Source organism: Taurulus bubalis, assembly GCF_910589615.1.
Source record: "Taurulus bubalis genome assembly, chromosome: 10".
NCBI lineage: Eukaryota > Metazoa > Chordata > Actinopteri > Perciformes > Cottidae > Taurulus > Taurulus bubalis.
This window is the reverse complement of record NC_136598.1, coordinates 18,196,733-18,262,761: the sequence shown is the minus strand read 5'-3', so window position 1 is coordinate 18,262,761 and position 66,029 is coordinate 18,196,733. Positions and strand designations below refer to the sequence as shown.

At 39.9% G+C, this 66,029-nt stretch overlaps 5 protein-coding genes across 5 annotated transcripts; 4 read left to right on the top strand and 1 right to left on the bottom strand.

The window, feature by feature from the left end:
- Positions 1–6,940: 6,940 nt before the first annotated feature.
- Positions 6,941–13,018, bottom strand: gdpd1 (glycerophosphodiester phosphodiesterase domain containing 1; the record flags this gene model as incomplete). The annotated part of the gene is made up of 10 exons (XM_079225103.1): positions 6,941–7,075; positions 7,931–7,982; positions 8,342–8,401; positions 9,992–10,125; positions 10,322–10,411; positions 10,648–10,769; positions 11,045–11,090; positions 11,852–11,987; positions 12,318–12,360; positions 12,883–13,018. 10 exons carry the CDS (start codon positions 13,016–13,018, stop codon positions 6,941–6,943), a joined length of 954 nt encoding a protein of 317 aa, XP_079081229.1.
- A 2,071-nt stretch (positions 13,019–15,089) lies between these two features.
- LOC306742376 (transmembrane protein 120A-A-like) lies at positions 15,090–18,093 on the top strand (the record flags this gene model as incomplete). The annotated part of the gene is made up of 12 exons (XM_079224745.1): positions 15,090–15,158; positions 15,441–15,559; positions 15,698–15,814; positions 15,924–15,983; positions 16,149–16,244; positions 16,356–16,445; positions 16,643–16,708; positions 16,864–16,925; positions 17,020–17,112; positions 17,315–17,379; positions 17,649–17,717; positions 17,980–18,093. The coding sequence occupies 12 exons, from the start codon at positions 15,090–15,092 to the stop codon at positions 18,091–18,093; spliced, it is 1,020 nt and encodes a 339-aa protein (XP_079080871.1).
- Positions 18,094–19,889: 1,796 nt separating this feature from the next.
- Positions 19,890–36,719, top strand: porb (P450 (cytochrome) oxidoreductase b). Its single transcript, XM_079224391.1, has 16 exons — positions 19,890–19,898; positions 22,026–22,213; positions 28,082–28,130; positions 28,945–29,073; positions 29,699–29,851; positions 31,031–31,155; positions 31,687–31,776; positions 32,878–32,976; positions 33,265–33,381; positions 33,507–33,625; positions 34,006–34,187; positions 34,387–34,536; positions 34,701–34,968; positions 35,348–35,493; positions 36,220–36,305; positions 36,510–36,719. Exons 2-16 carry the CDS (start codon positions 22,035–22,037, stop codon positions 36,652–36,654), a joined length of 2,037 nt encoding a protein of 678 aa, XP_079080517.1. The 5' UTR covers positions 19,890–19,898; positions 22,026–22,034; the 3' UTR covers positions 36,655–36,719.
- Positions 36,720–39,135: 2,416 nt separating this feature from the next.
- taf15 (TAF15 RNA polymerase II, TATA box binding protein (TBP)-associated factor) lies at positions 39,136–47,250 on the top strand. The gene is made up of 16 exons (XM_079225495.1): positions 39,136–39,272; positions 40,053–40,077; positions 40,230–40,263; positions 40,346–40,430; positions 40,643–40,700; positions 41,055–41,230; positions 41,357–41,534; positions 43,776–43,810; positions 44,354–44,386; positions 44,645–44,754; positions 45,054–45,183; positions 45,277–45,387; positions 45,488–45,560; positions 45,663–45,742; positions 45,985–46,120; positions 46,788–47,250. Exons 1-16 carry the CDS (start codon positions 39,263–39,265, stop codon positions 46,825–46,827), a joined length of 1,314 nt encoding a protein of 437 aa, XP_079081621.1. The 5' UTR covers positions 39,136–39,262; the 3' UTR covers positions 46,828–47,250.
- A 325-nt stretch (positions 47,251–47,575) lies between these two features.
- mmp28 (matrix metallopeptidase 28) lies at positions 47,576–64,759 on the top strand (the record flags this gene model as incomplete). The annotated part of the gene is made up of 9 exons (XM_079225104.1): positions 47,576–47,695; positions 49,250–49,326; positions 49,896–50,095; positions 56,395–56,616; positions 56,943–57,188; positions 60,532–60,681; positions 61,519–61,686; positions 62,227–62,635; positions 63,837–64,759. 8 exons carry the CDS (start codon positions 47,576–47,578, stop codon positions 62,619–62,621), a joined length of 1,578 nt encoding a protein of 525 aa, XP_079081230.1. The 3' UTR covers positions 62,622–62,635; positions 63,837–64,759.
- Between the last annotated feature and the right edge of the window lie 1,270 nt (positions 64,760–66,029).

Below are 66,029 nucleotides of genomic sequence, written 5' to 3'. Positions count from 1 at the left end.
TATGATTGTTTTTAGTGTCGGAGGCTGATGAAGGCTCCAGTGCTGATGGAAAGGACCGGGGGATATAAATAAATAAGGCAGTGAGATGTGCCCTTGTTTTCTCTCCTCTGACGCGATGCCAGCGGCGTGGGATTGGGGCACAAAGACACGCTCAGTACAGTTGTTGGAGTGACCCCTGACACACACATACACACACAAACTGGTGTTAAACCCAAAGCGTGTTTTATCATCTCGGTCATTTCAGGACTGAGGACAAGGAAGAAGTTTATGTAGGGTCCAGTCTTCTGAGCTCAGTTCAAAATATTGAGAACTGCCCTACAAAATTGACACATTTATAATTTACTTAGATAATTTGAGCCTTTTCCCACTTAATATTTAGATTTTGTGGAACTTAGAGCTGATGTGATTAGTGGATTGATTGATTGGTTAGTCAGTTGACAAAAATGCCAACATTTTACAAGGCCCAGCGTTTTAAATAATGAATCATGGCTGAAGTCTCTTATGATGGTAAACTGAATATATTTGAGTTGTAGACGGCTGGTCAGACAAAACAGCAGTTTGAAATCAACCAATCAAGACAATCGCTTACTTTTGCACAAAGCTGCCTGATTATAGCTCGGTAATTAGTTTTAAGTATTGTAGGTAATCTAGGAATGTAAGCTTCTAATTTAAGCCTAGAATTTAATTTAATTAAATTCAAGCTTTTTTCTTTTACGCCTCTTTTTTTGCAACAAGTCACACAAGATACATGTACTTGTTAAGTTTCTAAAATGTAAATATGATGTACAGACGAGAACCTTTCCACACCAGCTGAAAGGCGAGATGTTTACTCAAACCATCGTCTCTGGGAGAAGCCGTGCTGGATTAAAGTAGTGCACGTGTTGCACATCTTCTTGTAGGTCATGCATAATCCATGTGGAGTTCTCTCTGTGTAATATCTGCAGTCAGTCTATGAAGAATCACTTTATTACAGCCATAACAGCAGTGGCTTTGGATGAAAACCAGTGATTCCTCTTACACACTTAATTAAAAATATTGTCATAGACGCTGTGTGTTTTGATAATCAATTATGTGTTACTTTTTCAAGCAAATATTGTTGATCATTAGTTCCTCTGTCTCAGTTATGAAGAAATGCTTGGTTTTGAAATCACTGTAAACTGAATATCTTTGGATTATGGACTGTTGGTCAGCCACTATCACAATCACTATTTTCTGTGTTCTAGAGAGCAAACAGTTAAGGGAATAACCGTGAGAATAATCAGCAGATTAACTGATCGTTAGTTACAGCCCTAGAAATTGGGATGCATCGATCTGACTCTTTCAGTCCCGGTACCTGGGATTTAGGTATTGGCTGACATTTTCAAGGGAATGACCTGCAACGTTGAACAAAATTAATAAGGAAATATGTTACGTCAACGACTATATAGTACAGAAGAAAGCAGGTAAAGGCTTTTACCAAATTAAACATGAAAATATCCTGGACCTGAATAAGGCTGCACAATGACGCTGTTTGACATTTCAAAACATTTAGTTTCCAAAAACAGGACAACAGTTATGTTGGTGGGTGGACAAACTCAAATCTCATTTTGCTAAGATTCGCTCAGGGCTGCTTTGGACAAAAATAACAACCTCTTTGACAGAACAACAAATTGCATAAATGATCAGATGACTAGAGGAACTGGCCGTAGCGATTCAGACGGGCTCCAAGAGCAGGAAAGTTTAGCAAAATTGACCTTGACCTGAGGTACTGTATTTTATGCAACCTTTTATCAGTTTATATGTCAGTCTGCTTGTTTCTTCTCTCCATCTGTCTCTATGCCTCTCAGCCTGCTTGTATATTTATTTTTTCTGCCGTCACTCTGTCCATTCATCAGTTCTGCTGCGGGTCGTTTGAGGTCACCGAGCTGTCCATTCTGGTCATTTCTGGGTGTCATCACAAAAGGCTACGTGCCACGAGTCTCAGCAGCCAAAAGGGCCCTTGTATCCCAACAAAAAAACCATTGTTATGTAATGCACTGATGCTGCCGCTGCTGATGCTGCTTCTGACAATGATCGAGAGCAGGAGAAAGACAGAGGGGGGGTAAGATGAGAGTCAGACGGGGACATGGAGAGAATTAAACGAGCGGAGAGAGAAAGAGGGAAGAAGCAGTTTGTATCCCTTCAGGAATGGAAGAGCTGTGTGCCCTCCACTGCCCACAAGCTGCACCAACACGATTTCTGTACTGCAAGTACTTTCTTCCTGGTCTCCATTCAGTCTTACACCAATGCCAACAGCCTACAGCAGCATGACATCACTGACTAGAGGAGGAAAAGGCTCCTCTCTGCGCCTCTCCAACCATATCAAATATCACTGATGAAGCAATGCTCCTGCATCCCAGGTGCATGTGTCTGGTTACTGTTGCCATTGCTGATCTCTGTCTGTCTCTATTTTGTAGCTTCTTCTCAGGTACTTTAGACACTTACACTTGTGTATTTCCTTGTAGAGTTTGTCCAAAGGAAACTCTTTAAATGCTAATGTTCTGGTTTGTTTGTACAGATAATCCCGGATGAATGTATGTGGCAATAAAAGTAGTGATTTAAAGGTGAAAAAAAAGGTGAATGATGAGAAAAAGTGACTTAGACCTGTTAAACTGTAGGCACAACATATTATAAATAATGTATGTGTATGTATACAAATGATCCGTGAAGGATCACCTTTTGAGGCCTGCAACACTCTGATCCCTGTGTATCGACTTCTTACATGATCAATAACTATCTGAAAGCAGGCTTTGCAGTAAAAATAGATCAGTGCAAAGGTTGCAACTTGATAATAGTGTCTCTTCTTGAACTGTCTCACATGGACTTTATTTAGTACGTGTTTTCTTAGGGGTGGGATGCAGCATTTCCACCTGCTGGTCAAACTGTCATTGACTTGTATAGGATGGTTGATGTCACGTGGGCTAACACATACATAAATACACAAAACATGAAGGTTTAAGGTTTACAGTATGTGTGATTATTGAATCAGGTCACATGCAGTGGCGCACTTCATCTGGGGCAGAACTTCAGCCACCACACGCAGCACAGATGGCGGGGATGCCTCAGCTCAGCAATGTTGAAAACACACACGCACGCACGCGCGGGCGCGCACACACCAGCCACTCTGAAAAAGCTTTAACATCTACAATGACTTTTGCAGATCGATGAGAACTAGGTGATTGTCGTCAGAGCTTATGATCACAATGTGCGTATTACACGATAACCCGCATTGATCACCGCGCTGACGTGCACCATCACGACCAAGCACGCGCACGGGGATGATTGCGCATACGTTCAGGACTGCCACCACAAACAGCATGTGAACCTAATGATAACCACTAGTTACTGTATCTACACTGCAGAGAAGACCTCAGCATCCAATTCACGAAGAAAACATCAGTCCAGGCCAGAGACAGGATACAAGAAGGTCCAGGCATGATAAACACACATGACAAAACATGTTGTTGGCACAATACAAGCTACAAACCATAAACTTGTGTTTTTATTGTGATATTACAGCACGTGTGGTTGCATGTTAAAAGTTGTCTCGGTTAAAAAGTAGGCTATTGGATGGGCTGTGTGCGTAACAACAAATGCACCACACTGAAAAATAACGCAGAGGAAAGGATTTTACCTTTGATGGGAAGAAACAGTTCTCCACGTAGCTTAGAAAATGTCGCACCTCCTCGTTTTCCTCGTGGCAGTGCCAATCCTAAACCCCCTTTCGCATTCCTTTCCAGGCAAATTTCCTCTTCTCTCCGGCCCTGGCAAGTCCTGCAGAGACGCAATGTTTTGACGCGCAATGATGCCCAGCGGAGTTTAGAAGAGGCAGCGAGAGAGAGAGTAATGAAACGACCAGCCGGAGCGAGAGGATTCCCTCCAATCGACTTCCGTGTTCGTAGATCATCCGTTATACAGGTAGGGTGGCTTATTTCGGGTTCTGAGCAGTGTCTTATGTTTGTGTGTTTCATTGTTACTTATACTGTTGTGATATGTAACTAATATTGCATTTAAAAACAGTGTCGCACATAATCAGTATTCATTTGACGGTTGTTTGCGCTTACCAATTGTTGCTTAAATGTATGTATTAGATAAATACATGCTGTAAAAGTATGAAACATATATTTACATTATGCATTTTTTTATTATCTCAGACTATTGAGTCGTGTTCAGTATTGACAAACGCCTCTTACAAGTTGTAACACTAACCCAGAAGTTAGCTAAACAAGACAGTTAGGCCTATGACAACAACTGGGCCTTCTTCCAAGAAAAGTTCAACTTTCTTACGGTTGCTGACCATCACAAATACAAATTAAACGATGTGGAGCACTTCAATTGGTAATTTAAACACAGTAAAAAACACTTTTCCGTTACACGACAGCTCAACAACAGGCATTCTGGAGGAGGGGAATTATCTTGTCGGCCGAGTTGACGATCTTTGGCTAAAATCTCACTGGCCGTTGACTTGATAAATATTTGACAGCTATATCAGCCAATCAGCAAACTGATAGGGCATAGCAACACTGAGCGTATTGGTCGAGATGCTTGAGGGAGGAAACTAGTGACCAATTATATTACTGGATGATTTTATTTTTTTAATAAATTCTCCATGAATGTACACTACTAGTACGTGTGAGTGTAGTTGTATGAACCAATCAGGCGGAAGAGCCCCTCACCGGTTCTTGTACAAACTTAGTAGAAAAAAAAAAATCTGCATGGATGTTTTTTGTGACAAAACATGTCATCATTAACTTTCCCGCTACAGGGAAAACTTCTTAAACCCCTATAGTCTACAGCGCCACCTCCTGTCAGTCTGTCGTTACTAAATATGTATCCATACAAATTGTCATTGTCTTCCAAAGTGGTGAAAACATCATTATAAAGCTGCTAATATTATAAACATACAAATCAATTTTAATACACCATTTTTATGTTTATTGATATTAATACAAATTTACTTTTTTTCAATAATCTCATCAAATCAAACAACATACTCCTTGTAGGAAAAAGCTGTTTCAATGGGCAGCCAGGTCCCACAAAGAATGACAAATATATTCATGTAAGCATGCCAAACCAACACACACTGAGTACAACATAGATACTGGCATCAAAATATACACTAAGTCATTAATGTAAGATCTGTAATATGATTGGTAGATCACAATGATTTGGGATATACAAGTGTTCTCAAAACAAAACATCGGACGAACAACTGTGCATATTTCACGCCACTCTCGGTGACAGAACGAATACGAAACGCCCGACAACAAACTAAAGAAAATAAAACAGCAGTACGGTTTTAACTGTAAAATACTGAACAATAGACGGTACATTCAACCAAAACTACATTCATCATTGACCCTCACTGTGTGGCCACGAGTCTAATGGAACATCAGTGTATGATAGACCTCATAATCTTCACCCACAGCGAGGGATCGCTAAAGCGCTGCCGTCTTTAATACATTTCAAGTTCAAGGGAATGCAATGAAGCAAACCATCAACGTGTATCTGAGTTTCTACTGGATTTCCAATTCATTTTGAAGCCCATACAAAAAATTATCATATTTCTTAAATACAAAGTTCCATTCCGATCACATAACACAGTACAACTCAGAATAATAAAACAAAAAAGTTTCATTTTGTGCAAAATTTCTCTCCTTTAGAATCATTGATGGGTAAACTCAGTCAGTTTCAGCAATTTCATTTGATTCAGACAAAAATGTAAGAGACTAACCAACTACACATAAACATACAAGTAGCAAGGTTTTATCTGTTCTATTTTATACAAAATAAATCTCAGAGCTTCTTAAATTAGTGTATTATTGCATGTGCTCAGTGAAATTCAGATTGTAAAAAGGAAAGCTGCTGGCAAATTCACATCAAACTTCATCCCCTGGTGTTTTAACTAGCACTATACTTCAATATGTAATTTATTTGAAAGCATTAAAAGAATCTTTAAAACTTATATATAAAATTTGAATTTAAAAAGATAATAATCTATTATGAAAGCCAAGGCTGCTATTTCAATTTTGTCCCATTTTATAGATCTTCTTAAAGTGGTAAATTTGAAATTCAGAGCATTGCTAAAGTTTAAAGATGTTTAAAGATATAGTGCACTAATAACATCCTGAGCAGAAAATGAAGTTGCCTTCCCTCTGTGTGTGTGTGTTGTATCCGAGCTTCTCTGTGCTTTGTTTACCTTGCCGTGTGTGTGTGTGTGTGTGTGTGTGTGTGTGTGTGTGTGTGTGTGTGTGTGTGTGTGTGTGTGTGTGTGTGTGTGTGTGTGTGTGTGTGTGTGTGTGTGTGTGTGTACAACACTGGCTATCTAATCACTGCTGCTCTGCACTCACACGGATGGGAGGCGGGGAACATGAAACTAAAATGCTTAGACTACTGGTTATCAAACTACCCAGATGTCGTGAGAGCCATGTGGAGGCAATCCCTCAATACTAGATAAGCTCTGAATTTTGAGTTTCCCACCTTTAAAAAAAAAAAATATATATATGTATGTATATATATATATATATATATATATATATATATATATATATATATATATATATATATATATATACATACATATATATATATTGTGTGGTTACATATCGAATTCTCACACTGATCATATGTGCAACCGGGTATCTAGCATGGGAACAACATAGCTGCAAACACACAACTAAACGGAGATGATGATATAAAGCAGATGTGGTGTGTGTCCTTTTAGGAGTATTTTATGTGATTTGAAAAAAGTGTCCCCAGTGCAACAACTGGTTCCTCAAGCCACTGCAGCGTACAGAGCTGGGAAACACAATGTGAAAGGAGCCCTGCTGGAATGCATGCAGTGGATGTGTGTGCATTCCGGAGTGGGGGGGGGTAGTTTGGCAGGTCAGTCAGGTTGAAGGGCGAGGTAGATTTTGGCAGCTCACTGAGGCTCAGAAACACCATCCCTGTCCAAGAAGTCTTTAAGCCTGGTGGGGAAATCTGTCATAACTCCTGTGGCTCCCAAGTCAAATGCCCTCTGGAAGTCCTCCTCGTCATTCAGCACCCAAATGTACACCTAAAGCCAGAAGCAGGACTCCGTTAGAAACACATCACACAGTGGAGGGAGTCAATCAAGGTTTAAGAATGCATCTGCACTCTAAGAGCAGCGTTCACAGCCACTCTGGCCTATTTTTGAACTTCGCAGGAACCTTGGACATTTCCCAGTAATTGCTCTTAACTGAAAGCATAACATTGCAACAACTCCAACAAACAGCTGTCAGCATGCAGACAGGCTCATTTATTTTTCCCTGTGGAAAGCTTTGCAGTCATTCTTGGAAGAAAATACAATTCAGGGAAAGTGACTTAATATTGACACAATTCTGAATATGTCCCTACTTGGTCTTAACTATGCACATATCAACCCTGGATGCACTGAAGGAAATCCTCCTATAACGACAGCATAACATCTGGAGCTCACAGAGTAAAAATGAAAGAAAGACAACGATAAATTGACTTAATAGTGGTCACGGCTCATTATTATTCCGTCACAATTCTATGGAAATCTATGGAAAGAGCTAAAGATCAGAGTTCCCACGTAAGCTTCAAGATGTGAAGACTGTTTGTGTAGAAGAATGACACACCTAACCAATGCATGGACTAGTTTCTCATACAGGAGGCGTCTTGAACCAACAAAGACTTTTGTACCAAGTATTAAATCTATCTATCTGAACTTATTTGTTTGGTTTTCCTTATATGTATGGATTACTTGGTGTTACCAACATCTGGTGAACATGTCATGTTAATAGCGCCTTTAGAAATATATTTAATGAGCAAAATGGTGACGTGTTCAATACTTATTTTACCCACTGTATGTACCACACATACACACATTTATGAGGAAAACTCATAAGCTACATAACAGCAGATTTACCTGTATTCCTCTGGCAGTTAAATGATCAAACAGAGCTTTCCTCATCAGCAAACTGCAAGAGAGAAAAAAATTACTCATCTACAAGTATAGCAAAGCTAGAGAGGAGTTTAGTTGCACAATTGTAAAGGTTTCATATTAATCATTGTTGAACTGGGACATTGGGAAGAATTATAACAACTCATTAAAAAACACACACACACAACTGAGTGACAAAGTATCAGCAATTCTCAAAGACACAAATATAGTGTGCAAGAGGGAGACAGTCACAAATAAAGACATACATGCAATGAAAGTTAATGAAAAAGCACAGATTTTAAGTGTGAGTTACAAACACCCACAGATTCAGCCACTCTGACATAAAAGTAAAGAAGACAGAGGGATTTCAAATATTCAGACGAATTAGTGACTTACCGGTCTGCCACCCAGGTGATGATTCGCTGACTCCTTGTTAATCTGTTGGGATCCCTTAGTCTGCAAAGTCACACAGAAAAAGGTGTCGGGGAGTTACATCAACCTGATGAAGCTGCCACAGTCAGAGTTGACAAAACATCCTCTCATAGGTGCTAGAAAATTGTTGTAATCAATCAATGTTGTGGCCCTTTTGCACTAAAGGTCATTGGAAGTGCAACAAGATCATGTACAAAGAGTTAAATACATTCTAAGAAATTAAGAAAATCATTGACTAAAGTGACCACAACTCATTTATTTATTGATAAATTTATGGCATTATGATTAGGACTCATAATGAAGATATGGCTTTATTTCGACACCTTGCTAATTTACAAATTCATTGTTATGTGCTGGTGGTGAAGATTTGCCAGGTGAGGTGACTGGAGAAGGTGTGTGACATCACCACGTTGACTCCCCTACTCGCATCGGACAGCCGTTTACAGTTTGTCTGTGTAAAGTATGCTGTAAATGTCACTCTGGAATGAACCATAAATGAATCATGAAATTCTGTTTACTGCAGCGATTTTACTCACAAACACTTGATGAAAACTAACATTGTATTTGGTGGTATGTGCCCAGTATTAGAAGAGTATTGCTCTGTTCTGTCGTAGTTCGGTCTCTCCTCTGCGCTCCGATGCCTCTCGCAATAAATTTCTCCAATCCGGCTTCAATCCAATTTCCCTTTGTCTCCGAAATGTTTGTACGCATGGGTCAGTTTCCGTACAGGTGCGCATATTCTCCTGTCACGTTGTTTTTCTATAGATCACAAAGTGTTACGTAGGAGGTGGCGTACGCCTCTTTCAGACCCTGTTTTGTGCGAACGCAATGGTTATAAGTGAGTCAGAGTGTTCAGCCAAATCTCTCAGCCTTCCTCAGCAGATAGAGTTGCCGCATAGAGTATGAAACTTTTCGGTCATGTGGTTGTCCCTGGTGTCTCAGGTGGCTATTTGCAGATGAAGGCCACAATGTTGGCCGAAAGATCGGGAAATTTCTAAGTAAATAGACTGTGTACTCGTTTTTTTTGCTGTCAAACAGCTCTTTCCAGTGTCCATAATGAATCCTTTAGATTAATTCCACAAATTGTTCACTTTGAAAAAGAAAGTGTCCCCATTTGAGTACATATTTTTAACTATAGTTGGTGATTAAATTGCAGCATTTTGAGAACTATTTTGTCCGGGTAATTAATTAGTTATTATGTCGAAATGAAGCTGCTCAAAGCACTTTGGCCAACGCTGTCAGTTCAAAAGTAAATGTGTTCCTGTTCATGTTTTAAAGTTTAGGGTACAATTAAGGTTTGATCTTCTTAAACTCTGTCATATAGAGACCATTTTGAAATTGACTTCCCTTTTTGGAACTTGAGCTACATTCAAAAAGGAAATAATTCTGACCCCTGTGAAACAGACCTCGACCTACTGCTATCAAATGCTGGTTACTTGTACACAGAGTGTAGTGTTACTGTTGTATCTTACTTACTGTGGAGGAACATTATCTATGTTGTGTTGCACAACAACCAGTATGGTGACAGTCCAGTGTTACTGAAGGTTGGCGCATGCTGTTGACCTCTCTCCTTTTTTTTTTTTTTGCATTTCTTTTTTGTATGTGTGTACCTACTTGGTGAGAATAGACGGCATGGGGATCTCCAGAAACTGCTCCTTGAGGGGAACGAAAGGCAGAAGGCCAGTGTAGAAGAGTCCTAACAGCTGCAATACTCTGGGAAGGCTGAACAGCAATGGAATACGCGGGTTCTGCACAAAAAAACAACAACGACACCTTCAGTCTATAACGATTCAGTTCTTTCTTTCTGTGGCACCTTGTCCATGCCAACATAAAGCATACTAGAGGATGAAATAATACTATTACTGGTGGAAGAGTTTTTTTAACGAAGATTGTCTCCCTGAAATGACTGGACTGAAGGCAAAGTGAACTTGGCATTTAATGTACCTCTCTGCGACACTTCTTTACAATCTTGTTGTTGGCGTTGCCCCAGACCGTCAGATGCTCTCTGTCGTACTTAACAACCAGCTCGGAGACCTGCAAAGTTAGTTTTAGTGTCAGACTGTTTTTTTTGGACAACTTTTGATATACAATGACATAACCACTATTGCTTCTTAAAGGACAAAAAAGATTATTTCTGTTTAATTTTTTTTTTTTTCTGTTTAATAAACAAGGCATGGAAAATTGGCAAACTAAAAGAAAGATAGATAAAAACAAGACAGCTATTTTATACGAGGGTTAAGTACCAAAGTGAAAATAGGGGACACACACACCTTCTTGATGAGCATGTCATTGTTGACCTTGATGTCAATGTTGACGGGGGTATTGGGGAATGCATCAAAAACGTCCCTGAGGAGAGGGATGCGTTTGTCCTCTCCCCCCTCACAGAAACACTCTGCAATGACAAGGACAAGAACATGGGGGACATTATTATGTGTTTTCATCATTTCAAGTGTGTTAAACAGTTTGGAAAATTAAATATATTATCCATCAAAAGTAAACTGTCATTTTAAATGCTGTTGCAGATGAATTGATCCATTTTACGAGTGAATTGACAAACCTCAAATAAACATAATATTTATTCACTACTGAAGTTGCAGATACTGCATCTGTATGTGGGTTGTGTGATGGCTTTGTAGTAATTACACCAGTCTGATATGTGATGCTCACCTCTCTGAAAAGTTACACCCAGCTTGCAGAGGTATGGAGGGAGCTCCTGCAAAGAGCACACAGTGGTTAACAGACAAGAAATACAGCATACAGGCCTAGTCTGTAAGGTGAGGTCATAACCAGAGGTGGGATGAGTGTGAGGATGTTTACAGTCAATATAGAAGAGAGGAACGCAAGGACTCGTCAAAGCAAGATTAACGTGAAGTTATCTGTGCTTCTTTGTTCTACAAGGCCAAAGAGCAATGAAGCTGTAAACCCAATCTTCAGTCAAATAATTATAGTGTAAAATTACGTAAGGCCTCTGAGAAAACCAAGATCTCAGTTTCATATTGAAAGTATAGGCCGTCAAAGACGTGGAACACAGAACTTAGCAGAAATCCTGAGTGATCAGCAATAAATTCAGTGACTCATCAAGCATTTCTGCTGGATCTGATTGTTTTAATCAGGTGAAAGTCTGTCATGCGACTTGATGTGGACCTTGCCTGATTAAGGCACATGATCGATGCGGTTACGTCATTAACAGAAGTCTTGACACAAGGACAACTGTTTTTCAAATGTTTGTGGACCTCTTAGCCTCTGTTTCATGTCCAGATTAGCTCATAGAAAAACAGCTCAACCGCAAAAATGCTTGTGATTTTTTTTTCTCTCCATGTTTAAATAATGTCAGAATCACAATTGGTAACATTTTCCTTTTGGTAGGTGGTCCACAAACATCACAAAGGAACTTAGAGCTGGAAGAGAGAGTAAAGTGTTGTTATTTATCTGTCAGATATAGAAATCAGGAGTTATTGCAGAGCAGTAACTCACAGCGTAGCACATGTTGGAGATGTGGGCGTTGATGCCAGACGCCCTCTGCAAGCTGGCATCATGTGACACCACTACCTCTTCATCTTTCGTCAAGTGGCAGTCCAACTCCAGCATGTCTGTGCCAAGATCCACGGCGCTGCATGGTCGAATTGTATTTATCAATCCATTGACTTTTATCACATACACATTCAATAGAATCATAGAGCAGTTCACCTCACAAATCAACCAGAAACAACTGTAGAAATATATCATCTGAGGCTTTGACATAAACAATTATCTAAGGCATCGCTGCCTGTGTGGATTTAAACAGGCAGAGACAGACAGACAAAACAAACAGTGGTCACAAAGAAAGGTCAGATGACACAAACTGCCCACAATCACATGCACAAGCACCAGTTATGTTTCACAGATGCACACAAACACCAAAAAAAGAACTTTGTCATTGTGAATAAGGTATTTTCCTCACTGCTTGAAAGCTGCCATGGTGTTTTCCAGGTTTTCCCCTGCTCCTGCAATGAAAAAACAGTGTTTTCTGTATAGCACTCCACAGCTGAAACATCGCCCTCGGCCTACTGCAGCGTACCTGACAATAAACCAACAAAATTGTCCGACAGTAATAAATACATGGTTTTATAACCCAAACCATGCAAATAAAATGTTAACCAGAGGTGGATGAAGTAGCCAATCACTGAACAGTAGGCCTATTCTTACTTTGTAAGTGATAAAAGTTGTCAAAATATCTTATTGGAAAAAAAGCAAATACACATCACTTATACTCACGAGCTACAACTATTTTCAAATGTTATATCAAATATAATATAAAATTGTAGCCACTGGCGGTTGAATTGGCACAGACATGAGCATGAGGCTCAAGATGGAAATTCCACCTCATCTTCATATTAATCCTTCCTGAATAAGTTTGTGAGGAACGGGCGATAAATTTGCCAAGGACCAATTTCATTTGATGGGAACTTTGACAGAAAGATGTCAAAAAAATGTAAACATGATAAATGCTGAAATCACAGACTTACCTCCGCGATGGGAAATGTGCCTGCTGCGAAAAGTCTCCCGCTTCCTCCGGTGCAAAAGATTTGGGCATTTCAGCAGCAGGGCAGAGGTGAGCGCGTAGCCCGTTATCGTTGACAGGACATACAGAGCAGCACACATCTCCTATCAGTCGTCTGTAAACACAACCCACTCAGAGTAAATATCCACAATGAACAGGATTTTTAATAGACTCACATTTTAATAATAATATAAAAAATTTGAAATGATCAAAGTTAAGTCTTAAGGCTGCCCAAACCCCAATATATACATGCATTGATATAAATAGAGATAATCACGTCTTGAACTGTATCTAAAATAATTCATACTGTACAAATTATGAAGAATTATTTACCAATTATCAAAATTAACTAACCATATATGGTCTTTGTGAGGTACAGGACTTAGTTTGTACCTCACAAGTATTAGATGTATGGCTCAAACTGAGGCTGTGTGATTTTCATGCTGTGAACTCTCCACCACATTATTTAATAAAACCACAGACAACTTATTTCAACTGCTCAAAAATATTTACAGCTGGTCTTGTCCCTGTGTCTCCTCAGTGCTTTGCTATTGTGAGTGGAAGAGTTTAAGCTGCCTTTGTTGGAGAAATGGTTTCCGTTCAAATTATATATTGACGACGTAACATTGTCAGTTCTTTCTTAATACACACTTACCTTACAACAACTATTAACTTTCAATGACTTGAACCAGTTTACTGACGACAGCCTTCTAGATAAATGTGGCTAACGTTAGCCGAGCCAGGGTCGAACGCACGAGATTCAATCTTACCTTTTTCATCAAGTTATTTGTGTTTTTCTTTCTTTCTTTGCGTCGACTAACCTAAATAAAACCAGTGTGAGTTAGTTGGTGTCCAGGAATCTGTAGAGCAAGCTACTCTGTGTGAGGATAAGATAATCAAGCTCACCTCTCGTGTACACCACAGCTGCCTCTGTCAAAACATTCACCGGTCGCTGTCAGTTGTAGGCGCATGCGCAGGACTGTGCTCCAAGGCAAAAACGATGGTACTTCCGCCCGAATATTCCAGAATAAAAGCGACATTTCGACAAATGTTTTCTACCGAAAATCATTTGTTTGTATGTGTGATGATACATCGCATGTCAGCAAAAGCATATAGGTGCAGTAATATTTTTACATAAAAAAAAAGTAAGATGCATTGTACCTTCAGTTTAAACTTGAAAATTGAAATTAAAGTTTCTTCAAGTTTATGTTAAAGAAAATGTCATATACGTAATGTTATAATGCACAGCTGTTTCTGCATATAGTCCTTCCTGCTGTGCAGACCTGTGTAGATTTGTGAATTAATTGTAAAGTACCAGACTAGCACTGCAGGGCACTATCAGTATGTTTATTCGATTTTTTGTTTTGCTTTAGTTTAGTTTATTGCTAAGATATTTATGTTTTTAAAATTCTTATCTCTTTGAGTGTCATGTCATGCTTGTGTTTTTTTTGTCTCTATTTATTCATCTAAAAAAACATCACACAAAACATAACTACATTACATCATTATTAAATGTCACAACATACAGTGTAACTTATGTTGATTTGGACCTGTGGCTTTCCTTTAAACAATTTAAATTTGAGGACAAGAGTGCAAGAGAACAAATGTATTTATTTGGAGTATGCATGTTTTTGTATTGTTTACCAGTTAAAGGGGAATTGTACAATGTCAAGAAAGTACTACTGTCAGTTTATTATATGTGCAGGTTTTACTATTTAAAAAATGTATTCTTTTCATCCACCAGATGCCGCCAATGTGCAGCTGTGTGTGTGAAAAACTAAAAATGCTGAAAGATAAAACAAAGCAAAAAAGTCTTATTAACCGGAAGCTGGGTGAACCATTGCAATGGCAAAAATACAGACAGTTAGTTCTTGAATTATGTATATAGTTGTAATATAGTTAACAATAACATATTGCCCATCTGTGAGTGATAACTGAACAATGTGATAACCGGAGAAGTTCCACAGAACAATGTCCGAGTCAAAATGCACATTTGTACCAGTCAAAGTTCATTGTATGCAATAAACCGTCCATGGAGAACACACACCCTGAAGAAACACACTTCAACATGGCAGTATGTGCAAGCCATTACTTGGTTTCTAAACTATTTAAAGCTTAACTTGGTGTCTTTGTCTACTGTCAGTGTAGTATGAAAGATAAATGACTCACAAAATGCCTCAAGATTTAAGAGTCGTTCTCGAGGAGTGGAAATGTCTGGAAGAAGAGTATCAACAACTTCTGGTAAGGATCGGACCAAAATCTGCTGACAGTGTCTGATTATGCACGAGCAGTTGTATAAATCATGCTCAACATACTGTTTGCTTGCTGTTGTGTTAATTCCTCATTTCACATGATGAAATGTTCTTAAAACGCCTCTTGTGAAACTTCCATGTCAGTAAATTCATGTAGAATGCTCCGGATTATACCATATTCTGTATAAAATTATAAAATGTTTAAATGCTCCTTGTAATCTACATTTTCTTTTTTTGGTTCTTGATGTAACCCCAAATTCTTCTCGTTTAGGAAACACACAGTGTGTACTTACAGAAATTGGAGGAAATTTCCAAACTACAAAAAACCTGCTCTTCCTCCATTTCAAGTCAGCGCAGCAGACTGAAGGAGGTGTCCCACCTCGTGAAAAAGTATGTTTACACGCACACAAATGCATATTCATAAGGGAAAGACTTACTTTGGAAGTTGACCCCTCTCAGTTCAATAACAACACACAAACAAACATGTCATGTTTTGCCAATGTTATATGCATTTACAACATCCATCAGACGCAGCAAAGCACCATCAGAGGAAGATGCCAAGACTTTGGATGAAATAACTGAGAAGATAAAGACTCGACCAAATGCTTTCTCTGAAATGGAAGCTTTCCTTCCCAATAGAAACGGGTGATGATTTATGTTTTAAAATTCAAATTGATGTCATTAAAACAGATCAAACATTAATGACATTATACAAAGTACATAAGAAAAATAATATGATCGCTTCATATTTCAGGTTGTACCTCAGTCTGGTTCTTGGAAATGTGAATGTCACTCTTCTCAGTAAGCAGTCAAAGTAAGCAGTGACGATCGACGCTAACACACAATTATACAACTAAATAAGCACTTTAAATTAATACTGGAAATAATTCTTTATTTCCCTCAATCAAACTTTTCCATGCCTGATTGATTAAAGCCTTGTACTTTTTATTGACAACCGCATTTATCATGTCCTTGTCAGATTTGCCTACAAAGCTGAATACGAGAAGTTCAAGCTGTACCTCACGGTCATCCTGCTGCTGTTCTCCTTCATATTCTATTTCTTCGTGAGCTACAGGTAAGAATCATCACATCACAGCTGCTCCAGCCTTTTCAGCGACAATGAGTTTATTAAAAGGACACTGTTTACTGTCTTAACCCAGCCCTTGCTTTATATGCCTGATTTTAGATTTCTTGATGCAATCCTCAATTTCCTGCTGGTGTGGTACTATTGTACATTAACAATCAGGGAAAGTATCCTGATCGCCAACGGCTCCAGGTCAACTCTTTTATCCTATTCAAATAAAATATTAACTTTCTCATAATAAACATATTTGTACTCTCTGAACTTTCACTTTCTACATTACTAAAGGAAATTAGTCCTTATTTGCTCAAGCAAATGTGATTTGAGGAAGTAAGTTTAAAGTTTAAAACATAAATTCTTTATATCTAATTAAAATGTGTTCTGCATCATAGAATCAAGGGCTGGTGGGTTTTCCATCACTACGTCTCGGCTTTTTTGTCCGGTGTAATGTTAACATGGTGAGTATAGGAAGATTTAAAAACAGATTAAGAAACATTGAACATTTTATTAACACATTCAGAAAATGTAACTCATACACTGCTTGCTGTGATCCTTATGTACACATATCTTTTTACGATATAATAACGAATGTTCTTCCTTTCATGCCGATCAGGCCAGATGGGATCCTGTACAAGACATTCAGGAACCAGTTCCTCGCCTACTCCTTGTATCAAAGTACGGTTAAAATACTTCAAAACACATTTGTTGTTCAAAACTTTCAAAATGACATCAAAGCCTGATGCGTGTTTCTTTCATCTGCAACTCACAGGTTTTGTTCAGTGTCTGCAGTATTATTATCAGAGCGGGTGTTTGTACAGGCTACGAGCCCTGGGAGAAAGACACAACATGGATCTGACCGTGGGTGAGATACACCGACACACCAAGGACACACAAATACAGACTCACTCGGTCATAATTAAATATTTTACTGAAGATTTTTAACTCTTGAGGGACAGTGATGCTCCATCAGGCATGGGGCTTCTCATTGTCACTGTTGTTATAAACATATGTGGAAGTTAAAACACATCAAAAACTTTTTGAACTCCATTCTGTTCTGTTTGTAGAAGGATTTCAGTCGTGGATGTGGAAAGGGATGACCTTTCTGTTGCCCTTCCTGTTTTTTGGTCATGTGAGTACATTCTGATTCACAATTGAACTTCAGAAATTTCCTTTAAGTACTGCTTACAAATCATGCATTGTCATGGTTTAAACTAGATGACCGAACAAATGTTTTAAAATGCTGATGTCATTTTAGACTTGAAGACAATGTTAAGATTTTTGGTGATCTGAATAACACCTTTAGCTTTTAGCGTGTCTGTGTTTGCACAACTGCAACTTTTATACATCACTTTTTTTACAAGCACTTAATTCCTTAAGTCCTCCTGTTTTGTCTTGTAGTTCTGGCAGCTCTTCAATAGCATCTCTCTCTTCAGAATGGCTCAGCTCAAAGACTGTAAAGAATGGCAGGTCAGTGTTATATAACTTCACCCTTTACCTGCTTGTATATTATTAAAGACTTGCTGTATTTATTTATCTATAATCTACCCTGAATCGACACATATTATCTTATTATCTGCATGGCTAGAACCGTGTATTCTCGTTTTATCAAAGATACTGACAGACGATGTTACATTATTATTAAATTGATCCCCTGCATATATTAAGAAACTGCTGATGAATGAAAGCTATTCTGCTGACTCATTGTTCTCTATGTTCCTTGTGATGCCAGGTCTTGATGTGTGGTCTCAGCTTCCTTATTCTGTTCATGGGAAACTTTTTCACCACTGTTGCTGTGGTCCGTCACAAGGTCAAGGACAGGAATCCAAAACCAAAGAGTCTGTGATAGCCGACTGTGATAACAAAGATCAATAACAACATGTCTACAAAATATTGTCTCAAATGCCACTCTCCAAATTTAGAGCTCATATTATCTTTATTGATGTAATACACACGTTTTGCTGTGCTATTATGCAACCAACTCATTATAAGTCTTGGCTATACAAAACAAAATTCTGTCTAATCAATCACCATTAAAGGTTGAATTCTGCTCCACTATCCATGTTCTTATCTTTGTATGATTAGTCAAATGACTCACATAGGAAAAGATATCATAGGAATACAAGTACCCTCCAATAAAGTATTTCCTTTTACTAACCCATGTGTCTTTTAAATATATATATATATATTTAATCTGTGTTTGTTCATTTGTCTGAATATGTTAGATTGCTGCCTCTAATTCCTTTTTTTCAAACTTTGTATGTGGTCGAGTTGGGCGTGTACATTCTGAGTGTACCGGCAGGGATTAAAAAGTACATCTCATTCTCTCTTCTTATGTAACATTGTACATGTATTTCCTCCCTGTGTTGTACTTGTACATTACCTGAGTATTTCCATTTAGTGTTATACTTTACACCTTTACTCCACTGCATTACAGGTGTATTTTTTTTTTACAAAACGTATCTACTATTTTGCATATTGTTCAAAACATGTGATCTTATAACATTTGATTCATTGTATTAACTGCCAGAATGTCCAAATAAATGATAATAATAAAAACAACACTATAATGTCGACAGGCAGTGGTTCACAAAGTATTTAGAAGGTTATATACTTCTAATATACTATACCATGGCTATAAATGTACCTCAATAAATAGACCTAGTACAGGAGTTTTAGCGACAAACTTCAACTATAATAATTTTGACTTTATCTCATAATTTCAACTTTCTATCTCAGAATTTCGATTTCTATCTCAGAATTTCGACTTTCTATCTCAGAAATTCGACTTTATTATATTATAATTATGACTTTATTATCTCAGAATTTCGACTTTATTATCTCAGAATTATTACTTTTTATATCATAGTTATAACTTTTTTACATTTTTTCATAGTGCCAGAAATGGGCTTCCATACTTCCATACAGTTAAGATGAAAAGACTCAAGTAAAGTTAAATTGCTTCAAAATTGTACTTAAGTATAGTACACGGCTGCTGAGAGGGGTCAATATGCTTCTTCAATATGCGTACTTTTTGGGGGTTAATAGTTTCAAAATTTTGCTTAAAACAGAGTAGTTGTTTTTTAAGCATTGATTCTTTTACTTCAATAATCGAAATACTTTTTCCATCATAAATATGCAAGTAGAAACCCCTTACAGGTTGTTGGGCTATGAAACACCTGCCTCTGGAACTGTGAACAAAATATCCTTTAAGTGGCACAGGACACGTTGGACGAGGCAGCCATTCCGTCTGTCAAGGATACACACGTCTGCTGGTTGAATTACACAACCATGACCCATGGCCTGCTGCGCCCATGAATGTTTAAGTTACGTCTCGACTGTTATGTAACAGAGCACGTTACGTCCTCTCAGTGATATCAAGCCATTCCCTTATAGTCCGGTCCAACTTGAGATACGTGTTTGATGAAATTAACAAATAATCATACTTTATTGACAGAACCTTATTTTCAAAAGACAAACATCTGAAGTGTATGAATAAATTGAACCATCTCTAGATTAGAGTAATTTTTCGTTGAAAGTGTAGGAGTCCACCCCCGCTGCCGGGGTTCAGTTGGTTTGATCCTAAATGGCGGAAAGTTTTCTTCCGCGTTCTTCCACAGTTCGAGCCTGACACAAAGAGGAGAGGTGAAGGTAAGCACTGCACCAAACTCACACATTAGAGGGGTTTTGCATCGGCTTTATTCTGTGGCAATCCTTGGGAATTACACGCAGGCGACTATAGATTTACACCACAACTAGAAACTTAAACTACAGTTCATGTTTGTCCGCTGAACATTATCTAAAGAGAAGCGCTGACTCTTTGATACGAAAACTGTGGTGGACAACTTTCGTTTCCCTTAGATCAAAATAACACAAGCTTTGCACATGTCATGTTTTAGACAACACTTTTTTCGTCTCCACGTTGAGATGTCATTTTTTTCACAGTATGTGTTTTAAATCCGTTTTGTCACGGTCCAGGCAGTAGTCATGGCCCTGTGTCCGTCTACCGATGGTTATCTTCTTATAATGCCTCGTTTTACTTCCCCGCCGTCGTTAAAATCGGCTGTCACTCTGTTAAAATAAATGAAACTGGTGTCTACTTTGCGCGTGAAACTTTCATACACGCTATAGGAAACCGGTTCCACTTTCGTGACTTTGGTGTGTTACATCATTATTTGCTCAGAGCAGAAGAACCGAGGTGAATTGTTATGATGAACTCATGTGACCCTCGTCAATGTCTGATTTCATTCATCATTCAAAACTGCCGGTGGCAACAGCTATTGGAGCGTCATTCACCGAACCAAAGTCTCACATGATTTTTGTGATAGCCTATAGTTGTCGAGCAACTTAAACAGTGTGTTTGTCAATGGTTTGTGTGTCTATACCTGGGGAACTTGACGGGTTTCTTCATTTCATGCCTTAGAAATGCTACACACCACTGGGTGTGAACCCAGCAAGAGCCATTATTATCAGTAATTAGGTTCTTAACAGTAATAAAGAGTTAAGTTGCCGTGTTGTTAGTTTTTTTGTCTGTTTAAGTGTGTGACTTGTGTTCTCAGTTTGAGCTGCTAATTGACTCTGCAGGGAGATCACTGTGTAAAGTAGTCAACATACTCCAAGGATACTATTTAAATGATGTATGCATATTCTCTGTGTATGTGTTTGTGGCCATTACTTTAACTCCCGGATGATCAAACCGAACATTAATATTACTACAATATGTAATCTATCCTCGTTGATATATTTGTGGTGGACAAAATACACCCTTTCAGTTTAATACAATGCAGTTAAATTTCATCACAAATGGTTAAGTGTGTGCCCCTTGTTTGATTCCAGCTGGGGACTCTTGTTGCATGTGGTATGCCTCTCTCCTCCTTCTTTCCTGCCTCTATACTGGGCTGGCTATACTGGGCTGTTGAATAAGGGCAAAATGCCAAAAACAACAACTTTTTTCCCTCTTATAGCAAAACGTTAGACCTTTCTTCAGTGCTGTGGAGATCGCTCTGACTCTGTGAGACTAACCTGAGAGCCCGATGTCATGAGATGTCATTAAGTGAGCAAGCCAGCGCTTTATTGAGTGAGTTTGTTCTGAGTTTACGGCTGTGTCGCTCAAACTGTTATCTAGTTGTGGACCAGCCGGCATACAGGAATCTGAGAAACCCCAGTCCCATTGTTTTCACTACTCAAACCAAGTTGAAACTTGAGAGTTGTGAACATGATGTGCCTTTATGCTCAGTGTGAAAAGAGCTGCTGTCGTTGATGCATGACAAGAAATTCAAAAGCAGTGGATTCAGATGTTCTAGCATGTATCCAGCCCATTGTCCAATAATGCATGCACAAAGACCATCACTGTAGGCTATGGCATGTAGAATACTGCTCACATCTGTTAGCAATCTTCTTGTTCCGTGCAGCATTTTAACCAGTTTTATGCCAGTGCCCAGTTTTGTTCAGTTAGATTGTTTTAACTGAGACCGTCGAACTAAAACTGTTTTTAAAAAGTGGAATTTTGGTTACAGCTATAACATTAATTATATAACATAATGGTTTGGTCATTAATAATTATGGTGTGTAGTTTTTCTTTCAGTCGGTCGAACCGCACAGTAAAAAACACAAAAACTAAATTTGATATGTTTTTGTTGTTGAGTAATCAATTTATCATGAAACTTTCTTGCTGTATTCAAATGTTGCATATTGCACTGTGGTCTAACACTGTTTGTTCAATTCAATTAATTTTGTATAGCCAAAAAACTACAAATTACAATTTTGTCCCTTTTGTAGAGCGTCAACATGACAGACATGGACGCTGAGACCACCGCCCACACCGAGCCCATGGCTGATGAAGAGGAGCCTCTTTTCAGCAACCTGGACCTCTTCCTCTTCACCCTGATTGTCGGCCTTGTTGTTTACTGGTTCATGTCCCGCAAGAAGCCTGAGCCCATCCCTGAATTCAAGAAGCTCGACACACCGTGAGTATCCATCACATTATAGCTTAGATTTTATAATAATAAAAAAAAAAATCTGTCTACATCTTTAGGAGAGTAAAAATAAAGGTTTATGCAAGTTAGATAAGTTGAAACGTGTTTGTGTGGCCACATTATATTTGAACTCGCACATACTGTTGTTTATGTAAAAGCGAGTGTAGTGAGAGGCTACTTTTCCCGTCGTCATGTTTTGGTCATTGGACGTGGCTTATAGTTCAGCATAAAGAAGAATGATTAATAGGTGTGTATCTTCAGTGATCCGCATGTGTGATAGATTTTTTTTTAATATATTATCCTTCACTCAGACTGGATCTAGTTGACACTATATGAGCCCTGAAGCAAGTGTGTGAGGGTTCACAGCTTAAAGCTTGTAAATGTTCCACTAGTAGCGACCTTTGTTTCGCTCCCCTTGTCCTGCTCTTTGTCAAAGTATCTGTTACTTAACTTATCTCCTTCTCTCGTGCGGTGGCACGAGAGAGTTTATTATTAGTTGACGATTAATTCTACAAATAATTACGATCAACTATTTAATTGTTCTACTGTTCATTTAATGTCTCGCAGCGGTGCTGTTGTTTGGCTTTGCGGATCCATATTATTATTTGCAGTGGCTACTCTGCGAAATGATTCATTGTTTGCTGTATCAATTCCACTTTATATTGTCTACTGAAACAGTGTTTCTCCTCTCGCTCCGATGCACTGATTTATTTGATATGGCTTGTTCTAAAACTGTTGTGTAGGCCGATCATAAGCAGCAAAAAAAGTGGTTCAAGGCAGTTAAGTAATGTAGAACGACACTTGATTTTATCTTCAAAGTTTAATATGCAAACTGGGACCGGGAGACACATTTTACTTTTACTTTTATGGGCCTGTGACGGAAGATGTGTTGCCTTTCTGCTGTCCTGATGTCAATGAGGAATTTGTTCTACTATTTTGGAGCCAGGACCGCAAACAGTAGTGAGCCGAGTCCTGAAAGGTAGCAGAGCGTAGTGGATGGGCTGGGGGTGTATGGTTTAACCATGTCCGAGATGTAGGGTTGGCTTGAGCCATTCGCAGCCCGATAGACAAGTACCATTGTCTTGAATCAGATTCAGCCACCGGGAGACGAACTTGGGAAGATTGAAGACCTGCCGGGCGGCTGCATTCTGGATGAGCTTCAGAAGTCAGACTGCACATGCAGACAGCTTATCCAGTAGTGAGTTACAGAAATGTAGGTGCAGGATGACAAGAGACTGGACCGGTACCCTTCTGAATGAGAATTAGACATCTCCCCCTGATGCTGTGGAGAATTGATCTACAGGAGCAGAGTCCGAATCTGGCACAATGCAGGGTTTCCTCTGGCGATAGGAGTGGTCACGAACGAGAGAGCAGATTGAACTTCTGTCCGTGGACATAAAGATCTCCCTTTGGACCTGGATGAAAGCTGAGCCACGGTCTGTGTGTTGAGTTTGCCTGAGAGAAGCCAGTGTGCTGTGCAGATTTTGCTTCAGTGTATATGTTTTATTGCTGCCTGTATTGTTTGTCTTTTCCATGTAAAGTGCCTTGAGTACACTTTTTTTTTTTTTAAAGCGCTATACAAATAAAATGTATTTTTATAATAACAATATTACCCTTGGTGATACATGTTCAAAGTGTCTGTACAGCCTCGTTGCCTTGGCTTGAAACCATGAAATCTTGCATATCACGTATTGAGTCTGTGTAAAACAGCATAACACGGGAGCTCTTGTACTTGGCATTTCACTCAATGAATCTCCCGATAATGCAAAAAGATCTCGGGCAACTCAAATAATAATAATAATAATGAGGTGATTATGTAAAAAATAGCAGCAGGCTTACTCATCACTTAGTGGTGGGATGGAGGCGTGGCTTAGTTTCAGCGGACCCTCCTTCCACTGGCCACTTTCTAAGTCCCTCCCCCACTCGCAACACAATTTCTTTGGTCACCAGAGTGAAGCCTTGGGCCAGCAGCAGCCTCACTCGCTGTGTGGCTGAGTTTTTGTGTGGTTATGTGAATGAAGACAGTGTTGGAGGCCAAGTGGGGGAGATCCTGACCATTTGTGTGAAAACACGAGGTATGCTCGAACGGTGGGGGGAAGACCCCTGTGGAGCTTGTTTTGCTTTGGGAAAAGTGTGCATCTGTTGAAGGAGGGAATACAGGAAGAAAACATAGAGCTGGTCTCCCCTCCCCTTTAAAGGGAGCAGTGATTACCTAACTGTTATGAAGGGGGCGTAGTCTTCTATGTCTTTCCTGTGCTTTTGTTTTTGGCCCTGAACCCATTTTGAAAGTTCCCTGGAGAGCGAACGAGGAGGGCGAGCCAAGCTGCTTTTGTGAGTCCTCTCCAAAGGTGGAAAGTTGAGGCAAAAGACAAGCAATCCTTTCTTTGCCCCGAGTTGCTTCTTTTTTTTCATTCTTCTTTCCCCACTCCCCTGTTTTTCTTTTTAGCGTGTGTGTGTGGGCTGAGCTGCTCTGCCACTGGAGAAAGGCCATGTCACAAATAGAATCCTTTTATGATAAATGAGGTTGCCATAGCAATGACATTCCCCTCTCTCCTCCAGTGAGACGGGGGCGGGGGATACTAGAGGAAATCTCCCGTTCACAGCGCTTTCCCCCCTCCTTCAATGGTTCACCGAGGAGTTGCTCTGATAACCGGCCAAATGCTCAGAATGGATCTTGTAGACTTTTTCGTTCCCAACACCTTTCAGACCGGAGAGGAAAAGGGGCGGGGATGAGGAGGAAGGCATTTTCAGCCCGAGAGTGTTTCATTGTGTGTTTGTGTGAGTCAAAAGTGTGGTGGGTCTGCAGCTCGGCTACATTTTATGGGGAAGTCAGTTTCCCACCATTGTGTCCTCAGCGGTTGCCAGACACTGACTGGGCTCGCGGGCTGTGTGTGCGTGTGGAGTTCTGTGTGTGTGCGCAGAACAGACGCTGCTGGTTTCAGAGAGCAGCACAGGAAGAGGCAGAGTTCAGATTGTGTTGGAGCCTCCGAAGGGTGAAGGCAAAGCAGCTCTTCCAAACCTGCGAGGGTCCGACTGCCTTTTTTCCCCATCCTGTGGTTTTGTCTCTGCTTTTGATTTTGAGCGTGGCGGTTCCCGGTGTGGCCTAGCCGGTGGTGCTACAGGCAGTGGTGAGCTAAAGGGCTGCATGCCATGGGCTGTGTCTTCTCCCTGCCAGAGGACAGGAGAGATGCTGCCGAGAGGTCAGTAAAGTGTTTGATTCACTGCTCCTGCTAAAGAACAATAAAAGTAGTAGTTTTTTAATGATCATACCGGCTTGAAATTAAAATGTCATAAACATTTGCCACCAGCTATTGTTTAATCTTCCTGTTTAGTGTGATGGCACAGATCACACAAGGGCAATGTTTGTTTTTAAATGACACCATGTAAGTGATTTAAGTGTGCAACTAGTGGCTTGTTTCCAAAGTAAGGTCTGCACAGTGTAATCTGCTTGTTTCTAGCACAGACTGGCATGGTCGTGTTTTCAAAAACCACACGATGTTCCCAGTGGGTTACGTGAGAGATTGTCATCAAATCTGTTTTACTACAAACATAATATGATTATGGGGTCTTCTGTCCCCCCCCCTCTTTTCCACAAGCTCAAACACTGTGCAGTCGGTTCACATTGTGTTCCACATTTTCAGGCTTGTTTAAGTTTACTGGGGTCAGATTGCATATTGAAAATTGCGTCATTGGTTGTAGTAAACTCACCTCCACGTTTTGAGTGTTTTGAAAAGATTTATTTCCTGGCTTGGTGGATGAAAGGAAAATATAATCTCACCATACAGATGATGAGCATTATACATTTTTCAAATGATAACGCCAGCATGCATGTTTTCACGTGGCACTCCAGCCATTGAAGGAAAAGGTGTTCAAGATTATGAGGCCATGTGCATCCTATCAGAGCTAAACTGGCAGTCAGCAGATTTACTTCTGTTTTAGAAATCCTGACATTAAAAACACATGATATACAAAGGCACCTTTTGTCTGCTTCAAATAATGTTGTTATTTTAATAATGAGGAGGATGCAACTAGTTCCTCACCACTAATGATGGCGTCAAGCATGATTTGTTCACTTTTGTTTTTGTCCGTATGTTGTGTATTTCCTTTCCAGTATATGGTTCATATTAAGACTTTGTACGCTAGTGAGATTCAATGATGACACTAAATAAAGTAACCCAATTATTATGGGGGAAATGATGAAAATGCAATTTCTGATTGGGCAGTTATTCGTGATTTAACTAATAACTGCCCAAATATATAGTATTTGGGCAAAAATACTAGTTTTTATTTAGATTTACACCGATTGCGAAATCAATCAAAGGGCATATATTTTGCTGTATATATTCTTGTTTAGCTCAAGATACATGTGTTGACACATTATTAAGATACTAAAGATTGTGAGTGCTCGTTACCTGGCTGGCTATTTTTCTCATGATGCTCAGACAATCCTTCCTTCTGAGTGTCTGTGGGTGCGGCTGCCGGTCTCAGCTGATAACCTTAGAACGAGCCTCCTAAAGCTGTCGGGAATGCTTCAGCTTCGGGGCAAAGGCCTGTTTTAAATTGTAATCAGGAATCTACACCTCGCTTCAGAGTGCAGTCTCTATTAACCACTGGGGCCCATGTTTACGACATGTTGGGCATCATGCCTGCCGCTAAATCACATTAAGTCGTGTGCAGAGGTAAAATATAGCAAATACATGTATTGTCTCTATAATAAACTATTCTACTGCTTTGTTGCTTTCAGATGTGGAAAATCTAAAAACATAATCAACCTCTGCTTGTAGTTATGTGAAGCCCTATTCTTCATTTTTCAGTGCAGACAGAATTGCAGCTGGACCTTTGATGCTGAACGAGGCAGCGTTGCCTTTTAATTAGGCTCGATAATAGATTTTGCTTCCTGTGTCACACAGACACATGTTGTTTTGATCTGTTCCCTTCCATTAATTACCCCCTGGATTATTCTGAATCAAGGTTTTGAATTTCCATGAGGTGTAACCGGTAGTAAGAACATATCAACCACTTTACACTTTTTGATATTGAAAAAATGCATGATGTACTACTCTGACTGGTATGCGTAGTACATGAGCTTGTACACACGGTCAGTATGACTAATGCTGTGTCGCTGCTCTGCTGCGCCCTGTTGTAAGAATAACACGAACAATGACGAGACAAAAAGTCCACATCACCCAAGAGTTGGTGCTACACTTATTTTGATGCTGGCTATTTTTAAATCAATCATTTGCATTTATGATAATAATAATAATAATAATTTTAAATTGTTACATTACGATATGGAAAATGAATGAATCACATAAAATGATACAAATCCATTCTTTAATTAAATGTTATGCACTGCACAACTCTTCAACAAAAAAATTCAGATACTGAATATTTTTTATTTATTTATGTTTGCTTAGAATCATAGATTTGGCCAAGACTATTTACAATTCTGATCAATATGATCATATGGCCCCTGACAGTTCCCTATAAGTCAGTGACTGATGATGTTGACTTATTAACTGTTGACTTATTAACCTGTTCCGTGGACGCGTTCCACACATGCATAGTAGAGCCGCACACATATCTGCACACATATCCACTCACAGCCTACAAGGACACCCGACGCAGATCACAAAATGTACATCGCACGGACCCTTGTGGACACGGAATGTATAATAATATTATGTATGACTTTGGCTCAAGAAGTTGCAACATTCGAGCTGGTCCCTCCCATTACATTTCCAACAGCTAAACATATGGTTATTGCTCGTTAGTTTTTAATCGCAGTGTCATGGTAAAAGTTGTCTCTGTGTTTTTTGCCCCGTTACTTCTTTAGTCAAACCTGTTTTTTCCCCCCAGAGCACCCACTACAAGAGAGACCAGTTTCATCGAGAAAATGAAGAAAACAGTGAGTGACGTGACTTCTTAGTCCTTCCATTACATCTGCTTCAGTTGTGTTCTCTGGTAAATGTCTCATGTTTCCAACATAGTTTTTCTCCATGAGCAGTTTTGTTGCTGTTGTTTCAAAACATTGCTCAGGAGTTTAGGGAAGACTGAGCCATTTGGACTTGAACATGTACAACATTGAAGGGTTTTGATCAACCTCAGAGCTGTTTTTCCACATAAAAGCCTGTTGATGGTGGTGTTTTAGTAAATGTAGTTAACTTCTGCTCAGTGGATGAAGAATATAATGCTAACTTCCTTTATTTGTAGTCTCCTCTGCTTATGTGATAATACTCCATGCAGTACTAGATTTGGAAACACAGTTTTGACTTTGATGGTCACAGTTTACAAGCCAGCCTTGAGAAAAGACTTTGGTTTTGAATTTGTGGTTTTGCAGCAAATAGTTCACATCCCATGATGATGGCGGAAGAGAACATGGTCTGTTTTTAGGAATTGTCATGGCAACACTGTAGGCAAGAATGAAGTATTTCAGGATTCTTACAAATACATGCACAAATGTCTTTCTTTTGTCTTTGTGTGTATCACATTCAAGTCGAATGAGAAGTTATTTAGTATTTTTATGCAGTTTGGATTGTGCTCAAATCATCTTAGATCATTTAAAATATATTACAAAATATATTCTGCATCTGTTGTGCTTGCGCATTGGTTTGTGTTTCATACCATGACAGATGAGAAAGAAGGGTCAGCTTTTTATTGTAGTTGTTGGAGAAGGCTTTTATATGACCCAAGTAAATGCAAACATGTCAATCTGTCCACAGAGCAAGAACATCATCGTGTTCTACGGCTCCCAGACGGGCACCGGAGAGGAGTTCGCGAACAGACTGTCCAAAGACGCTCAGCGCTACGGCATGAAAGGAATGTCTGCCGATCCAGAGGAGTATGAAATGGTAATTAGCATCAGTGAAACAACATCCAGACTTCAGGGTTAAAATGAACAGAGGTCTTTCTCATTCCGTTGGATATTACTTATGATAGCTGCTGCCAGTTAATTACTTGTGATGGTGTCATGGAAAAAGGTATCACTGCAGTGTTGAAGACAGAAGTCACTGTGTTACTTTGGCAAAGCAATCAATTCAGGTTACATCTCGGTGGTTGTATTCTGTAATTGTGATGATGATATCATACACAAACCATGGCCAAATAATAGTTTATAATTATACCAGAGTAAAATTATCTTCTAATTATACATTCACTCTGCTGTACTAAAACATGTCCGGGCAAGTGTGTCCATAGAGACCCAAGGAGCATGTGCAGAGATCATAATGCGCAAGTTATTTCATTCACAATTATTCAAAGTGCCAAATGATCATCCAGGAATGTGCGCCAACACTCCTTTGAGAACCGGGATAGGCATAGGTTATCTGCTTTGATTTGTTAGTTGTATGTAATAACTTGCACGTTTGCTGACAGGGCAGCTGTTGAGGCAGCCAGTTAAATATTGAAGACAAATTCCTTTTAAAATGATTCTTCAGTGCTCACTGCCTCTAATTATTATGTCTCATCATGTTCCAGGGGGAGCTGTCCCGACTGTCTGAAATTAAAAACTCCCTCGCCATATTTTGCATGGCTACCTATGGTGAAGGAGATCCAACAGATAACGCTCAGGACTTCTATGACTGGCTGCAAGAAAATGATGATGAGGATCTCTCCGGACTAACCTACACAGTGAGTTTTAATTCCCAAGTTTCTTTTTAGTATTTTTTTTTTATAAATAATGTGTTACTAATACTTACAAGCTCACAAGAACTCTGAGAATTGTCTAAATGGTCATAAAATGTGATTTGTATAGGAATGACGTTGTTAGTGGTGCATAAATATGATTGCATTAGGTTAGTCATTTAATAAGCACAACTCAAACCACAAAGGGGACGGTATCATGCACGATGCTAATGACCACATAAACATTGTGTTACACTCTGTTCTGCACATTCTTTCATGTGCACATTCTATTATGCACAATCTGTCCTTTTAGTTTCACCTCAGTTTATCATTTGGTTCATACAACATCAGAGCATGGTGAAAAATGTCCGTCACAATATCCTAGAGAATTACTGAACTATTTATAGTTCAGTAATTTATAGCCAAAACAGTTGCTGAATAGTGGTGCCTTGATTGACCGTGTTTACTAATGTTAAAATCAGTTAAGTTATGAAATTACCTTAAAATTTGTGACCACGTGCACAATTACTGTATAACTTCTGTTTAGCTCTCTACCAAACCCCTGGGCGATGACAATGGAAAAAATAGTCATTAAAAAAAAAAGCAAATTATTTCCCTTTGACATCTTTTCGATGTACTGTTAAATGCACATTTGGACCACAGCCCATTTGTTTTGTGAGTCACGCTATGCCAGTCTGTAGCTTCAATAGCATGGGTGGGGTCGGCCTTTGTGTGCACCATGAAAGAAAGGGTCTTGTGTGTTGTCTGGTCTGGCTGTTTAAGTTTATTTAGATCCCCATTAGCTGCAGCCTTGCAGCAGCGATTCTTGCCGTCTGTGCGTGTGTGTGTCAGTCATTGGTGGGGTGCAGAGCCTCTGGCCTCATTCTAGTGAAGAACTTGTCCTGTATTTCATCTATTGTCTCTGGTTAGAGCCTCTACATACATTATAGTCACAGAGATTTTTCTGATTACATTATTCAGTATTGCACGTTGTTTTCATTCTGTATTTAATTCCCGGTAATTGTCTGGCAACAAAACTTGATAATCTTTGTGTGTTTTCAGATTAACTCTTAACAGCAATTTGAAGTTCATCATGTACTTTCATTTCCTTCTTAACTGCTCGTTTGCTTCAAGATTAAGTCCAGAGCACACTGAATGTTTGTCTTTGCCCTGTTCTGTCTCCAGGTGTTTGCTTTGGGCAACAAGACATATGAACACTACAATGCAATGGGAAAATACGTTGATAAAAGGCTGGAGGAACTCGGGGCTAAGCGCATCTTTGACCTTGGTTTAGGAGATGATGATGGCAAGTAAGTGCCAGAAAGGAAATGATGACTAAACAAGTGTAAAAGGGTTCGGTGCAAATAACTGGGTGTGGACCTAGAAGCACGCGGTAGGCAGCCAAACTAGTGTGTCCACTGCTTTTGTTCAATTAGACCAAACATCAGAATCAGAACCATTTATTTGCCTGGTATCTTTCACATACAAGGAATCTGTCTTGGCGGGTGCTGCACACATTAGACAAACAACAACAATCAACACAGTGCAAGAAAGAGAAACATATTACATTTACAATAGAATATAAAATAAAGTGCACAGATTACATTACTATAAACAAGTGGACTGTAGGTGTATGTGAAAGTGTAATGGGAAAGTGGCAAGTGTATTTAACATCTGCATGTTGTCACCTTATTTTCAAAAGACCAAGTCCATCATTGTTGAGTCTGATGTATGCGAAATGTACATGTTAATATCTTAAATACAAAGTCTAATTTGTTTAAATAAAGTAGTGTTTAGATGTCTTTCTCTGCTGACTGGTTTTGCCTGGTTTTGTCTTTCAGTCTGGAAGAGGATTTCGTTTCATGGAGAGAGCAGTTCTGGCCGGCTGTCTGTGAGCACTTTGGAGTTGAAGCCTTAGGAGATGATTCAAGGTTCCTTCACTTTCACCTTTTTATTTTTATTTTTGATCATTTCAAGTTTTACTTCTTTTCACTTACCTTATTTTGTCCCCTTCTGTCTTTTTAATTGTTTTAATTTACCCAAAACCCTTTTCTTTATCATCTCTTTCTTTACCGTCTTAAAGCCGGGAACATTGAACAGATGACAACAGCAATCATATTAACACTAACTTGTTTTCTGAAGTAAATGTTATATGATATATTGCCTTCTTCATTTGAAAGGTAGTTTGACCATAGGGTCATATTTGGCTACCTTATTCCTTAAGTAGAATTTCCACATGGACTTCTTTAGCTGATGTTTAAACAAGAAAATAATCACAAGAGTTTCTACAAAGTCTTTGAATGTTCAGAAAAGGCTTTGCTTTGTTTTCAAGGTTATAAATATGCTTAAATATAACACTGGTATTTCCATCTCCACAATCACTCATGTAAACCAGAAATCTTCTAACGTTTGAAATGAAACGATGTAGTCATCATATTACATCCTACCATGATCAAAACACAAGTTATTATTATTATTATTATTATTATTATTATTATAAACAGCTGGTAAAATAAACAAAGTGACAACATGCATTGATTACTTTGAGTATTAAGGAGTTTGAAATAATTTAAATGTGACAATAAAGGCCTTGAGGGTCTGAACATTTTTGGTTTAGTTTATTTTTTTGTTGATCATTAGTCCAAAAATAAAAACAACCTGTGAGAACCCTGACTCCCAGACTGAAGGTACATGGTGATCTGTACAAACGGATACGCTTCGTATGGGTTTGGTTTAAAATTGTAGTAGTTTGTAGTAGTTTGGATCGTTCTTTTTTTCCTTTTCTTTTTTAACATCCATATCTTAACTCAGACCGACATATCTGATTTATGATAAACCCCTCACATCTGTACGAACATGTATATGCTAAAAATAATGTTCAAGTGTTATAAGTGAGTATTCTTCATCCTAAAAGACAAGAACAAGTCTGTCATATACTTTTTATTTCTATTTCACTCTGAATTAAATGTATTTCAGTATGCATGTGTGCAGTGTTTGAAGACACTGAAACTTAAAGTTATTGTCCCTCACAGCATTCGGCAGTACGAGCTGAAGGAGCACACCGACCTCAACATGAACAAAGTCTACTCGGGAGAGATCGGTCGCCTGAAGAGTTTTGAGGTCCAAAAGCCGTAAGTACTTCAGCAAAGATGCTGCTCATTACCAGAACTCATTCATCATGAGTCCTGTGCGCTTAGTCACGGCTCACATTTCACCCACATGTTTAACCAAGTTTGCCATAGTTCCCTTTCTGAAAATGAAGCTTTCTGCCCCCTAGTGGACACTGGAAACATATTTCTGCTGCCTTTTTTTTTAATCAAACATTAATTATAAATGTATTTGTAAAGTGTTGGATCTACTCTATGTAGATTTTACATCTCTCCTGTGATCTCTATGTTAAAGCGTCTTTTTATTTACAGGCCCTTTGATTCGAAAAACCCATTCCTGGCTGCAGTCACTGTCAACCGCAAACTCCACAAAGCCGGCAATAGACATCTTATGCACCTGGAACTCGACATATCGGGCTCCAAGATCAGGTGAGAGTGGTTGGATGCATCTATAGCTGGCTCCCTTGCACCGTTTGACTAGAGGAAAGAAAGCTCATGATTCATTTATGAATACAGGTCAATTGTCTGAACTTGTCACCCGCTGTACATTTCAGATATGAGTCAGGAGACCATGTTGCCGTTTTCCCCTCAAATGAGTCTGCATTGGTGAACAAGCTGGGACAAATCCTTGGAGTGGACCTTGATGCGGTTATCTCTCTGAACAACCTTGATGGTATGGCATTGAAAGCCTGAAGCACGTTGACTTTACTAGCTTGTCCCTGAAACCCTGCCTTGATCTCTAGACTTGCAGCAGATGCGTTGAACATAGTTATATTACTGTAATAGAGCATTATTGCTGTAATATAAGTTGTTGACTTCTGTTACAAATTTAATTATTTCCTGTTGTTATGGTTATCAAATATACTTGTAGTGGCATAATTGATGGTTGATACAGCTTATTGGTTCATAATGAGGTTATCTCTCTGTAACTCCCTGTTTCTTTTGTGACCTCTAAACAAAATGAATTGAAGTTGATGTTGATGTTATATATCTGTTACAGGCATTTTAAAGCTTTTATTAAACAAAAACAAACTATGTATTTACATTTTTCAGAGGAATCCAACAAGAAGCACCCCTTCCCCTGCCCCACCTCCTACCGCACAGCCCTTACTCACTACTTGGACATCACGAACTCCCCTCGCACCAACGTCCTCTATGAGCTGGCACAGTATGCCTCTGAACCCAAAGACCAGGAGAACATGCGCAAGATGGCCTCTTCCTCACCGGAGGGCAAGGTCAGTATCAGGTGGAAAGGATTAATTGGTATTGGAATAATGTTTTACACCAAACTGAAATTCAGTTATTAACTAGTTTATGTTATTGAAACACATCTGGAGTTGCATCTCTGTATGTTATTGATGCTCTTTCCCCCCCCAACTCTTTTCCTCCTCTTACGCTTCAAGGTATTGTCTTTCTGTTGCCATGTCTCAACAGGCTCTCTACCAGAATTGGGTGTTGGGTGCCAATAGAAACATCCTGGCAGTCCTAGAGGATATGCCTTCTTTGAAGCCTCCCATTGACCACCTGTGTGAGCTGCTTCCTCGTCTCCAGGCTCGCTATTATTCTATTGCCTCCTCCTCAAAGGTAAATCACCCATGACAGGCAGAGTTCTATCCTTTTAACTTTTCTCACAGACTTGTTCTTTTACAAATGTTTTTGGTTGATATGGGTGTTGGCAGCAAAGAAGCACACATGTTTTGCTCAGATGTGAGGATTATAGCTGTTGGTAACTCGACCGCGTTCTGTAGGTTCACCCCAACAGCATCCACATCTGTGCCGTGGTGGTGGAGTACGAGACTGGGACTGGCCGCACCAACAAGGGAGTTGCCACCAACTGGCTGAAGAACAAACTGGTCACGGGCAACGGCCACAAGTCCACCGTTCCCATGTACATCCGCAAGTCTCAGTTCCGCCTGCCCTTCAAGGCCACCAACCCAGTGATCATGATCGGCCCTGGGACGGGGATCGCTCCCTTCATGGGCTTCATCCAAGAGAGAGCCTGGCTCAAACAACAAGGTATTTATATACACTGTGTGTGTTTGGATGTTGTTGTTTGTCCGATCTTTTTACAACCCAATGTCTCCACAAGTATAGAATGATGAGGGCAAAGACCTCCACATGTGTTTGTGTACACGTCACTGCCCACAGAAAATATTTTTAAAAGCATTTAAGGGTATGGTTCATAGATACAAGTAATCAGTACTTTATTAAGTTTAATCCAGTTGTCAGCATACTTGGTTACTCTGATTACAGATATATTAGTTGAGTAGCTGCTTTTAATTCATCATAAATGTGTGTGCAGTTTGGTCTGAGAATTACTTTGTTATATTTTTTAAAAATCTCAGTAGAAGTGGAATGATTAGCACGCATAAAATTACCTTTGTGTTGTTTATAGGAAAGGAGGTTGGAGAGACAGTGATGTTTTACGGCTGCAGACATAAGAACGAGGATTATCTCTACCAGGAGGAGCTGGAGGAAGCGGAGAAGAACAAAGTTCTAACACAGCTTAATGTCGCCTTCTCCAGAGACCAGGAGCAAAAGGTACGGCTGCCTCCCTCACTGTTGTTAGTGTCCCGTTCCCTGAAAAATACATCAGGGGAGTGGCTAAGTGCAGCCTGCGGCGAGCTGCCATGCAATGTGCAGCCAAACTAAAGGTTGGGGATAGTTTAACTTTGGGAGGAGTCCTGTGACATGTTGACCTACATTTAAATGAAGTTCTTCTTGGCTGAACAACAAACGACACGCCTCCAAAAATGATCTTCATGTTATTTAAATAACTGAACACTAAGGCACTTGGGAAATAATTAATTCTATTACAAATGTATTGTAGACTCCATCGGCATGTCGCAATATCCTAGCATTGACCATACCTGTGATATTTAAAAATGAAATAGTGCTCTCATGGTAATAACACACATTCTATGATGTTGTATAAATAATCCAGCAACTCTTAAATATTTTTAAATATACAGTTACGGCTACAGACTCTATCCACCTCCCTACACTTGAAGTTTAAATTGACTCGTAGCCTTATTTATGTGTTGTTTTTTTTCCTATGGATATCGTGATGTTGTTGCATGATAATCGTGTAGTGAAAATCTAATATCACAACAGTCATAATACTGTTGTAATAGTCATAATAATAATGTATCTGTGTCTGAGTTGATGAACCCTTTATTACTTATTTATTGTCCGTGTGTGTGGAACTTTTCGAGCATGTGACGCACATATTAACAATGTTTCCTCTTTCCATTTTCCAAAATAAAGGTGTACGTGCAGGATCTAATGAAGACGGAGAAGGAGCACATCTGGAAGCTGATTAACTCAGACAACGCTCATATCTACGTCTGCGGGTAATTAACAAGATTTAACAGCAAAAGATTTTAATGTCATGTATTCAAAAAGACTAAACTTTCATATTAATGTGTTTCATGTTGTAAAATAATAAATAAATTAAATAAATAAATTTAAGAGGAAAAGCAAGGAATATATAATATGGAAAGTGACACTAAAACAATGACGTCCAGATATCTAAAACTATGTCTTTCTTGATTTAGGGATGCCAAGAACATGGCTCATGATGTGCAGGCGGCCCTCTATGAGATAGGAGAAGAACTGGGAGGCATGACACGCGCACAGGCCACAGATTACATCAAGAAACTGATGACCAAGGGTCGCTACTCGCAAGATGTCTGGAGTTAAAGAACCTCAGAACCAGCCTCACTACTCAATGTGGTGCGTTTTAAATTTTCTATTTTTGTTGTGATTTATCAGGACTGAATATATATATATATATATATATATATATATATATATATATATATATATATATATATATACACAAACAAACAAACATTACGCATGTGTTCATCACCCTGGTTCATGAGAGCTGGTAGCAGAAGATCATGAGGCAAACACTACCTCAGCTGGTTTTGTTGATAAACACACTCAGCAAATTCAATCTGTATTATGTAAGGGTACTTCCTAATGTATCTGGACCACCAGCCGGTGTGGGCTGGAGTCCTTACTTGAGCCGTGGTCTCACACCCAACAGCGGTTACTCCGTCTGCAGCAAAGAGTCATCCTCATTTTAGATTCTATTTTTTTGAGATTCCGTTTTATATTAATGACTCGATCGGAGCAGCTTTATATATTTTATAAGCAGCTGATGACAACTCGGAGAGCTCCGGGGAATCGCTGCGCCACAACTCTGGATCTACACGATATAATTCCACTTATATCATAAACATTTGAATTGAAAATGTAGAAAGCTCATTCAGTCTGTAACTTTCATCTAATTCATTAACAGATTATAGACATAACACCACAGCAAATCATTGTGGATCCTGTGTTTGTCTAAAGGATTAGTATTGTGTGTTTCCTGGTGCAGTGTGAAAGCTGCTGACTTCAGTTTCTCTCAGACGATTTTGTAATATTTTAGAAAGCACTTAAAATAAATTAAATATTCTAGACAAAATATATAAATTGTAATAACTAGTATGCAATTAACTTTTGACAAGGGATTTTGCCTCTTACGCATAATTGCTGCTAATTTTCACAGAGGCACAAACTCATGCAAAGGGGAAGATCATTCACACATTAAAAACATGAGGTTATTTACTTTGTATTTACCCTAATAGCAAAGCCTTTAAACATGATGAAAATTAATCTGTAAGTACCCTGTAATATTTGTAAAATGTTCATTTGAAATATTGTGCGTGAAACTAGATCTGGCCTCCCAAATAGTGGTTGTTTATTTGATATGCATCTGACAGCAGAGGAGTATGAAATGTAATTGTATTGTGGCAGTAACACTGACATATGACAACCACCTCTGCTTGATTGTTTTTTATTTTACTTTGTCCAAAATATGCACCACTAGATGGAGAAGATGACCAGACATATCAAAGCATTTGATGTCTCAGACCGCATCTGTCAGTCAGTCCTTTTTATGTGAACCAGTTGAAGGTCAGCCTGTGCCTTTTTACAATTGCCTTATGTATTAAATTAGCAATTAAACCCTGACGCTTCACTGTCTTTTTTTTTTTTTTTTTTCCATTGTTATAGAAAGTCACGTTACCCGGTGCTGTCAGTTCTCATTCCTCTTTATAATGTAATAGGTTGATTTTATCAAGGCATGCATTTTGTAATTAATAAAAATTGAATAATTTGTTGGCTCAATGACTTTTTGTGTTTCAATAAAGTTGAACTTCTCTTTCAGCCGTTTGTTGTCAGATGGCTCCATCACATCAATACTCTCGCTGTATTGAGATTAAAATTACACAGGGTTGCAGTGAGTTTATGTTTTGATTCTGTTATCATCATGAGTGGCTTGACACTATTGTTACCAGCAGCAGCCTGTTTCAAGACATGTGATGGCCTATTAAGTTATCTGAACAAAATCTGTTCTAAGGACTGATATGATAAATCCTATTCTGGGTTACCAAAAGTAGCTTTCTCTTACTTTTTTCTTCTTCTTCTAACTGTAGACTTGTGCAAAAATAATGTTTCAAAATAGTTAATTATACAATTTGTTAGTGGAAAACTTAGGTTTGGACAACAGTAGTAGTTGCTCTGACTCCACTTGACCACTTCTAGATTGTGTTTACATCTAAGAGAAAATTTTAATTGTTCAGTTGTTTGTTCGAGTTGTTCTTCCATGACATCCGTTGTCCAAAATGATAGACTTTACAGTACAATATATGGATCCAGAAACTTTTCATAGCAAGAAGAGCACATGTGGAACTAATATTGCCAACGATGACTGATTAAGTTTCCTAGGAGCCAAAGTAAGTATGCAAAATAACATAATGCATGCTTATTAATGTTAATTGTGGGCTTACACTTGAGAAAACACCAATATGCTCCTTTATCCCTTTATTCGCAGTGTCTATTTAAACTTCAACTTTATTTGTTTGTCATATTACATACTTTTTACATACATGAAATATATATATTTGGAGTGAGCACAGATGAAGATATCATCAGACATGATGAAATAAATATGAACATGAAATCGGTCTTTTTAATATATTTTTTTTAACTAAGAAGATTGCACTCAAACTGCAGTTCTCGGCTGTGGCGTATTGCATTTTAGCCTTTCAACAGTAGGCGGCGGTATTATGATGTAACTTTGAAGACGAGCAGTCTGTTCAAACAGGAAGAAGAAGAAGAAACTGCATAAGGGGGAAGTGTCGCAGTGTACAGCTCAATTCTGTGGCGCTGCGTAGATGTCAACCAGGGTTTTTAGCAACTAGTCACAAGAAACAGATTTCATTGTATTTTTTAACTAAATATACAACGTCACAGAATGGCCACTGGTAAGTCAACGTGTATTTTCATCATGTGTCGCTAGGTGATTAAAAGTAAGTCAAATAGCATTGGAGCTAAATTTACCGACACCGCGAGGCCAAAAAAAATGGCTCCGTCTATCTCATGGAAAATGGCTCATCTTTCATGAGGACAAAATTAGCTTCGCAAGGTTTTCGAGTAAAACGTTTATTTTTTTCCCCCAGTACGGTGCTCTTATTTGGCAACACACTTTTCTTGAATTGTTTTGTTAACCCACGAGTCAGGCCGGTACCATGAACGCAATACTACTTCCTGCGCAGGGCCTCATCGCGGCCAGCTAACTTGAGTTAGCTTAGCGCGAGCTGAGTGTCTTTGTTTATACCGATGCTGCTGTTTCACTGCTGAACGAGAAGTATTTAGGGCACGTGGGCGAATGGACCTTTTTAGAAAGTTGGCAATTTCTTGGCTAACTATTTTAGTTTAAAGCAAACCGTGCCGAGGATTAACTACACTTAGAAATATATGGTTGTTTTTCTCGTTTCAAGTGTTAGCCCGAGCCCGGACCACATTGACCGCCATTTTTTTTTACTGAATTAGCGTGGTGACAGGCCTGTCGGTGTGTAATATCACCGCCCTAACTGTTTTCACGCTCACGTTAGTAGTGCATGAGCTGCATAACGTCAGTAACTTTTATGTTTCACTTTGTTTTCCGAAACTTGTATTAAAACTTTGTATTTTCGGCGACGCTCTAAGAACGTTTCTTATCGCAAAGTATAAACGTTTGACCAGTGGTTTATTTTCCCTTTCAGATTCAGGCTACGGTGGCTCACAAAGGTAAAACGATCATTACATTAGTTTCCTATTTATTAATAAACAAATTGTTTAATCGACTGTTGGCATGCTTAACGATTAAAACAGAAGGCTCAGAAAGTTTTTTTTAATGCATCCAAAACTGGAAGTTAACCGCTTACATCATCTGTTTGTAGCTACGGGTCATATGCCGGTCAGCAGAGTGGACAGGTAAGACCCTTCCCCAAGTTACTATCAGATTGACTGCAAGAAGTATTGATCAGTTTTAACTCTCTAACTTTCTGTTGCATAGGGTTATCAACAAGGGAATGGCAGCAGTGGCTCTTACGGGGGACAGAGTTACAGTGGTTATGGACAGCCAGGCGCAGCAACACAAGGTATAGTTCATATTTAATAGAAGCAATTTATAGAACCGCAACGATTGGTATATTGCACTGATAACCCTTTAAATGGCTACATTCTCAACCCAGAACTTAATTTTCATTAAATCAACCTCTCCTTGAACTTATTAGCTCATAACAGAATGTGTTTTGTTCTAGAAATTCAACAATGCTTTGTTTTGAAAGAAATGTGAATTTTCTTTCGACAGAGGGTTATAGCCAGCCTCCGCCACCGAGTTATGATAATTACGGACAGGCATCAGCTGGGTAAGACTCTAATATCACATTGTTCAGAGACCTTTTTTAAGTTGTATGCCTCTTAATGACTTGTTTAGGTAAGATGTAAAGTATTCCAAGTACTTTAATTGGCACATCATTTAACTACTTAATACAAAACTATACAGAATATTGTTCCCTGCCAGCCTATTAAACTAGTATATCAACTTTACGACTATTTGAATAATTATTAATGTTGTCCTTTTTTCTGCGCCACTTTTAATTGACAGCTGCTTGTCATAGCCCCTTGATGATAACTGATGAAACATCTCATTGACGGATTCAAATATTTGGTATTTCTGTTGAGCTAACTGTAATGTTTTTTGCTATTAAAAAAACGTCAAGGTATGGCGACAAGTTGTCGGCTCCTCCGGGGCAGCAAGGTTCCTATCCAACCCAGGGTCCAGGAGGAGACAACTTTGGACAGCCAAGCTCCTTCAGTGGCCAGGGGCCACGAGGTGGCGGTGCAGGCGCCAGTGGTGGTGGTGCCGCCCCTGCCAGCTATGGAAGATGGAGTGAAGGTACGATAGACTGTAGATGACTGGCATTTCAATACATGTAGACTACACTTATATTCTATAAGGCACAAATGTGCTGTCTTTTAAGTCAGGTTGGTTAATCACGCTGTGAATCTTTCTGTACACCAGGTGAGGAAGGTGGTCAGGGTGGGAGGTTCGGACGTGACCAAGGAGATCGTTCCGAAGGAGCAGGGGGCTTCAGAGGCAGAGGCCGTGGCGGCGGCTATGAACGTGGTAGCTATGACCGCAGTGGTGGATACGACCGCAGTGGAGGATTCGACCGTGGCGGAGGACCTCCTGGTATGGGGTAAGTTGCATAATGCCACTGCCCCAAGGTACCTCTTATACACTGTGAAATACATGCCATGACTTTTTGTCACTAAACACATCATCACTCATCAACTACAAACCATCCCAATAGACACTTTTCACCGCCCCTCTGCATTGTGCTTTTAGTGCCTGAACCTTCAGATTTCTTTTTTCAATACCTGATTCAACTGACTGTTTTAGACGAGAGACATGTTGGTGTTTATAATAGGTAATCGCACAAAAGTGGTGGTTATTTGGGGAGGAGTTGTTCAACCCACTGAGAACCATCATCTTAAGTAAATGAATGGAGACTGAACATAGGGTTCCAATGGTGAATTTCAAAGGGAAGTTAAGATTGGAATTTTACCTCAATTTCATTATAAAATCATACCTTTTTTGTTTGATGGGGAAGTAGACGTAAAAGGCAACGCTTGGTCTTCTGGCATATTTTTTTAAATATTCCACTGTAATTGAATCGTAACCATGTATTACAGCATTTGTCTGGTCAGCAATTTAGCAGCAGTCTTCCATCACATGTACAGATAATTGGCCAGCATCCCATTACATGGGGATTACACCTGTGCATGCTCCTATCACATGTCAAGGCCACATTACTGCACTGTCTGAGCCAAAGGACCTTGTGCTTTTATGCAAGTGCTACCATATTAATGGGATGAATATATATATATATATATATATATATTTATTGTATTTCAGTTAACCAGCAGATGGTAGCCGACTGCAACAGTCTGCTATTTTTCCAAGCTAATTGATTTATATTAATTTATATCCATTTATTTTATGAATTAGTTGTTCACTTCATTCACTTATCACACAGACCATATGGCTTGAATGTTCACCTGTATTTGTTAACTTACTAACCAGCTTTCACATTGTGTGTATTGGACAAATGAATAGACTTATTTGGCAAATTAATGGATCATGTGTACTTATGATATGGTAAATACAGCCTAAGCTGAAAACTCATATTTCCAGTTAGTTCCTGTTAATTCCCATGGAAAGTTTCCACCTTGAATGTTTACCAGTATTTTGCAAACCACAGCCCCAGATATGCAACTGCATCATATCCCAGACATTGTTTTGGCCACAATTTTAAATGAACCAGAAAGGGACACACCATGTGTCATATTTTTTTAGAGGCTGTATAATATCAACTGAAATATTGGCTTATTGAAATAACTTAAGAGCTCCAACCTAAACGGAACAATGCTGCAACACATCGTCCATTAAGCTGTAAAAACTTTACAAAAGCTCTCTCCTGCGCATGGAAAAACGTGTTCTCCACACTTGGATGCATACGATGATACTATGGCTTTCCCCATTTTAGGACCTGCAAAAGTAGCATGTCTTAGTTTTGAAGAAAGCTCGTAACCAAGGTGGCCATCTGCTCATGTGTCTGAAGAGGGGGACAAAATGTTTTATATCTTTAGTGTTTTTCTTAGACTGACTTTGGTATTTGTTCTACATATTTTATATATTAGAGGATTGATTTATTTTTTTTACTTTTTTTTTACCTATTTTTTTTTTATCCCTTAAGTCTCAAGCAGCCATACTTTTTCAATTGCCAGAAACTCAATTTTGGTGTTTATTGTGCTCTGCGTTACCGCATGATAGTTTTTGAACAATGGCAACTCTACTGAGACCATGCCAGTAGACCTAGAGCCACATCTTTAGCTCCTTCCCATTCAACAGGTTTCATTTAAGTGTTGTATATATGACAATGGAGAACATGTGTGTTGTGTTAACATGGCTCTACATTTTATACTACAGGTGTTCAGAGTGATTTGAACTAAAACTTGGACCTCAGTTAAAGGATCTCATAAACGCACTCAGTAGAAGATTGCTTATTATTTGCTCTTCACATTCGCACAAATTTGGCTTATGTTTAAAAAAAAAATGTTGACTTTGAACGGCCGGTTTTCTGGCTCTCGGCATCCAATCTGGTCAAGTAAAAAGAAAAAGCTCCAATTTCATTGTAAACGGTGATCCAGATGTGATGATTGTCTTCACTCGTTTACTTGATTGTTCAATCAGAGCTGCCTAGTCGTCTGTTAATTGATCTCTAATTGTCTAAGACTAATACATTCCTCGTGTGAGACATTTCCACCATAGTCGCACACCCTGGCAGGAGTGCATACTGATGGGGATGTAGGCGAGCTTTGAGCTCTCAGTTGGGACAAAGGAAAAATCCATCATATCTCCAATTTTTCCTCTGCAGTGGTGGTGACCGTGGTGGCTACAAAAATTTCGGTGGTAAGTGACGAGCATCAGACCTGTGTCGGTGGGGGAGGAAAGAACTTCAGTTAGAAAAGGAAAAGGGTGGGGGATTCAATAAAACAAATTGGTGAATGCCACCATTTTCATGTCCAGAGCCCCAAGGGATTCTACCTATTCTTAGCAGGGGTTTCTCTTAAAGACTTCAGATATGGTAAACAACATGGAGCCTGAGTTGTAAAATAATGGTATGTTGCATGAAGACGAGGGCTGATTGTAAATGACTGAGGTGTTCCCAGGACGAAGAAGGAAAACACTCTAATACTGGAGACTTTGGTTGTTTTCATTTCTGGTGTAAGCCCCCCAAAAAAACCAGAACAATTCTGTTATTTTTGCACGGTGTTGGTATGTGATGCAACGGTATGAAAACACCCATCAGAGAGCTGTATGGACATGGACATTGTTAAATTTGCTTTATCATTATGCATTGATAGGAATGAAGTTAATAGTCATTTGTGTGAAACAGTGCAACAAGTTTAAATTCTGTGCTCAAGTGTACTTCCACACTCCTCTGTTTTACAGGCGCTCGAGACTTCGACTCAAGGGATGAAACATGTAAGACTCTTTGGCATAATATCAATAACCAGGGGCTGTACTGATCAATGAGCATTTATGAGTTAATCAGATATGATTTCTAATAAACCGAACATGAATTATACAGATAAGTTGTCATAAAGCGACCAGTTGCCGTGGGTTCCAATTGGACTATAATTATGTAAATTCACCTGGTGCAAGATAATTCTCTTTTTTAGTATTAGTTTCTGTCTGCAATATAATAATTGCTGTCATCTTCTCCACCGTTCTCTCCCACAGCTGGTGATCAGGACAACTCGGACAACAACACTATTTTTGTTCAGGGACTAGCAGAAGAGGCCACAGTTCAGGAAGTCGGCGACTACTTTAAGCAAATTGGTATCATCAAGGTATTTAATAAGTCTCTGCGTGGTCTCACTTAATTACACTAACATGCATAATAATGACTTGAGGCTTTGTTAAACAACCAATGTCTGTTCTACTACTTTGTATATCTCTACTCGGTAACTTAAATGTGGCATTAGTCTTTTTTTCTTTTGTGTGGGCAAATAAAAAGGTTTTCATGTCGTAATGAAAATTGAGTACATGATGGTTCTTTTTGGATTATAGTAACTCTTTAGCCTCAATGGGTGCCACAGAATCCTGTGTTCATTTTGTGATTTCTTTTATTTATTTATTTTTTTTAAAGGTGAACAAGAAAACTGGCCTGCTAATGATCAACATCTACTCTGACAAGGCCACTGGTCGGCCAAAGGGAGAAGCTACAGTGTCGTTTGATGACCCGCCCTCTGCCAAAGCTGCTATTAGCTGGTTTGATGGTAAGACCACAGTCGTATCTTTTAAAGTGTAGCTTGTCATGCACTCCTACCAGTCGGTGTCCCTCTAACCAATATTTTGTGTTCTCCTATTAGGCAAGGAGTTCAATGGCAAAGCCCTCAAAGTATCATTTGCCACCCGCAGAGCTGAGTTTACACAGAGAGGCGGAGCAAGTGGAGGAGGTGCAAGAGGGGGTGGACGAGGAGGTGGGTATTTATCGAGCTGACCCAGGGCTCAAATAGGCAAATATCTATTTTTAAACTTGAAGTGCTTGGGTTAGTTTTTGACTTTTTTTTTTTTTTTCAGCTTTCAGAGGACGTGGCGGCGGAGGAGGACCAAACTTTGACATTAAGGGGGGAGACTGGCCCTGTCCCAACAGGTTTGTGAGCTTTTATGGAATATTTCTATACTTCAGAAGGGCTCATTTGGCCCCATTGTAAAGTAGAATTGATATTTATGTCTCTGATTTGTCTGTCCTCAGCTCTTGTGGCAACATGAATTTTGCACGGCGGCAAGAGTGTAACAAGTGTGGCACTCCAAAACCAGGAGATGGAGGTGGAGGTGAGCGCTAATAACTTGTTTTCAATGATACAAGTAGATAGTGGGGAAGATCTAGGACACATTTTTCCTGTATTTGAAAACATGCAGGATCAAAACTAAATGACTTATTTATTAAAACTTTTATATCGGAAAAGTCACCTGATTGCATGTGAAGAATCTCGACAGCATGTCTGTCCAGTGCTTGTTTTATGTTATATCTGCTCCATGTTTTACTGACCTAATAGTTGTGATCATGTTTGCAGATCGTGGCGGAAGAGGTGGCTATGGCGGTGACCGAGGTGGTGGCGGCTTCAGAGGCCGTGGCGGTTTCCGTGGTGGAGACCGTGGAGGTTTCGGAGGAGGTGGCGGATTTGGAGGAGGTTATAAAATGGGAGGAAGGTTAGTTAAATCTTAATTTTTATTTTTTTTATTGTTTACATTTGACACGTAAGCTGTCGTTGCAATGGATAAATGCATGATCTGAGTCTTTATTGATGTAGTTGGATTCAACGACCACAAGGGGGCGCATTCTGCCTGAGATTAGTAAAGAAATACTGAATCTGTAGTTTACAAATGTGCTTTGTCCCAATTTCACACGACATGCATTATATGTACTATAATGTATGGTACAACTGTATCTCAGGTATCTTTAAAAAAAAAAAAAAATGGTGTTATCAATGACACTAAAATCTGATTATTTGTATTGTTCATCCTGAATTAATTTGGGATATTTATCTTGGCACCAAGGCTGGTAAATCAAAAAGCCATTCTAACACTGCTTATTCATGCTACACCCTTCGCTTGGTGTGTGTGTCCTTCTGAGGGTCTTAAGTGATGTATTGCCGTCAATGAAGGTGAAGTGCCGTGTTATTCAACGGAAGGACAGTTTTCTTTTTGACTGCAAATGATGTTACCCATTTAAAGATTTGAAAGGCAACAGAGTGGGTGAATGAGGACACGCCTAAATCTTTGTTCAGACGATGACTGTTAATTCAATGACAAAGGTGGATGTTGGTCTTTAAAAATATTTAGCTAGTAACTGACAAGTCTGTCTTTTCCTTCACAGAGGTGACCGTAGGGACGACAGAAGAGAACGGCCATACTAGGTGTTGAGCAGATGAAAACCATCCCAGCCCCTGAGTTCGCCATGGAGGGAGGATTTAGTTTGGGAAAACTGGGGAGTGGGAGGGGGGAGGACCGGCAATCAGACAGTCTGATTTGTGCTTCCTTTCTGTAGCCAGTGCATCCCAACTATTACTGCTCATGTGAGCGAGGAGGGGCGGGTGTGTTGAGCTACTGTATAGGGACTTTGAGGCTGATTGGCATGTGGTCAAATGTTTTTTTGTTTTTTTCCTCTGCTTTTTGTTTTATTTCTTTGTACATCTTTTTAATTTCCTCTCAGATTCTAGTTGCAGATGTTATTGTGAGGTAGACTTCGTATCTTTGTTTTTGTATGAACGGATTACATGTTTTACTTGGGTTCTCTATTATTTTTTCTTCCCAAAATGATATTAAAAGACTGATCTTTTCTCTGTGCTTTGTGTGACTTTATACCAATACTTTGCTATATTTAATTACCATTGTATCCAGTCAGACATTAAAAACAATCTTATAAGCGTACTGTTGTGTACGAGGAGCTGCCGTGCAGGCGGGTGGATAGGGGCGGGCCTGGCCCTCCTCCTGTCACTCCACGGTACGCGAGGAGGCTACGTCACCCGCAGTGATGGAGACGCCAGGCGAGCAGCAGCATGCTCTCAGTCACTGACAGCGAGGAGGACATCCAACAATGGGGGAAGTATTTGCGGTGCCACAGACATGCGTGAAGCGGTGTGTTGATGGTGCGCTTGTCCCGCAATGAGCCGCCGACTTCCGGACCGGTGTGCCGCTGGACGGGCCATGAGTGCCGCCTGGATCCTCACCGTGACCCTCATCAGCGCCCGGGCTGCAGGGTCACCGCTGGTCTCGGACCCTGGGGTACTGCTGTGTTGAGATCGGATGGTGTTTGGTAGACACGTGATATATCGCTAAATAACTTTAACTTATTGTCGAATAGCTTATGAAAAGTAAACTAAGCTAATAAAGAAATATGTAACCCGCAGTCATGCTTATATTACTTCCTGATTATTTGTTTGCGTTGTTCCTTTTAAACGGCTCAAATACGTACTTAACGGTGTGTTATCGCCTTTCTACTTTTGCGGGTTGAGAAGGTAATATATTTTGGTGATTACTTCATTTTTACCTTTTTTTTAAATGTCAAATAAGCCCATTTCTATTCGTGTTGTGCGAGTTTTAAATCCCTCTGCGGTCTGATTAACCCCAAACATAAGCCAGGTCTAAGATAAACGGCACATTTCTTTGATTGTAAATTACTTTTGACAAACAGAATATATATTTATTTGCATAGCCCATATAATATAAACTTGACATTAGCTGGTATGCCTTATACTCAGTTAGGGAACCTTTGAACCCTTTTCTAGGTATTTCATACAGGAGTGGTTGGTGGGACCCCAAATGGATTAATTAAAGCTAATTGTAACAAAAGAAAAGGGTTAAACTCTAGAATATGGCTATTCAAAATCGCATCACAGGCATTTTGCAATACACTACACTGGATTCATTTGACTTTCCTGTTAAACTACTTTTATATATATAAATACTGTCTGGAGAACTGCTGCATGTTTATTGTCTATAGCAGTTAATGTGCTGCACATGGTGACACAAAAAGAAGACCAAGCCCAGTACATCAATTTGTGTCTGAGGCTATTTTGGGATTTTACCATTTAATTGACTAGTTTAATTTGCCAGCGTGTCTTCACTGGCCACCCTTCAGCTGTAGGAGCATCATATCATGTTTGGCTATTACATGTGTTTCCACAACATTGCTCTTGCGCTAATATAAAAAGCCTTCTGCCATGTTTCAGTATCTCTAATGGGACAAAGGGAAATTTTAGCACATCTGTCTTCTGCTCAATTTTGATTTCTAACCCACCTTCACCACATCTGTAATCATAGCTGTGCCTGCTGTTGTCTGAACATGAAACCTGCTCCATCCACATGTAATATTAATCTATCATCAAGGCTAATCTCGACCACAATGTAAAAACATCTTTAGTCATGTACCCAGTAGGTTCATTTTTTCCACTATTTGATCGGCGCCAGAGTATTCTCGGCTTGCATCTTTGCATGCAATGCTTAAGAAATAATAACTATGAATTTTCTGGGACACCTCAGGGGTTTTTCTCTTATGGGTGGTCCAGATCTATGCATCCGCCTTGACAACCAGCAGCTATAGAATGACAGGAAAATGATCTGTACTGTTTTATGGTTTGTTTCTTTCCATCCTGGGGAGGTTTACCTCTCTGGGGATTTACCAGCGTGTGTTCTTATGAGGGGCAAAGTGGTACTGTGACATAATCACTTTTTTACAGAGTGGGTCTTGGGTGCAAAATAATAATCAGAAAGGGGGTTTTGTCTTTAGCTGGAGCATTTCTGAAGTAGTGTTAACAAGTTTCAAATCAACTGTTGCAGGTTTTTCTGGAAAAGTACGGCTACCTCCATCAGGACGACCACATCCACAATGCAGTCGAGATGCAGTCAGCTATCTGGTAGGTGGTGAAGCTATTTAGGCCTTTTCTTGTCAAAAACATGTAGGTAGCAGAAAGTCCCGAAATGAATGTGATAGGATTTTAGAACAAAGTGATGCATATTTCTCGTCCGGAGTTAGCTGGTGCTCAGTGCGTTCATCGGGGGGAAGGGTGGGCCCGGTGTGGTAAGAGCCCCGGAGCTGAACGCCGGTGCAGGGCAGTAAACACACCCTCACATCTGCACTGGGAGACCTCTCCTGAACCCTCTCTGAACCAGCCAGGAATGCCAAGAACCTCGCCCTCTGGCTTAAATACTGACTGTACAATAATGAAAACTGATTGAAAGTGTCAACTTGTACATCTTGTAATTTGCTTTAAAATGTTTAGGCTAGTCTCAGACACTGGAAATATAAATGGTTCTAAATAATTGAGTTCATGAACTTCCTGAACCAATGTTCCTGTATTAAAACCACGGTACATTAAATACATTACAATATATATTTGTATTCAGAAATTGTATTATGAGCAATGTGTGAAACCTTTCTAAATGTGCCTGAACAGAATCATGCAAACATTTCCCCTCTTCGCAGTGAGTTCCAGTGGCTTTCCCGGCTTCCGGTCACAGGCAAGCTTGATAGTGTCACCCTGAGGCAGATGGCAGAGCCCCGCTGTGGGGTGTCGGATGAGGGCAGCCAGCAGATATGGACTCAGAGAGTAAACGCCATCTTCACTGGAAAGAGCGCCGCTCTTAGGCGACCACAGCGCCGCAGGAAGCGCTCTGCTACGCAAGGTATTATGTGAAACATGTACATGTCTGAGACACCATGTTTGTTTCTGAGTATCGTGAGAGAGCATAGCAGCATGTGGAAGACCTCACTGAACATTGGAAAGCTGTGACATCATTCAAGTGTCCTGTTTTCAAGGTGGACGTTCATGGAGATTAATGCCAAATAACATGATTAAAATGACAAAAAAATACACACATTCTCAAGTACCCCATCTCCAAAAAACTGACTTCTCTCCAATAATGTTTCCTCAAATTCACACTCATCTTCACTGTCCCAGATGGTTCAGGATGGCTTTGTGTCAGGCTCAAAGAACCTCAAGTTTGCCCCGAAAGGCCACCAGTTTTTTTTAACTCTTCCTTTGATGTTAGTATTCCCAAACAGGGACCACTTGCATTTGGAGACAGCTGGCGTTGGTGGGATCTGGAGGATAGTCGAATTAAAGTGCATGGTTGCAATTCCATTAAAAGGGCTTAGTTTAAACCAAAACAAGCTGGAAGACCCTGGTGTATGTATTTTCACAGTTAAACCATAAAATTGTGCAAAATTGAAACTTAACTTCCCATGGAACATATTTGGCTTTGTGCCTCCCTGTTGCCCTTTATGTGTAGGTTTTGTGTGTCCCGTTGTGGAGTGGTCATGAAGACAGTTAACTGGGAGGGTCTGCCTCCATAAACTAAAGCACTAAATAGAGCTGAGGGGTGTAATTAATGCTGGCAGAGTGTCTGGCGTTGCACGCGTCAGCCTGAATGGTTCCTGCTTTTACCTGCAATTAAGTCAAAGTATCTTGTACATCGTCTTTGCTGGTTAAAAATGTAGAAGTTATGTTCTCCAAAAGAGTCCAAAAGACCACTTCCTCCCACTGGAGAGTTTTTCACAGTTTGTAAAATGATTGGGGAGGAGTCAGGGCATCTCTTCAAACAACAGCAATGCATCCATACAGCTCCAGTTTGTTTGAGCAAAATCCTCAATAATTCCAAGGTGTGCCACTACAAATACTAGTCTTGACACTTCACTTTTGTCATTGTGTTGTTTGAGGGGTCCTCTAAATTTCTTTAAAGAATTATTGAGGCTTGTGTTAGAGATACGACAAAGGTTCTTCTAAACACAGCAATAAAATCATTCATTGGTGTGCAATTTAAACTGGCTTGAAGTAGTTAAGAGTGCAGCTGGGCACTGCCAGACGTCTTGCAGACTCCATGAGGTAATTGGGGTCCCCTATTATCTTCGGGGGCTTTACAGAAATCTTTGACAATTACAGGTATAATTTCTCCCCGGTTTTATAAACGTGTGGGAGACATTGAGTGGAGCGGTGGAAAACTAAAATACCTTCTTTTTTTTTACCCTATAGATGGGGCATTCATTTCACTTTTAAATGAATGGGGATCAATTGGGGTTAATGAAGCCATATGGCACAGGGTATCTGGGAATTTGGTGACTTCAGCTGGATGTCTCAATGGATTTCAATGAAATTTGATGGAAAGTCAGAGCATGGACCCAGGAGTAAATTATTTCGTTGGTTTGCATTGCATTTTTCTCCTATTATAAACTTAAAGGCTCTATTGTAACACTCTACATTTATGTCTTCCATGACTTATGTTTACATTTCTCTCTGGTGTTGTCAGTCACCAGTCATTTGTGAATGTGCAGTAGTAGCAGCACAGCAGTAGAAGAGCAGCAGTAGTCCTTGGTGACAGCACCAGGAGTAGAAGGTTTTCTTCTCCCTCTCTCTCTACTTGTGCCTCCAGCCTCATGATGTGTGAAGCCTGTGCATTCCTTCATGTCACAGATGAGGTTGGCTAATGTTCGGGGAATGCAGCGGTGGCTGATGTTTGCCGCTGCCTCTTCATGTCAGTACCTGACATGTTCCTTCTGGTAAACACATCCACAAATGACTGGATGGAATTATGTTGGTTGCCCGGCTGGCTGACTATTTCAATGGCCCTGGAATCTTACTGGCTGAAGGAGTGGATGTCTTGCTGAGTGACTGATGGTCTTGGATGGATTCCAGCCAGTTCTTGATTAAGAAAACAACTCTGTCATTATTTTAGACCCAGACATGACTCATATGACAGGTGGCAGTATTAGTATTACCCAAAGAGTTAAGTGGAAGATACTCTGTTACACTCTCAGGTCAAATCTCTTTCAGATCTGGCTTCATATATCCACTGATCTAGTTTAGCAATGTAATGACTGCATTGTGAGTATAGTGAGGCTGCGTACCCACCGTCTTGTACTCAAACATTAGTTTGCTTTGTGCTACAGTTGCAGCAGATATGTTTCTACATGTGGTTTGAAGAAAGCTTACTTTTATGTCTGGATCGAGCCTTCGGTCAAACAAATTCAGACACATGCCAGTGATCCCACTTTTATTATGTAAACTTTGAACTACTTGTGTGCTTATTAATCTTTCTGACTTGCACGATCCCTGACTTTTCATCTAGCGCCATTCATTTGTTGTTGTGTGGGAAAGGTTTTGACAGTAATTGGATGGATTCAATGACATTTGGTATAGACATTCTCAGGCATGTCTCTGGTATTGACATACTTTGAGCTGTTTGACCTTGATAGCTGACACTGGCTGCTAAACCCAGCCGGCAGATTACAGCAACACGCAGATGAGTCTGATGGGCTGCTTGTTTATTCACTCTCAGCTGTGGTGTGATGTGATTTTGTTTTGTGTGAACATGGCTACCTCTGAGCTTCCTGGAAATTGAAAACAAACCTTGACTTGTGGTGGTATCTGATGTTCTTTCCCGCTGATATTTACAGACCTGACATTCCACCAAGATAAGTGTGATAGGTGTGTGTGTGTGTGTGTGTGTGTGTGTGTGTGTGTGTGTGTGTGTGTGTGTGTGTGTGTGTGTGTGTGGGTGTGTGTGTGTGTGTGTGTGTGTTTGCTGTAAATGTGCACTTATATATCTGTGCCCTGGCATGGAGACTGTTAGCCATTTCACAACATCAATTACTGTAATTTTGCACTGTTTCAGTAGAATGCACAGATTGGAGCTCAGGGTTTTGCTCCCAATTGCTTGATTAGTAAATGCTGAAATGTTAAGATGGGGAACTCGTTTGACCCAATCTGGTTGTCATTGTGGCCATGTTAGCATTTAGCTGTGTTACACAGCCTCAAAGCTTTCACCAGTACCAAACTAAATCTTTCTGCACCTCCACAAACAATAACTCTGGCTATCAGATGATCTAAGTCACTTCCTAATGTCTGTGATAACCCTCTCTCCCCACACCGCTGCTATAGAGGGCATCATGATAATTGCTTCCATAGGGGAAGTCGGGGAATGTCTTGTGTATCTGACTTCCTGGCTTCTCTGCAGTCCTCGGGGACCTCTTACTCTGCGGCGGTCTCGGACGGAGAGAAGGCGCCTGTGCTCTGCTGAGAATACAGATCTACACGCATCATGTGGCAACGAGCCGAATGCATATAGTTCATCCAGTGTTCCAGATGTAAAATTGTGTATCAAAATCTGACTGCAGGTCGTTATGGCAGTGAAATTACTTCTGAGGTTCCATTTTTACCTTCTTGCACCCTTTGTCTATGCCACCACAGTGACAACTAGCCATGGCCAAAGGCATTATGTCATTGGTCTGTCTGTTTGTAAACTACATCCGTACCATCTGTTTTTGTGAAAGTGATATCTCAGGAGTGCTTGAGGGGATTTCTTGGTCAAAGGTCAAGATCAAGGTCACTGTGATATGCTAATTAGGACAATTTCAAATAGGATAACATTATGGTCTCATGTCATTTTGGACAGACATGAATATTAATTGCAATTTGACTGGTTGGCGTAGGTATACAACTGTGAGGTGGTTGTTCTAGTTTTTTACCCTTAAATGGATGCGAATCAATGGAAAGTTGTTATTCACACCATACAGCTGTCCTGTTTCAGGGCCTGCTGCTTCCACTTTTAAGCGTTGCAACAAAAATACCAAGGATCAAGTTGACGCAACTCTCAAGTTTACACCAAGACTTGTGTTGAGTTGGTGCTGAAGCACGACTTATGTTTGTGTGTTAACAACGTGTGTTTCTGTTTGTGTGTTTACACAAACAGAAACACACGTTGATGTCATCGCCATGTCTTCGCCATGGTTCCAGATATCTAGATATTTTCCTTCCTCCAGGGAGCTATTGAGGTTCACTGTGTGCAGTGCATACCTTTTGTTTATCGCTCTCATCTGTCACATGACTCTCTGCTGTATATAATTTAACCGAGCATTTAAACGGCATCAAAATAACTTGAGGGTCCACATTCTCAAACCTGACTGCCTCCGTGTGTGAGGGAGCAGAAGTATTTGCAGACCTCCCACTTGCATTTGGATTCCACATCGGGGAAAACATACACTAAACACATCTTTAAATATTTTGACAACTGTAAGTGTGCTTGATTTGTCTTGCCACTCTCTAGTTAGGCCCCACATGTGAAAGTAAGTGTAAGTTTGTAAAGCCCTTGTGGCAAGTCATCTAAAGTGCATTACCTAGCACACAGGGTACTTCTATTGGGTTTAATTCTAGCACTCTGTGTCTCACGCTCTAAAGCCCTTTTACAAATACACATACAAATACTTTTAAAAGACAGTACACTGATGTTGTAAGAGTTATTGCCACCCTTTGCAGTGGTCTCCTTTTTGGGACTCAAAACTTTGAGACTTTGATTAGAATAATGTGTAAAACTATATATTAACATTAAAATGAATGTTACAACATTAACTATGTGTATATATATACTGTAAGTTGTAATTTGTTTAATGAGAGAGCCTGTCACTGTATAAGTATTGTGTTGCTCATGTATCATTCATTTGGGTTGGAAATATAAATACAAATAAAGTTACAAAACAAAACCATAATGTACATTTCTGTTGCATCCAACTTACCTTGTTGGATGCAATATGTCATATATATATATATTTATATATATATATATGATTTAAAATATAGCTATTTTAAAGTGATATTCATCCTGCATTTTAAGTGCATTTGGGATTTTGCCCAGGTAAAATGTAACAAAAGAGCTGTAATCCTCTATTCCAAATATTTTCATTATCTCCAGAGGAATCTCTTGGCAATAAGAAAAAGTTAGAAGACCAGAGGCCCAGAAATTGGGTACGGTATTTCTGGAGATGATTTTGATGATTATTACAGCGAGCCTCTTATCCTCTTGTTTAAAATGTGTTCAGCAAGTCTTTCGTCACTGCTGTCCACTCTTGGACTTGGACAGTCCAGCGGCTCCAGCTGCCTTCCCTCGAAGGTTCATATTATCTAATGATTGTTTCCTGCCTGGCGGCCTCTTCGTTCGTTTGTTGTAAATATGTGCTGCATGGGTTGCTGTTATGTTTGCTTTGTCTTCAGATTGCTACATTCAGTAATCCTATGTATATACGAAGAGATTATCGCTTTTGTAAATTACAGAACGGCTGAATTTAACACCACACTTCCATGTCTCCCTAAACAAATGAGAGATTCTGAAGTTTGCGACACATGTAATTATGTCTAAGTTGAGAAACCACAGACGTGTGTCGAAGTAAATTGTTTAGTCAAGTCTGTACTCAAAATGCTTGTTAGTTTAACCAACTGTGAGCTAATTTGGTTAACATCATATCATTTTGGATGTAGAGAGACTCTACTTTAAAGCCTCACAGTTGAACATGGGATATCTGGCACCTAATTCATAATACGGATATGTAAATACATAGCTACTCCAGTAGGTAATAATAATATGAATTGTTTGTGAAACCTTTTGATACGAAGCCACCTTAAATGTCAATAACAAAACCAGTAAAAATGAATTAAAAACAGCATGAATTCAAACCAGTTTGCAAACAAACAGATAGGAAACAGACGGATTGGTTGGATGAAAAATAATTGCAGTGTGTAAATATTTGGTTGAAGGACTTTGTCAGATGCAGAGGTGGCAGCTCGCTGAGGCTGCAGGTTTCACACTTGATTTCCCTTCTTTGCATGCATTTTAATTAGTTATGTTTGAACTTGTCAGGCTTTATATTTAGCCTGTGTTGTATTAAGAAATGCCATATTTACTTGCATGGACTCCTGCTGACAGTTCTGCTTTTTTAAGTGCCAACCAACGTCTTTGGCCTTCTACAAGGTATAGTGGCACTACAAGGAAAAATCTAACAATTCCCTCAAATGTGAAACTAAGTATGTTCACTAATGTGAATAAACGTAGTGGAAAAAGTGGATTTTTTCTGTAAGTCCGTGATGAATAAGATGTTGAGCTTCATACCTGCCTGTTTCACATGTGTGTTCCTCCTTCTCTCTTTGTGTGTTTTCCAGCTGAGAAGTGGTACAAACGCCATCTGACCTACCAGATAGTGAATTGGCCTCGCCACCTGTCTCTGGGCTCCGTGCGGCTGGCGGTGCGCGCTGCCTTTCAGCTGTGGAGCAACGTGTCGGGCCTGATTTTCCAGGAGGCTCCCGGAGGCCCCGCAGACATTCGACTGGCATTTTACGAGGGCGACCACAACGACGGGGCCAGCAATGCCTTCGACGGACCAGGTCAGGGACAACCACACGCTGAGTCAAGTCATCACTGATCTGCCTATCTGATCCACGCGCTTTAAATTTGTGTGTGTGTGTGTGTTAATTGTTTTGTGGCATGATGTTGTGTATGTCATTTGCCCTCAGGCTTCTCTTGCAAATGAGATCCTGGTCCCAACTTCCTGAATTAATAAAGCTGAACAAGTCCTGCTGTTTGTGTTTTCACAATAACCGGATTACTGTGAATTATCCAACCGGTCAACAACTAAGCAGTTACCTACTCAAGCCACCACTCAGCATTTGAGAATGTATTTATTTCAGTCAAATACCTTTGTGACTTCCAGGAGGAACTCTGGCTCACGCCTTCCTGCCTCGTAGGGGGGAAGCCCACTTTGACATGGCCGAGAGGTGGACGCTGAACGGACACAAGGGACACAACCTGTTCATGGTGACCGCCCACGAGATCGGGCACACTCTGGGACTGGAGCACTCCCCCGTCCGCCACGCCTTAATGTCGCCGTACTACAGGAAGCTCGGCCGCAGCCTGGTGCTGAGCTGGGACGACATCATCGCGGTGCAGCAGCTGTACGGTGAGATGATACTTCTTTATGGCGCAGATTCTACTTGTGGGTTCATTGTTAGAAACTCATGCTGTGTGGACAAGCCTTGTCCAAAACATTTTCAACTTTAAATTCTTGTCCAGATTCAAACATTTCTCAGATGCCAGAAGAAGCTTAACAGCTCAACTCAAGGGAAATTATTTCTTTGTGAAAAGAAAAGAGTGTGTTGGTTCCAAGGTCAGGGGAAGTGTTAAACATAGCACCTCCACTGGACAGAGAGATAGTTTACCACTTTTTCCCATCCTTTAAAGGGTTGTGGGGGAACGCTTTAGTGGGCAGATGACAAATGCCTCAGCACAGATGGGTTAAAGATGGTGAACTTGAGGCTGAAGCTGAGAATGGACTATTATTGGAATACAGAGAACCACTTACATGAATTACTGCCTCGTTATGGAACCAGGCTTGTCTTTGAGGAAACGCAGGAGGAGAGTCATTTTTACTCTGCTGCCCATTAAAGCGGGAGTCGTGGCACTGAGCTGTGAAAAGCCTAGAGAGGCGGCCTGAAGGCCACCAGCTGCAAGCACAGAATGAGAATGAGTAGAACAGTAGTGCTGTTTAGAGTTCCCTGAGTTCATCAAAACCTAGATTTGAGAAAAAAAGAGACAGTTTTGGATCTAGAAAGCTATCTTCTTGTAGCTCCCAGCAATGCATGTGATTACAAGTGAGATTACTGAAGGGCTACAGAACAGAACGAGAAAGAGACGATTTCTTTTTCTGCAGTCACTTAGTTGTATTGTGTTCTTGGCAAATATGGTGAAACTCCTTGAATAGAAGTAGTTGAGTAGGAGTTGAAACAACACCCTCGCTTTGTGCTTTTCACATGAGTTTGTCTCTAACAGCACGATGAGTTTGTTCTTTCAGTTGCAGCTCTGTGGCCTCTCAGCTGCTTGGAAAAGTAGGTTTAGACTGAGGGCAGCAGAGGTGGTGTGATCATCATAATAACACTCTGCCCTGAAACGCACACACACACACACACACACACGCACACGCACACGCACACACACACACACACACACACACACACACAGCTTTGTCGGCTCCAGTGTAATAGATTGCTGCTGTAGTTGCAGAATGTGGGAGGGTTACATACATCTGTGTGCATGACTAATATAATAGTTTCTATTTACCTTGAGTGTGTTGTTCCTTCTGGCATGTGTAAGGCAAGTTTCCACATGTGCAGAGTTCTTCTATTACCAGTGCTCTCTCTACAGCTAAGAGGATGATTTCACTGCAGCAGTTGCACAGGAACATTGTCTTTAAAGTAGCTTCTGCTACTACTTGACCTCCTCTGTGATGCTGTGTGACGCTGAATGTACAAGATGCAAATAGTGCATCAAGTGCGTACCCTGTCTTGACTCTGAAATGAGGTGTAGAACAGCTGCAGGGCCAGTGAAGCCAACGAATGCTGCAGGAATGTTTGCATTGCGGCAGGACAGTCCCACATTCGTTTGGATAATTTAACTCTGAACTTGAGATGTAGATCAACAGATCCAGATTCCTCTTTCTGAGTTTAATATTTGAGGATATTTCCCCATCTGCGTTGCCTCTGGTAATATTCAGGCCTTAGCTTCCTAAAATGAATATATTTGCCATCCTTTATTCCTCAGGGCCTCCCTCATTCACTCTGGATTAACACAACAGCAACAACTCACCACTCTGCTGCCTCAGACACACATTTACATTTTCAGCTCAGTTACGCTCAATAACTTTGATTGATGTGATCATATACTAACATCGAATTAATAGCAGAACAGATGATTAGTTTTTAGGTCCTCATTGTTTGGCAATGTTTGCTTATCAGTCTTTATATAAAGACTCATTGGCAGCTTACTCTGCTAACTTGTTCTTATTGCTTCACATGAAGTTATCCAGAATCCTTCTTCTCAGGTGGAGTTTAGCAAAGTGAAACATGCTTCAAACATTTTTGCTTATCATCATGATTTCCACCCTGTGGCAGTCGTCTCTGCAGACTGCAGCTGCTCCCACGTAACAGACAAGCAGCTCTAGAGACATGGGAAAACGTAACTGACAGGTCTGTAGGGATCATGAAAATTTTTACATCTGCTTACAGATATGAGCTGTAGGCAATGTGAGTATATCTGGTTGTGTGTCAGAGACAGAGAGAGAGAGACAGAGAGAGAGAGAGAGAGTGAGAGAGAGAGAGAGAGAGAGAGAGAGAGAGAGAGGATAATTCCTGGTATTGGCATTGTGATCTAAGAATAAGCAGATGTGAGGCAGACTGAATATGTCAGTCTCCAGAGAGTTTTCCGCTCCTTTACTTTATTAAAAGGTATACCGCAATGTAAAAATACTGAACTCAAGGTTCAGTGGGTTTTTATTAGTGTTAAAATCACCTGATTCCTTTATAATGAGCCCTTTGTATCGACATAGGGAGCGGGTCCTCTTCATGGAAAGCATGAGCAAAAATCCTAATTCTTCTTCTACCACTGATGAATGTAAACAGCATAAAGAGGGATTATTTGTGTTTGAGTGAAGTCAGACACACACACACACACACACACACACACACACACACACACACACACACACACACACACACACACACACACACACCGCTACACACACCGCTACATAGCTATTTGTGTGTTATCCATTCTGGTGTGTGTATATCTATTTTTCCTGCCGTCTTCGTCCTGTTCTTGGGTGTGCTGATTTTATCCACCTCCTGCACAAATGTTTGTTCAACTCCTTGCAAACAAAATGACTGTAATCATGTCTAAGCACCATCGTTTACTTTTATGCTTTGGTATGTTGTTCTTTTTCCTTTTGTCCTGTTTGAGTCTTTCTTTATTCTTTTCATTTCATGTGCCAGACATCTGCAGTGATAGGCTGTACAGGTCAAACAAATATTGAATTTGTGCTAACAAAGTAAGTTTAAGGTTCCAGTGTGTGCTCTATCTACAGTCCATTGTTTATTTCCTGTGCAGTATATCGTCAGCCATCAGTGTACATCAACTAAGCCACATTCCGTGAAGGACAATTTTAATGTTAACATTATCCAAGTCCTGTTTTATGAGAAGTCTCCACTGTTTGTCTTTCCAATTGTTCCAATGCGGTCCAATTTAGGAAATACTTACATTTATTTTGGCATGCTTAAGAAATTAAGCTGTCTGTCCTCAGTTTTGTTTGATCACTGTAGGTTTTAAATGACACACTATGTGTGTCATTCAAGCACAGGTGGACAGACAACAACCCTACTCAAAGGGATAATGCCAGAACGTGGATTATTATTTCATGGCCTTGTCTGATGCCTTTTAGCTTCAGTGTGTTGTTGCTTTGTTTTTGCCCTCAGGTAAGCCAGCAGGCGATCGCCCTGTGAGGCTGCCAGGCCACGTTTTGCACGCCGCTCTGCAGGAGTGGGAGTTCACAGAGCTTCACAGCGGGCATGAGACCACAGGGCAGCCTCCCTACTGCCAGGGCGTCTTTGACGCCATTACCATGGGTGAGGTCAGAGAGAAATAGGAATTGAAAGTAACATTCAGTCATATCCTGTCATACTGTGGTTATTGACAGATTTTCAAAAAGATGAAACATCTTGCAGACACAGAAGAGAATCCTGTTATCATATTTATCTTTTTTAAAATAGTGGACAAAAAGAGGACAAAGTGCAGAGCGCTTTCATCCAACCATTTTCTGCACCAGTTTATTCTTTGAGAAAACTCTGTGATATATACTATACACTGATGTCACAACTACACAGTGTTAGTTTGTGATAACCCCTTGGACCCTTGTATCAAAGCAACATACTTGTGGGGACAAAGCACAAGGGAATGCATTGAGTGACTTACCCAATGTGAGGTTTATTTTAAAGAGTAATATCAGTAACATGTGAGCATAAATAACAATTGCATTAAAAGTCATGGTGTAGTATGGTATAAAATGTCATGAAAAAGTGATAGTATTGTATGCCATAGGATTGTAAAATACATGTCATGTTGTAGAAATATCTTTAAAAAGTCGGTAAAATGTATAGTACAGTATATCATAAAAGAATATGTTAGTATAATATGCAATACAATTTATAATATAGTATGTCATAAACATTTTTATGTATAATATCCTATAAATAAAGTAATAAAAAGGTCATAATATATTATGACATGAAAATGTAATTATATAGGTTTATAAAGTGAAAAGTCATAGCACAGTGCTATTCCATAGTTTCATATGCCATGGCAATGTCAAAGTATAGTATTGTTTGTCAAGGTCAAGATTGAACTTAATGTGGTGTATATATATATTATTATTATTTATGTATTTTCTGTTTCTGTGTCTGCAGACCAGAATGGGACAGTGCTGGTGTTTCGGGGCGCTGTGTACTGGACGGTATCGGCTGAAGGCGGTGTGAGCGGCCCGCTGCCTCTCCGTCATCGCTGGTCTGACCTTCCTCCGGCCATCGAGGCTGCTGCCTTCTCCCCGCTGGACTCCAAGTGGTATTTCTTTAAAGGTACTGCTTCCCTCAACTCATTAATGTGATTCTCACACTTCCGTTTAAAGACATTCCCTAAGCTATTGCCGAATTTCACAAATCTGTTAAAGTTCCCAAAATAGATGCTAAAGGCCTTTAAATAGAAAAGTGCTATTCAAAGAGTATACTGCACTGAAGCCACAGCGGGCATCTTAAAGTAGCTTCACCTCACCTTGGTGTTAAAGACGACAACTTGTTTGAAGTTCAGGCCAAGTTTAACTTTCCTGCTAAGGGCCAAACACCTGACAGTCGTCTAGATTAATATATCTGCTGAATGCAAAACAGATTAATGCAAAATACAGAAGCTAGGACATTATTAATATTAGGCTTATTATCTACCTTTTTCTGTGTCCTTTTTAAAAAAAAAATTGTTATCTATGAGCTAAAAAAGGCACAGTGGCCAAGCCAGTTAGACCTGTCAACAGTACGATGACATGTGAAAGTGCTGGATGACATTTTGAAGTTCAATTTATTTTATTGTTGAATCCTAATTTATAACTTCCTCGTCCCGTGGTGTAGGGAAGCGAATGTGGCGCTACTCGGGCAACGTGCTGAACCGGGGCTTCCCCAGGAAGAGCAGTGAGATGGGGCTGCCTCGCCACCCTGACTGTGTCTTCTACTACGCTCCTCTGGGTCACATGGTCGTCTTCAAGGGCTCCCGTTACTCTGTGCTCAACCTCAAAACCCTGCACCAAGAGCCCTACTACCCTCGCAGGCTGACAGACTGGATGGGTGTGCCACAGGGGACCAATGGCGCGCTGGCCCGTCCCGACGGACGCCTCTACCTGTTCAGAGAACAGCGATTCTGGAGATTTGACCCGGTCAAGGTGCGAGTCACCAGAGAGGGCCAGTGGGCAAAGGACCTGAGCTGGACTGGTTGTACCAACGCTCCTCAGAGCAACGACATTCTTTGACCACAGAGGGAGCTGTAAGCTTTAGATAATGTGCAATGTGTTGATGTATACTATAATGTTACGGTGCCATAGCTTTTTCAACCAAAACCCACATCGAGTTTATGTGTTGCAGAGTAAGCATAGCTCAGCAAACTCAATGAAGGGATTCAACTAAAAGAGGCCCACTTGATTTATACATTTTAAAGCTCAAATAGAGCAATGAATATTACTGTGCATGGATTTACACTTATAGCCTCATGAATACAGGTAAGATAATTAAAAGGACTGTGCACTCTTAAGTAAGCAGACCATACTGTTTTTTTGGTTGGAACAATGCTTCTAAAACCATCTTTTTTTTCCCATGTCATATTTGCACACTGACAGAGAAACCAAAAGATGTGCGTCATCTCGTGACGTGACTGCTACCGTCTCGTGTTTCCAGCTAATTGCTCTCAAGGCTATCTGAGGAGAAACATAATTAAGTGGGAAATGTATAAATAGTAATTTGGCCGAGGTCTAGTACATTTTAACACACGCATGAAGAGTAAAGACGATTTGAAGTGCATTCAAACAAATTTAATCAAAAGCCACTAGGCTATAGTTTCACTATGCCAACCCTGTGACAGACTGCAGTGCTGACTGTGGAGAGCAATCAGACTAAATCAGATTTCAGCAAAAAGAAAGAGCGCCTTCACGCTGAGATCATCATCTGTTTCAAAGGCAATCGAACAGTAAAACATTAGCTTGACAAGTTGAGTAATGTGACAGAAACCTAAACTGGCATTAGTACTCTGACATTAACACTTGACCTTCATGTTGTGCTTTCCACAGGGCTACATTTTAGCACAATAGCTGCACAAATAATTAGTTGGATGAATATAAAAGTAATTTAAACATATATAATAATATTATTACCTGCACTATTTTAAAATATAACTCACTTTGTACCGCTCTCTTGGCAGCTCTGTTGTTTCAACAATTGTATATTGTAGAAACTTATGTGACAAGTCAAACCATTTTAAGACTTTAGACATGTGGAAAGTGTCACCTGCAGCTGCACTTTGGTTTCTTCTGTATTCCAGAGGACTTCTCTTTAGCCAGACTTACACAGCTGAGTTCTGCTGCATAACTTCAGATCCACTTTAACAGGTTTATCATCTTGTTCACCTCTGTTGCAGTCCTCCATGTGATATGTTTTGTTTTTAATTGCAATTTTAATTGTGATTGTTACCACAGCATGTGATGGCGTAGCAGGAACTTAGATGAAGAACTCATCCACTGGCTCCTCGTTGTTTGTGTGTGCTGACGGCCGCTCAGCTGTAGTCCTGTTCTCTACAAATGGCCCTTTGGAGGGACTTTGTCCTGCTGCCACAGTCCTGCTGCCACAGCCCTTCCTGGCTACATCTGTACATCCAGTGGAGCCCCATGTCCGGGAGGCGACCAGAGGGTGCATGTGTGTCCGAGGCAGACATTCAATCAGCTCCTTGGCCAGACTCCCAACAGCTGCAGGTCTCTCAGAGTGGAGAGTCATCAAAAGGTCCATGGAGGAAGAGCGAGCAATTATTTTGACTGCCGTGTAAGAGTGCAGTGGGACAGGGGCTCCTGTGTCTACGCTGGTTTCTGGCTCCTCCCCCTCTTCCAGAAGGAGATGAGAGAGAGAACGAGTGATGGACGTGGACAACGGAGAGTCAGGGTGGTTGGTAGTTGAGGGCAGTGCAGGGCTGCTGCGCTGTGTAGTCAGTAGCATGTCATAAAAAGTAATACAAATGTCATCTTGCTCTAACGCTATAGACACTCCAGAAAATGATTTGTACACCCGAATGGATCTTCACTTTTCAGACCACCGTGGCTGTGCAGCTTCATTTGTTGCCAAAATGTACGCCGCATCAAATTCCACCTGGACTGATGTGCAAAAAAGCATTGCGTGCACCAAAGACAGATTCTTTAAAGGATACAACTGTATCTGTGATTGATAGCTGCTCTATATCAAATGATGTCCAATCTTTGATGCAGGATTTAGAAAATGCAGTTTCTTTGAATATCCGCTCTGAATTGTTTGTTCAGTTGGATCTTTCACTAGTTCTTAAAATGTCGCAAGACTGAATGAGTTATTGATTTTTTTCATGTTTTTACTGTATTTTGTGTATAAAATGTTTGTTTACAGTGGTCATTTTTGGAAAACAGATCTGTGAACATCTGTCAAATGTTTCAAATGATTTTAATAAATGTCACCTGAATTTTATGTAATTGTTTATTTTGTGAGTATTTTAGAGCAATTTTAGAGCTGCTACTTATATTGCTTATGGAACTGTTTCGTCTACTACACCGCTGATACTTCTAAAAACTTCAGCTGCTGAAAGTACTACTCTTGTTAAAAGCACTACTTCTACTACGACAACAACTTCTACAGTTTAACAGTTTAGTTTCCAGCTTCCCCTGCATTGTATTTCAGCTCTTAGCTTCTTTAGACAATGCAGTCCAACTTCCAATTCTGTAACTTTGCAACTTCGGCAACTAAAATTCAACTATCAGGTTTTTCAGCAGTGCAGTTCCTGGCTTTTAGGCTTTAAAATGTTTTCATGAAAGTCATTTGAAATTTCCAAATGTTCTCACTTATTTTTACTACTACAATTATTAATACTTTTACTACTATTACTGTGACAGTAAAATCATTTACCTGCCATCTTTTCCTGGATTATAATTAAACTCTCTTTCTCTTTCTGGCAGTACTCCTCTCTCTCTGTCTGTCGGTACTTCTCTCTATTTATTTATTTCTCTCTTTTTTTATCTATCTATCTTACTTTCTCCCTCTCACACCATTTCTAATTGTTTGTTTTATTCAATTAATTTACTCCAGCAGAAAGTCTCTACATCTTCCGCCACAAACTAAAAACACATCTTTTCCAACTATACCTCGACAAAGAGTTTGTACTCTCATGGTTGAATGCACTTATTGTAAGTCACTTTGGATAAAAGGGTCAGCTAAAATGTAATGTAATTAAATTTAAATTGCATTCATAGAGCCCCAATTTTGTCTCACGTGGCTTTACATTCTGTACAGTTTATGACACCCTCTGTCCTTGGACTCTCAAATTGGATAAGGAATGAAAAAAGCCAGTACTCCATCATACAGCTTAGCTTGGCTTTTTAATGTAACTGTCTTTTTTGTCATTGAGAAGAAAGGATCTTTCAGAAGACAAAAACAAACCTTTTATTTGACAAAAAAAAGTTTTCAACACAATAGCAGAATGGTTATCTATTTAATTTTTTTTTTTTAACATGATAAAATATTGTCCTGACTTGGTAGTCATTTTCGGCTTAATGCTTAAAGGCATATTGCTTCTGTGATAGTTATGGCAATGCAAATACTAATGCATAATAAAAAATGGAACTAGGTGCCATCGATATTCAATAATGTATTGTCATATC

Bases quoted from the DNA above. Each gene is read 5' to 3' on its own strand.
- porb (XM_079224391.1), top strand. From the start codon at position 22,035: ATGACAGACATGGACGCTGAGACCACCGCCCACACCGAGCCCATGGCT. The intron at 29,852-31,030 runs GTGAGTTTTAAT...TTCTGTCTCCAG, and splicing joins TCTCCGGACTAACCTACACA to GTGTTTGCTTTGGGCAACAA. The intron at 33,382-33,506 runs GTGAGAGTGGTT...TGTACATTTCAG, and splicing joins ATATCGGGCTCCAAGATCAG to ATATGAGTCAGGAGACCATG.
- taf15 (XM_079225495.1), top strand. The intron at 40,701-41,054 runs GTAAGACTCTAA...AAAAACGTCAAG, and splicing joins TACGGACAGGCATCAGCTGG to GTATGGCGACAAGTTGTCGG. The intron at 45,743-45,984 runs GTGAGCGCTAAT...TCATGTTTGCAG, and splicing joins ACCAGGAGATGGAGGTGGAG to ATCGTGGCGGAAGAGGTGGC.